Here is a 72,089-nt window from a genome sequence, read left to right as displayed (position 1 = left end):
CCAGCGACAAAAAATGACAAAGTAAAAAAAAAAAAAAAAATCTTTTTTTTTTGTTTTGTGTCCCCCAGTCGCAACAGCGCCCCTCAGTGTTACCTGCCTTTTTGGACCCCAGAGAGAGAGAGACAGACCCCCAAGGCTCATCCCTGATGCACAGAAGTTTTCATCAGCTTGCTCAGTGCTTGTCTTACAGACAGGAAGTCTTTGGCCCCATTTCCTGGGTAAAAGAGGCGGCTCCGCCCCTTAACACGCCTGCCGGCTCCTCCCCCTGGCTCCATGAGGTGTTTGAGTCACCTCAAACATGGCCGCCCCCATGCTGGAGACACGAGGCTACACCAAAATGGCGGCCTCGTGCGATCTACCAGACAATGGTGGCGGCCTGCACAGAATAGCGGCATGTCTGCAGAAGGATCTCGGCCTCACAACCCTTCACCCTCATGGTGGTCAGCGTGGTCGGAGGTATCGGACCCTAGCGGGCCGTATGCGGTCCGTGGCCGTCGGGAGGCATCTGCTTAGCTGGAGGAATGATCTGGAATGCAGTATACATGTATAGACATCGCCCTGTGGCTACTGACAGGTAGGATACCTTATACTATCACAGTAAAGTTCTAGTACTGCCACTGACTACAATCATTTACACATTTTTACAATTAGATTGTCAGCTCCCAAATCAAGCCTCCTGGCTTCTTGTACACAAAAATCACACTCAATTAGGGGGATCTGTGACATGTTGTAGGATAGAGGGGAACCCATCCTTACCATTACAGAGAGGGGCCCGCGTTCACCACAAGACCCGTCAGGGGGAAAGGGGGAACATACTACTCACCATACCGGAACCAGGCGGGCGCCAACTCCTGACAGTACCCCTCTCCACCGAGGTAGGAGGGCTGTCGACCAATACGGGCGCCGTGACTCATGGTCTTTGGCGTTTCAGCGAGACGTTTAACTCGCAGGGTCAGTCCCCGTCCAGAGGGACTATGTTGCGGCCGACCCAGCGCGGAGCTATGGCCTGCACGCGCTCGTAGGCTGAACTGGGGTGACCACTGGATCTCAACATCCCGCCTGTCGCCCAGTTCAGCTTTCTTGCTTGAAGATCTCACAGGAACACTGGAGAAAAAAAAAAAAGCTGTCTTAAAAAATTCTTTTCTAAGAAAAAAATCCTGCCAGGACCGAAGATCCCAGCAAGGTATCTAGGTCCTTACTCCTGACTAGACAGAAAAAAAAACTGATTTGCTGTGGCGGAGAGAGAGAGGATATACCCTCGGGGACTGCCCCTGGGGTGTGGCCAGAGCATTTTTCATTTCCTGTCTAGTCCTACTCCTGTGGAGGCAACATAACCCGAAGGTGCTGTATCACCGAGGACTACGTCTGTCAATGAGCGATAGAGAAAATTACTTTGTTACAAAAACGGTCCCACTGCGCTACAGCGCCTCCCAAAGATCAGGCACACCCTGAAGACGCCCAAGAGAGACCCCCCCAGAAACCACTGTCCCAATATGCATTCCCAGGACACCTGCACGTGTAGCAGCAATCGTTCCCAAAAGTGAGTGAGCATTGAAAACTGCCCAGTGTGAAGGGAGGGGCTCCACTCCCCGGAAAACTCCTCCAGGCACTCCCACCTAGATTCCCAGCAAGAATCCACCGCAAAATACCCGAAAACAGGTGTACCAAGTTGGCCGCCGTCATTACAGCAGACTAGGCTACAAGAAAATGGCAAGCGCGTTAAACGAGGACCCACAGGGGGACAACCCCCCCATCAATAGGCAGGTAAGCTCCAAAAGAACCGACCGAGGATTCCCCGCACAATTGCCCGAGCGCCAACGGCGCACCCCCAGACCCCCCATGCGGACTGAGAACGAGGTCCCTGCCTCAGGTAGGCCCAAACAGTCCCCCGCGTGTGAGGGAGGGGGGAGGAAGGGGTTGCACACAGGACAGAGGGAAACCCAGGAATGGGAGGGGCCCGCATCCACCCCAAAATCCGCCAGGGAAAAGGGGGGGACATTTACTCACTGTACCAGGAACACAGGCGGGCGCCATCTCCTGACAGGACCCCTCGCCGCTAAAGTCGGGGGAGCTGTCGGCCAAATAGCAACGTTACAACACAGGACTATACCCTGTCGTGTGCGACCTTGCGAGACGTTTAACTCGTGGGGCCAGTCCCCGTCCAGTGGGACTATGTTGTGGCTGACCCAGTGTGGAGCTGGCCAGCAGGGGTTAACACTGGATCTAAACTTTCAGCCAGTCGCCCAGATCTGGCATAGTTGCTTGTAGATCTCTCAGGAAAAAAATCCGGAGAAAAAGCTAGCTAATAAAAAAAAAAAAACGTTATGCCAGGACCAAAGATCCCAACAAGGAACTAGGTCCATACTCCTGACTAGGCGTGAGAGGGTGTACCCTCCGGGACAGCCCATAGGCTTAGTCAGAACTTTTTTTCTGCCTAGTCTTACTCCTGTAGGGGGCAGTATAACTACTGATATGCATCAGGAACTGCGCCCGTCAATGAACGATAGAGAAAAATGGATTTTTGCAAGAACTTACCATAAAATCCGTTTCTCTGAAGTCCATTGACAGACACAGCTTCCATACTTATCCATTGGGGTATGCTGGCCCCTGCAAGAGTAGTTCTAGGCAGGGAAAAAAAAAAAAAAAAAAAACACAATTCTCCCTGCCCACAGGCATAACCCCCACACCCTTTGCTCCAGCAAACCATTTTCATTGTAAGCAGTAAAGATACAAAAACCATCCCCATAGCAGATTGGCAGGTGCTGCGTCTGTCAATGGACTTCAGAGAAACAGATTTTACGGTAAGTTCTTACAAAATCGTCCATTGATAGATGCAGCTTCCATACTTCTTATCCATTAGGACGTCCCAAAGCAATATAGGCATGAGGGGTGGGAAGGAGGCAACCAGATCGTAACAAACTCCAAAGGCTAAACTTAGCCCACTGGGTAACGAACTCACCCAGGAGAAAAAAACCCTATAGAGAAAAACGATTTTCATTAAACGGCGTTTTCGGATGCTTCCTTTGGCCGCAAGATTTTGCAGGCTGCTAACAATTCAACCTTGTAGAATTTTGTAAAGGTGTGCACTGATGACCAAGTTGCTGCTTTATAAACTTGCACTACTGAGGCCTGATGGCGAAAAGCCCAAGTGGCACTCAGCGCTCTAGTAGAATGAGCCTTCAGGGAAAGGAGGAACCTGACCCTTGAGTGAATAAGCCTGAACAACCGTCTGCCTGATCCATCTGGATATGGGTCGCAGCAGACGCAGCAAAACCTTTTCGACTTCCTTCAGTAGGCACAAAGAGTTCGATCCCCTAAAAGACTCAGTTACCGTCAGATAAACCCTTATCGCCCAAACCACATCCAGAGAAAACAAGGCAATTTCTTTGGGATTCTTAGGACATAAGGCAATGTCTTCATTGAGCTGAAAATCCAACAACACCTTAGAGACGAAAGACGGATTAGGTCAGAAAACCACTTTATCTCTGTGGACCACCAAATAATGCGGACAGGACAGCGCCAACTCAGACACGCTGCGAGCAGAAGTAATAGCCACCAGAAAGGCAACCTTCTGTGACAAAGAAAGCAGAGAAATCTCCCTAATATTCTCAAAGGTAGGCTTTTGAAGAAGAACAGATAGAACTAGATTGAGATCCCACGAAGGCAACATGGAGGGGGGAGCCAGATGACGCACCTCCTGAATAAAGGTGCGACTCAAGCTATTAGTAGCCAACGGACATTGGAAGCAAATAGCCAAGGCCGTCACTTGGCCCTTAAAAGTGCCCAAAGCCAAACGCTGCTCAACCCCTTTTTGTAAAAAGGCCAAAACCCTAGTTATGGAAAGCAAGCAAGGGTGCAGCTGCGATTCACACCAAGAAATGTACGATTTCCACGTACGATGATAGATCTTCCTGGACGTCGATTTTCTGGCCTTCAAAAGTGTAGGAATCACCGAATCAGAAAGGTCTCTATTACTCCACACCTTGCTTTCAACAGCCAAGCCATAAAGTCAGCAACCGTAAAACAGGATGGAAGACCGGTCCCTGAGACAGCAGATCCTCCCGCGGAGGAAGTCTTCATAGAGAATCTACGACCATTTTTACCAGGTCAGCGTACCAAGACCGCTGAGGCCAGTCTGGTGCTACCAGAAAAACCAGAATGCCACCCTGCAAAGAAATCTCGGCAGGAGTACGAGCGCAGGGAATGCATAAAAATCGGCCGATACTGGCTCCAAGGAGCCACCAAAGCATCTGTGGCATCAGCCAGAGGATCCCGAGACCTAGCCAAACCGATGGACTTTTCTGTTGAGGCGAGATGCAAACATATCCACCTCCAGAGCCCCCACCGGACACACAGGAGATGAAATCTCCGGATGAAGAGACCTTTCCTATTGATCCAGCACCCGACGACTCCGGCAATCCGCTTGCCAATTCTCCACACCTGGAATGTGGACTGCGAAAGAGCCGAAACATTGGCTTCTGCCCAAACCAGAATCTCGATCACCTTTGATGTAAGCCACGGCCGTGGCATTATCTGATTGTATCTGAACCGAAGACCCGCTTAGCCGACTCGTCCAGTGGAACAGGCAAAGCTTGATCGCTCTGAGCTCCAGAATATTGATCGGCAAGGAAAACTGTCAACCAAGTCCCCTGGGAACAGAGCTTCCCCAGCACTCCGCCCCAGCCCGACAGGCTGGTGTCCGTGGTGACTACAGTCCAGAACAGCGGCAGGAAGGATTTGCCCTGACAGAAAGCTGGCAACTGGATCCACCAGGAAAGAGCCGATCTCATGCGATGGCTCAAACAAATCTTCTGGTCCAATGACCGAGGGCTCCTGTTCAATTTTGCAAGAATCTTTTTGCAGAGGCCTCGAGTGAGACTAAGCAAACGGTACCGCCTTGAAGGTCGATACCATCAGATCCAGGGTCCTCATGCAAATCTGTAGGGAAGACCTGATCGCCCTTTGCAACTTTTGAAGCTTTTCCAAAAGAAAAAAAAAAAAGAAAGAAAGAAAGACTCGCCAGAGTTGTCAGCTGCAAATAAGTGACCCGTACAGATGGCGTCAGCAGTTTGTTTTTTAATTGATCGTCCACCCAAATTCCCGAAGGGTCTGAACCGTAATTGAAATGTTGCTCAACAGATCTGAATTAGAGTCTGCTCGCAACAGGAGATCATCCAGATATCCCAAAATCACAATTCCTCTCTGATGCAACAAGGCAAGCATCGGGGCGAGGACCTTGGTGAAAACTCTGGGAGCGGAGGCACCACAAATTGAAAGTGCTCCTCTGCCACCGCGAAGCGGAAGAATCGTCGATGTCCCTCGAAGATGGGGACGTGCAAATACGCATTTTTTTATATCGATGGAGGCCAGAAAATCCCCGATTCAAGGAAGCCACCACCAACCAAATGGACTCCATTTGAAACTTCTGCACCCGCACAAAGCGGTTCAGAGCTTTGAGATCTAGGATTGGACGCACCTTGCCCTCCTTTCTGGGCATCGAGAACAGGTTTGAATAAAAACCTTGAAATCATTCCTGCGGAGGAACCGGCACAATCACTCCTTGAGCAAGGAGATCCTGCACAGCCTCCCGAAGATCTTTCAAACGATCCAGAGAAAGGTGAAGATTTGACTGAAAAAATCTGTCCGGGGCGTGGCCAAGCGCGGCATGTGAGAGGATCCATTTCTCGGAGCTCCCGCACTTGATCCTGTGAAACGATCCTTTCCCCGGCCGGACACCGATCTGCGATCACTCGATCCCTGCTCCGGAAGCTCTCCTGACACCTTTTATGCTCCGATCTGGAGCCGCCATGACCCGTGGAAGGAAGACTGGGGAAGACAGTGCGGCCCTCCAAGATGGCGCCGGCCAGGCATCCACACAATGCTCCACGCGCAGGCCAGACAAGCCTAAAGATCCTGGGACTAAGCCCCAAGACCCCTCGCCCCCTGGGTAAGGACAATGCTGGGGACATTCTCCTATACACTAAAAAGCTGTCTGAGCTCCATAATCCTGCTGAATCTGCCTCTACCTCATCGGCTGCTGTGTGTCCCCAGGCTGAAATACTGCAGACACAGGATGCTGGATACCGGTTTTGTTTCTGGCCTGGTCCGGAGTGGTGTCTGCTGACTGTTGGAGGGGGCCACCTTGCTCTATGACACTATGGCTGGAATTTCGATAATCTCCAGGAATGTCCAGGGGTTGGGCTGCCCTCTGAAAAGATCTATGGTGGCTGCCCAGCTACGGAAATATCTGCCGGCTATTGTCGGCCTACAGGAGACTCGGTAAAGTGCCTGGGCTATTCCTGGGTGGGGTGAGTGTCCTGGTGCACACGTCCCTTGCCTTCCGGGAATTACAGGTGCAGATTGACACTGAAAAAAACTGTCCACCAGCTGGGACCGAGATTGTAACTTGTACCCGGAAACAAAGTTTGTGAACCCATATGTCTTGAATGAAGGAAGTCCAGAGTTCCTGAAAGAAGCACAGACGTTCTCCTCCTCCTCCTGACATTTCTGTGCCTCAAAAAAGATCAGGAGTCAGTGCATCAGGTGTGATCAATTTTCAGTAATTAGCACCATAGCTTGTAGACTCAACTTTCACACAGCCTAAACATACACTAATTTGGGTTATTTTTACCAGAGATATGTAGCAGTATAAAATTTTAGCCCAAATGTATGAAGAAAATGTTTGCAATATTTTAGAAACTAAAAAAAAACGTAACATTTTTGCTCTTTCGCTTATTTCACAAAAAAAAAAAATCCCTTTCTCCGAGTCCTCAGTGAAGAAGCATTGAGAGCTGCGTCTGTCAAAAACGGGTTATGCACCATCTACAGGAGTAGATAGACTAGGCAGTGGAAAAAAAAAAAAAAAAAAAAAAAAAACTTTCACTCGACACCTATAGGGGCTGTCCCTTATGACATAACCCCAGACACTGCTCTAAAATAAGTTTCGTAGCAAGCAGGGAATGACAACCAACCCCAAAATAGAGGGGTGGGAGCTACGTCTGTCAGAGGACAGAGAAAAGGATTTTATGGCAAGTTTACAAAAATCAAATTTTCTTACGTCCTCTTGACAGACGGAGCTCTCAATGCTTCTTCACTAATGGACGTCCCAAAGCAGTGAAGGCATGAGGGGTGGGACGACCGCAACCAACTGTTAACGTATTTCCAAGGCTAAAAATGTAGCCAACTGGGCAACAAAAAGCTCAACCGATACCAACAGGCGCTTACCCACAAAAGAAAAAAAAAAAAAAAAACCCTTAAAGAGAAAAGACCAAGTCTCTAAACAGCAGCCTGCAAAACTTTGCGGCCAAAAGAAGGCATCAGCTGATGCCAGAACATAAATTTTGTATAAATTTGGAAAAGGTGTGCACTGACGACCAAGTCGCAGCCTTAGACACCTGGGCCACCGAAGCCTGATGCCGGAAGGCCCAGGACGCACTCACCACTCTGGTAGAGTGCGCCTTGGCAGGGAAGGGCGGTACCCTTTCCTTCAACTAATAGGCCTGTACAATTGTCTGTCTGATCCATTTCGAAATGGTTGCCGCAGATGCAGCCATACCCTTCCGAGATCCCTCAGGAAAGACAAAGAGAATCCAATTTCCGAAAGGATTCAGTTGACAGGTAAACCCTGATCGCCCCGACAACATCCAAGGAATGCAAAGCAACCTCCTTAGGATTCGCACAGAGCGAAGGCAAAACAATGTCCTCATTAAGGTGAAAATCAGAGACCACCTTTGGAAGAAAGGACTGGTTAGGTCGCAAGACCACCTTATCCCTATAAACCACCAGGTAAGGGGAGCGGAAAGACAAGGCCGCTAACTCCGACACTGCGGGCAGAAGTGATCGCCACAAGAAAGGCAACCTTTTTAGACAGCAGAGTTAGAGATTTCCCTGATGTTTTCAAATGGGGAACGTAACACGGACAGAACCAAGTTCAAGTCCCATGGAGGTAAGGGCACCCTTCGAGGGGCCAAGTGACGCACACCTTGAATGAAGGTGCGATCAAAGAATCAGACGCCAGAGGGCGCTGGAAAAAGGACAGCCAGTGCAGATACCTGGCCCTTAAATCGTGGCCAACGCAAGGCGCTGGTCCACACCAGACTGAAGGAAAGCCAACACTCTCGCCACCGAGTATGAACGAGGAGAGAAGCCCCTGGACTCACCAGGCAAAATAAGCTTTCCATGTACGGTAATAAATCTTACCAGATGAGGCTTTTTCTAGCCTTGAGTAAGGTAGGAATGACCTCTGAGGAAAGACCCGTCTCTCAGGACCTGGCTTTCAACAGCCATGCCGTTAAAGCCAGCAACTGTAAAGCAGGATGGAAGATCGGTCCCCGAGACAGTAGATCTCGCATTGGCAGCAGCCATAAAGGCTCGACGGCCAGGTGAACGATGTCTGCGTACCAGGACCGGTGAGGCCAGTCTGGCGCCACCAAAATCACCAATGTTGGTCCGAGGCCAAACTGCGAAGGAACCTGGACAACTGAATCGGAGGAAAGGCATATCAGATGATACTGATGCCAAGGCACCACCAGCGCATCCGAGGCATCTGCCAGAGGATCGTGCGTTCTTGCAACGAACCTTTCCACCTTGTTTAGCCGAGACGCGAACAGATCCACATTTCGTGCACAGCATTTGAAATACCTCCGGGTGCAGGGACCATTCCCCCTGGTCCAGAGTCTGGCGGCTCAGATAATCGGCCTGCCAATTCTCCACACCCGGAATGTGAACTGCCGATATTGCCGGGACATGAGTCTCGGCCCAAGAGAATTCTGGTCACTTCCTGGGCCGCCTGGGCACTCCTGGTGCCCCCTTGGTGATTGATGTAAGCCACCGCAGTGGCATTGTCCGTCTGCACCCGAACAGGACGGCCCTGGAGACGATCCGACCAATGGAGCAGGCACAGCCTGATCGCTCTCAATTCCAATATGTTTATGGGGAGGGAGGATTCCGCCACCGACCAAGTGCCCTGGTCAGACAGGTTGCCCAGGACTCCACCCCAGCCCAACAGGCTGGCATCAGTGGTAATTACTGTCCACATTAACGTCCGGATTTTCCGTCCGCCACCGCCGGGGACTGAAGCCACCACAGAAGATCCATTTTGGTTTGGTGACTCAGACACCCTCAGATCCAAGGACTGAGGCAGCCTGTCCCATCTGGCCAGGATCTCTGCTTGGAGACCTCGTGTGAAACTGTGCAAACAGTATGGCCTCAAAGGCCGACACCATCAACCCCAGGGACCGCCTACAGGTCCTGAGTGATAATTAATTTTCCCTGGAGGGCCCTGACCTCGTTCTGTAGGGTCCGGAGTTTGTCCTCCGGCAGGAACACCTTTGCTTGAGCAGAGTCCAGAACCATTCCCAAGTATGGGAGACTAACCGAAGGAGACAAGGTCGACTTCTGCCCGTCGATGGTCCATCCGAACTCCTGAAGCATCTGAACTGTAGGACAGATCGTGCAGCAGGCTCTGACTGGCACTCGATCTTAACAGGAGATCGTCCAGATATTCCAAGACCGCAATGCCCTGTGCCCGTAACAAGCCCAGAACGGGAGCCAGCACTTTGGTAAAGACCCTTGGAGCCGAAGCGAGACCGAAAGGTAACGCCACAAACTAATGTTCCTCCGCGACAGCAAATCGGAGGTACCTCTGATGACCCTCGAAAATGGGGATGTGTAAAATACGCATCCTTCAATAGAGGCCAGGAATTCGCTAGAGGCTACCACCGAGCGGAGCGATTCCATGCGGAACTTCCGAACGCGTACAAAGCGGTTCAGAGCTTTTAAGTCCAGAATCGGACACACCTTGCCCTCCTTTCTGGGCACACTGAACAGATTCCTATAAAACCCCCGAAACCTGTCCTTTAAATAAAGGGGATTTTCTGGTCTCCATCGTTTTTTAAAGACGCCACTACCGACCAAATGGATTCCATCCGAAATTTCTGCACCCGCACAAAGCGGTTCAGCGATTTGAGGTCCAGAAATGGACGCACCTTGCCCTCCTTCCTGGGCACAGTAAACAGGTTTGAGTAAAAACCTCAAAACCTGTCCTGCTGAGGAACCGGGACGATTACACCCTGTGCAAGGAGACCCTGCACTGCCTCCCTGAGATCCATCAAACGATCCGGAGACAGGAGATTGATGGAAATAACCTGTCTGCTGGGCAAGACCGAAATTCGATTTTGTACTCTGTACGAATCAGTTTGTGAACCATTTTGTCTTGAATCAGACATCCAGGGTTCCTGAAAGTAACGCAGACGTCTCCCCCACGATGCAACGTTTCACTTACTGAACGAATCGGTGCTTCCACCAGATCGCGTTCCCACGCTGCAGCTGAGGACAACTCTTCCTCCTCACCGTCTGAGGACAGGGATCCCTCAGGGACGGTAATGTCTATTATCCATGGCAACCACATCAGGGTCCAATTCAGAAGACAGGGCATCGGCCGTTTATGGGTAGTAACTTGTTTCATTCCAAGACCCACCTTTGACACCAGTTTAAGGCTGCAGACAGACAGGAGAGATTGCGATCCGGACGCACAAATAAAATCAGAGGGGAAATATTTTCACCTTGGGACTCCATTTCGCAGCAAAGAAAAAAATTAGTACACTGCCCCTTTAAATTGCGACCGCGGTCCGCACCGCAATACCGCATTAAAGCCAGAGTCCCTCTTTAAGGTTATGTGCCCTGACAGGAGCTAAGTGTGTCCGGGGAATGTCCAAAGGATTAAAACCCCCTTATTGTACCAGCAACCCTGAGAAGCAGCCACTCTGCAAGCAGTCTTCAGCATGTGAAACTTCTGAGGAAGTTACCAAACCTCACTAGAGGCCGAGCCCGCCTGTGTAGTCTAAAAGCTACAACAAAATGGTGCCAAAATAAGTATAGGAAGCAAAGGGAAAATGGCTGCCCCCCCAGACAGCGCAGCCTATGCCCACACTTAAAATAGCGTACGAAAACGGCACCAAACCACTGTTTATATGGATGCACCAGATAGAAGGTATCCAATGGCAGCTTCAATGCATGGGCTGAATGTTTCTCCACTCCACCATATCCAACTCACCGATGTGGCTGGCGATACTGTACTCTAGCTCCCCCATCCCCCATAAGATATAAAGTGCCAATAGTGCATTATCCTTTTAAAAAAACTATTAAAAAAAAAAAAAAGACACTTGCATGGCAAATGGAAGGAACTGGGCCTAAACAATAGTCCAAGTGTACAGAACGTTACCACCTGCAGTGTGGAACACGGTGTGGCGTGACTACTCCCGACGAGTTTCTCCTTATCAGGTTTAGCTGGGACCGGTCCCAACTGAAGCCTGATAAGGAGAAACGCATCGGGGAGTAGCCATGCCATACCACGTGTTCCGCACTGCAGGCGGTCGCGTTCGGTACACTTGGAACCATTGTTTATGCCCAGTTCCTTCCATTTGCCATGCAAGTGTGTTTTTTAATAATGTTTTTTTTAAGGATAATGTACTATTGGCACTTTATCTTTTGTTATGGGGGAAGCTATAAATTATGTTTTTGGATAAAGTATTTTAACATATGGTTTTTCACACTATATGAAGAACACCATAATATTTGGGTCATCCCAGATGTCATACGTTTAATATTTGATTGTGTTGAACGCACTATACCTTTTTTCACGCAAGTGAAACCTAGTTGTGATCAAATACCACCAAAAGAATGCTCCATTTGTGTGGAAAAAAAAAAGATAAAAATCTTGTTTGAATGACAATTGCTCAGTCATGCTACACTAACCAAAGAGTGCTGAAAATTGGTCTGGGCAGGAAGGGGGTGAAAGTGCTATGTACTGAAGTGGTTAAAGGGTAATCTCACTGGTTAAGTCACTTAACCCACTTCCTCCCCAGAACTGACATCTGACCATTTCTTCCATCTGATCCTCCTTCACTGGCCTGAACACCTGTAAGGAAGGAAGGTACTTTGTCCCCCTTTAGAGTTGAAACTGAGGAAGGACCTTCTCAAAAAGGCAAGTTCAAGGCTTGGGACCTATGAAGCCACAGAAGGACTAAAGCGGCTAGCATCCCAGCCTGCATGGAGGTCAAGAATGCCTTCATAAAGGCCCCTTTCACATAGGCAGTCCGTCAGGCGGATGGCAGCTGTGTCTCCGCTCTGTGTGCAGACAGTTGTCAAGTCCTGCTGTTCTCTATGGGGTAATCGGATGGGAACAGAACGTCTGTCCGTTCAAATCCAATCCGCTGGACAGATGGAAAATAGGGTTTCCATCCGTCCAGATTTGATGGATCGGATGTCAGCAGACATGTCCCTGTTGACATCCGATGCCTCAGAGATACACAAGGCATCCGTTCAGATCCGCAAAAATAAAAACAAAAAAAAAAAAAAAAACAAGACAGGCGGATCTGAACGGTCCTCCTGTGTGAAAGGGGCCTAAGTCTGCAGCTTCCTTCCCTGCCAATTTATTGAATCTGTAGCAAAAAGATCTGGGACCTAGTTAGCTTATTCCCACTTCTTAGAACAAAGTTAGCACTAGCTGATGCAGAAGGCATTTTATCAGAGGCCTCCAAAATATCCACCGGCAGACCCTAAAATGAGAGGAGAAAAACCATAAGGTCGCTTTTCCCAACTTCCTGGCTGACAAACATATCCCCCCCTTTAGGTGAGAGCAGGAGAAGAGAAGGGAGTGGTAGAAAGAACCTGCAAGGAATCAAACAATGACCAGGTCACATGCCAGTACACGATACACTGCATTAAAAAAAAAAAAAAGGTAGCGAAAAGGGAGGAGGTTATACATAAGCCCAAGAAACACAGCAGAAAATAACTGAGTCGCTAAGCTTCCCCCTGCCCAAGTGTCTACAGGGCAGGCAGACAGGACTTAAGCAGTTGGGTTTCAAACCTCTCTAACCAGGCTAATCCTCTGGTCATTGCAAGGCTGCAGACAGTTCTCCTTCCTCCCTGACCCCTAAAGAGAAGGAACTCACCGTCTGGCTTGATCTTGTTTGCAGCCACCTGCTCTTCCTCCATTTGGGGGGGGGGGGGGGGCACCTGAGGGATTGATTGCTGCTGCCACCACGCTGGTTCACCAAGGCCGGTCAGCTCCCTCTACGTGCCCCGGTGTCACTCTGGTGTTTTTCAGCCTTTCCCAGCTCGCCTACAGCTCTGCCCACTCCCTGCCACATGACTGAATGATGAAGCTGAGCAGAACAAGGCTTGGAGCATACCCGCTAGCCTTCTCCCCCCCTTTATTGCCGCTTGAATCAGTAACCCAACGTAGAGCCTGTAGCTTCACCAGCTGGGAGAGAGCAATGCTGCTGCCTTTCCAGGTCTACCTGTTCGAGGGAGCTTAACTACTTTAGCCCCAGAGAATTTTGCTGCTTAATGACCAGGCCCCATTTTGTGATTCGGCACTGTGTTCCTTTAACGGACAATTGCGCAGTCATGCGACGCTGTACCCAAATAAAATCATTTTTTTTAACTCCCCACAAATAGATTTCTTTTGGAGGCATTTGATCTGTGCGATTTTTTATGCCATTAAAAAAAAAAAAAAAAAAAAAAAAAAAAAGCGACAATTTTGAAAAAAATAAATAAATCTTTTCACATTCTACTATACAACATTCCCAAAAAATCAAAATTTAACATTTTAGGCCAATTTTTTCAGAATAATATTGCGAGTGGCCAGCGGAACCACACGTCACACGCTCTGGCTGATCAGCTGACGAGCAGGCGCGCCGTCGGCTCCCCCATAGAGCCTCCTGAGCGAGCGACGTAGTAATATGTCATTTTGCCAAGGAGCGGCCGCCTGCCGCAGTAAATCTGCGGTGGGCAGTCAAGTGGTTAAGCAATCCAGCCCCGGCAGGTTAGTTCAGCCCTCCCCAGCCTCCCTCGCAGGGAAACCATCTGGTAAAGAAAAACATGCCGCTGGGTAGGTAGAAAATACTGAGGGCCAGGGGAGGGGGGGCAGCACCTCAAACTTAACATAGTGGAACCCTTTAAATTTCTAGGCTCAGGGAACCCCCTGCTAATCTACAGCTCACGGAGCATTCTTCCCAGTGCCCCAAAATGCCAAACACGTGTGTCCATTTGAAAAAGCCCCCCCCCCACCCTTTCCTTACTCCTTTAGAAACTGTAGAAGTGTAAGCTTTAAACTGCTGTGACATGTTCTGCTATATCCGTTGGACTCAAATATCCGTTGGACTCAAATCATTAGATTTTGCGCCATAGGCCAACAAATGCAAAGAGGCAGAGCTGGGTTTTATAAGTGTTACACCTCTCCATTTTTTCTACCAACTGGATTCAGTAGACAACTAGGTGGATCCAGTAAAGTGCTAAAAAACTGGTACCACGGAATCTAGAAGAAAAAAAAACAAATCACAAACAGATTGCCATTCAACTTTTATTTTAATAAAATCAGTAATGCACAGCACATGCAGTGCTAAGCATCTAAACTAGTACAATAAGCAGTTTCTAAACTAGAGCGACTTGAGGGTCAATCTTGACATTTAGCAAGTTGGAATCCATTCTTTGCATAAAAGAAAAAAGTGAACCTCATGTTACATAGGTATTGCCAAATGTACTTGCTATATGTAATCATTGAAGACAAGTCACTATTTTGTTTTTTTTGTTTTTTCCTGTTTTTTTTTTTAATTTACCAGTATGACAAAGATAACCACATGTTTTGAGGATTGCAATGTGCCAGACATTCACTGAAATAAAAAAAAAAAAAATAATAAACCACACAACTAAACAAAACTCACGCAACAAACATCTGAGAATCTGGACACTTCACAACAGTGTTTTGAAGTGTTTCATTAATATCTTAAGACAAGTGTATCAAAACCTTGGCATGTTTAATTTTAAGTTGCCAATTTTAATTACACCAGAAGTTATGGCTGTTCAGCCAATACCGGGTCTGTTTAATTTGACTTAAGAGTTTAATATGACTTATAACATTAAAAGCTCACACTACCCCGAAATATATAATTTCACGCATACGTTGACATTCAACATTCAAGTGCCAGTGTTTTTGTACTGTCTTTTGGTCAAGTTTCTTTAGCTTTCAAAGAATCACTTAGGCTTACAAAAATAAATATTTGTCAAATGTTCAATAAATATTACACAAAACTAGCAGCAAAAAGTATCTAGAAATCCATTGTGTGCAAAATAGTTTGCGCCCCCCTTCTATTACTCCCATGGTCCCAAATAAGTCTGTCTTGCCCTAGACTCCAAGCAGTGTTTTTTGCCATCGCAAAGAGACAAAAATAAAAAGATTTGAAGGACACGTACACAAGACTTATATAAAAATTCTCTGAATGTGCAATAAAAGAAGTTTTGTAGAAAGTTATGGGCAAAAATGTACAAGGGCCATCTATATTTTAAATAGCACCATAACAATGACCTCAATACTGTCAAGTGCACCTACAAAAAGGATTTAGAGCAAGGCACAAAAAACACTTGTAAAATCTATTGCACGTTAAGATTTTCTTTGCCATTCCTATGCCACAAAGTTGTTTTAATTCAGCTATATATATATATATATATATATATAGAAGGCTAAATTTGATGTGGCAGAGGCGTTTTGTTGGGAATTACTCTTTGGCCAGATATAGTACTGCCATACTAAATGCAATGGAAACCTATGCAACTAAAACTGACTAAACTGCACACCTTAGCAGGATTGTACACCTTGTGCAGTCATGTACATTTCTTCCACCGTTTGATCTTACGAGTTGAATTTACTCATCTGGAGCCATTTTACAAAGTCTACTGTAAGCCAAGTATGTTTGTAACCTTTCAACGCAGCTTGAACAGAGTAACGTGAATCTGCATTAAAATAAAGCCTGCTGCATAATTCATCCTGTTCATACCCTCTTGACCAAAAAACATCAACACTAGCATGCGTTTAGACCAAAATCAGCCAGGCCTGTCACAGAACCACATACTGTGGTCAGCCATTCTGCCATTTTCTTATGACAGGCATAAATTAATTTAATGATGATACCTCCTAAAAACTATTTCAAGTTTCAGATCGCTTAACGTTCCCTGTAATGTTCAGCCCATTATTGGCTTGCTCACACATTAGCTGTTCTGCCTAAACATTGGTAAAGGAATTGCTTTATTGCATTCTCTGAAAACCGTGCTTCACACATATGAAGCTCATACATCTATGTGACTGGAATGGCTTATTGAAAAGACTTCAGGTTCTAAGTACCTTTCCAGGATAGAGTGAGCAAATCAGAACATAACTTCGTACAGTTAGCCACATTAGAAACAACTCTGATATGCTTCAAGATCTTTTGCAATCTTAACAGAAGGCCTAATGGAGGCTTACTGCACAAGTTTACTTTAACTTGAAATATTAATGCATGGATGAAACGATTCCTGTTTTGAGGTTGTATCACACCTGCGTGCCAAGGTTTGATTTCGCTCAAGTTCAATAAATTTATTCTGTCTCAATTTATATATCTTGAGCAATACTGAGCCAACAGGACATCAAAATAAAAAGTTGTCTAAAGTTAAAGGCACAGTACATTAACAAACAAATTATCCTCAGTCAAAATAAATGCAGTTGCTGGAAAAGGGTGGATTTGGGAATTAATCCAAAAAACTACAGCAATGAAATCTTCCAACACCATCAGAGTAGGGCTTTTTATTCCTATTACTTGTTTTCTTCATGGCCCAGAGCTCCCTTGAAAAGAAAATTCCGTGGAGAATCACAGCTGGTAATGTACAAGTTCTTGAAGCTACACAAGGTATAGTCTGGCTAAGTTACATGTGGTTTCCATATTCACTTGTTTGGTTGAGTCCTTTCTATTGCAGGCAAGTTTAGTTGCCCCACCAGTCAACCTGGGAACTTCCACCGTAATTTCCTCCATAGCCATCGCTGTTATAGAAGCCACCATAGCCACCTATTGACGAAAGGACATCAGTAAATAGGGGGGACAGCATAGAAAAGCCTTTAACATGTTATGCATCTAATAACCACAGCATGAAAATTCAGTGGAAACAATGCTGTGTGATCTAACCACTTGACCTCCAGAAGTGGTTAACCCCCACCGCCCCCCCTTCCTGCTATCCAGCACTGCGCTACTTTAACTGCCAATTGCTCGGTCATTGAACGCTGCGCAAATTTAGATTCCTCTTCCCCACACACACAAAACAGCTCTTTTGATGGTATTTGATCACCACTGGGTTTTGATTATAGAAAGATAGAACATTTGGAAAAAAAAAATTTCTACTTTGTAAAACGAATCATAGAAACATAAAAAGAAAGACGATAGATATCAAATGTATTCATAAATTTAGGCCATAATGTATTCTGCTATATGTCTTTAGTATTAAAAAATATCCCAAGGTGGTCATGAAGGGTGCTTTTATTAAACATGGGTCTAGGATTAAAAACGAGCGAGGGAAAACTCCAAATGCTGTCTAGGCTGCACGTAGTGGAGGCCCGACATAAATGTGCGCCATCCCACTCGTCACATCTGGAAATGACGACAATCCATCAGTACAGGGCCTCTTCAGAGATGCCACAAACTGGGATACGAATCCAGAGACAAGTGTGGTAAACTCCTAGCGTGTTCGGTTAAGGAACTTCGGCAAGCCTCTTATGTACCTCCATTATGTCCTTGCTGGCCAGAAGCTCTCATTCCCCAAGCAGGTTGCAAACACCTTCAGGGACTTCTGCTCCTCCCTATATAATCTGAAGGACTCCTCCCCACTAGTGATCAGATCGATGACTACATTGTCTCATCTCTTCTTCCTCAGCTGCCGCTAGATCTAGGCACCCCTATTACGCTGGTGGAAATCCAACGGGCACTCAGCTCCCTGAAACCCGGGAAAGGCCCATGGACTGGATGGGTTGACCTCCCAATACTAGCAAACCCTTTTCCCTCTTCTCGGCCCCTATCTAGTCAGACTAACATGGCAGGCTCTCTCCCTACCTTCCCCAACACTGAGGGCTCAAATCGCTATTCCGAAGGCAGGCAAGGATCCCCTGGCTTGCGGCAGCTATAGGCTCATGCATCTCTACTTCACCTAGACCTTAAAATGCTAACCAAAATACAGGCTACACGCCTTGCCCATTCACTTACAGCCTCTCATCCACCCAGACCAAGTGGGCTTTGTCCCGACTAGAGAAGCTGGGGAAAACACGACCAAGGTCCTTAACCTGTTGTAGGTCACCAACACGTGCTCTCGACCCAGCGTGTTCTTGGGGACAGATGGCGAAAAGGCATTTGACCGTGTGAATTAGAAATTTATGTTTGTGGTTCTCAGACACATCGGTCTAGGAGAGACGAACTGGATTTTCTCAATCTACTCTTCCCCCACAGTCCAGGTCAAGGTTAATGGTTTCCTCTCTGAACCGTTTTCTATTGGAAACGGGACGAGGGAGGGCTGCCCTTAATCACCCTTCCCATTTGCCCTCTCCCTAGAACCGTTCATTTATAAAATCCATTTAAACTGATATCTCTGGCATCCCGATCAGTGGTTTGCAACACAAGATCTCTGCTTATGCACGACCCATTCTCACTCACTAACCCTGCAATTTCTCTCCCAAACCTTATTCAAAAATTTGAGCCATTTGGCTCCTTATCCAACCTGAAGATTAATTTTGTTAAGTCGGAAGTCATGGGAGTGAAGTCACCCCCCCCCCACCTTTTACAATCCTTGTCAACCTTTAAACTCAAATGGACCGATGTTGCATTACAGTACCTTGGCACGCGTATTCCACATAACCTGTCCCGCACCTTTGAACTCAACCTCCCTCTGACCACAACCCACGCGCTCCTTGAGCAGTGGCGCGGAGGCCTTCGCTCATGGTTCGGCAGATGCAACCTACTTAAGATGTGCATATTGACGAAATTTCTCTACCTCTTTCAGGCACTGCCTTTTCGGATCCCTTTCAAATTTTTCTGACAAGTACACTGTTCTCATCCTTCATCTGGGCCGACAACAGAAACAGATTGCCTCGTCACTGCCCTTCCCCGCCGAAATCACACAGTGGCCTGGCCATCCCTGATCTCAAAATGTGTTATCTAGCATCCCACCTCAACGAATTGTTGACTGGTGCCGTCATGCTGATACTAAACTCTGGGCTCAAGTTGAACAGCAGCAAACGCAGATTCCTCTTGCCAGAGCCCTCTGGTGTTCCCCAGATCTACCCTACATGGTGAAGATCCAACCTCTGATTGGCTCTTCACTCCATCTGGGCATGACGGGTAAAACCATCACTATTGGCGCCAGCTTCCCCTCTGTACCCTATATATTTGGTAATCCTGCGTTATCCCCGGGCTTGACCTCAAGACCTTTGTCACTGAGACACTGAAACACTTGTTTCAAGCATCTCATTTTCTACAAGACAATGCCTGGCCTTCGATCTCCTTGCTGACTGACGACTCGGGCCCTTACAAACTTAGTGCGATTCTACAACTCCATTTTCTGCACTCTCTCCCTGATGCTCCACGATATGCCTGTCAATTGTTACCGTTTGAGAAGCTGTGCTCCGATACTGGCACCCTTCCCAGGGTTCTCTCCAAAATGTACACTTGGCTTACCACCCCGCCGTCGCTACCCTGTCTCTACTGGCTGCGCAAATGGGAGACGGACCTCAGCCGGTCTTTTTTGGACCGCCAGACGCAATACATGATAGACTCACTTCATTTCTCAGTCTACACCAAGGTTCAAGAGACCAACTTCAAAATTTTGACGCGGTGGTACTATAGCCCTGCGAAACTCCACATTTTCTTTCCCGACTCGGAAGTTCGTAGGATAACTCAGAAATTCACAGATCATGTTCTACCCAAAGACCCTGCATTCTCCTTTTGCACCTTACTGATATCCCATCACCCACATATAAAAAGTAAATTGTTAGACACCTGCTGAACGCAGCTAAAGCATGCATCCCTCTTTGTTGGAAAAAAGACACCTACAGTAGCACAATGGATGCAAAAGGTCAAAGAGGTGAATAAGATAGGATGGAGGACCTTGTTCATACCGGCCGACGCAAACACGAATATTCTAAAATGTGGGACCTGTGGAATCTTTGTCCTCCGAGGGTGCTACTCTATTGGGGGCGTAACCTCTTATTTACTGGCATCCTGCGCTTTACCCCCTGATCCCCCCCCCCCCATCCCCCCATTCACCTACTGACGCATCCTTTCTTCCCCTCCTTTCGCTTCTCTATATCTTCTAACCTTCCACTAGCACACTTCGCTACTAGACCTTGTTTCTTGCATAAAATAAAAACAGGGGCACGTTGGGGAGGCCTCACTTTTGAACTGTATTTGTTGTATGCTTTGTATCACTTGATGCTAATAACTGTCACGTGTTCTGTTACTTTGGACGTCTGTTTTGTTCCCCCACCTTGTGCCTTAATAAAATGTATATTTGCAAAAATAAAATATTCGTGGATGTATAACTAGTTTGTAGGAATGTTATAAAGCAGGGGGGTCTTCAAACAATGGCCCTCCAGTTGTTCAGGAACTACAATTCCCATCATGTTTAGTCATGTCTGAATGTCAGTTTTTCAATGCCTCATGGGGAGGTGTAGTTCTGCAACAGCTGGAGGGCTGGAGTTTGAGGGTCCCTGTAGTGTCTACAAAACCATGAACCATGGTGTATATCAGGAATCCTCCAAGTACCACCCTCCAGCTTTAGCGAACTACTCATCCCATGAGGCATTGTAAAACTGACATTCACAGAAATTACTAAGCATGATGGAAATTCTTGAACTGGCGGGTCATAATTTGAAGACCCCCTGGTGTATACACACACGGGCATGTTTTGATCGAGCCCGCCAGGAAGCTGGCACTGCACACCACTCGGGAAATAACTCAATGCCTGATTTGGCAGTGTGCAGTGACTGCTTCCTGGTGGGTTCGATCCAAACACAGCTGAGCCAATCACTAATGGGGACACCAGAATTTACACAGCTATAGACACTATACTGTAGAGATATAAAGATTGGGGGTGCGGTATGAATGTGGAGTTTAACATGATGAGTCCTGTCTACTTAAATACAAAACAAAAGGATGGAGTACAAAAACTGTGCTCACCACTAGCCCAAATATGTGACAAACCATATGAATGTAGGTAAAAACCCTTATGAATGTAGGGAATTTTATTCAGTATACTGAATATGGTTTGTCCCCTTTAGTCCACGAGGGGCATCAGCACAATTTTTGTGCTCCATCCTTTCTTCGTTCTATACTGTAGAGTTGCACGATTCTGGCAAATATTAGAATCAATTTTTTTAGCCCTGAATGAAGATCACGATTCTCAAAATCTATTAAAAAAAATTATATTATATTATATATATATATATATATATATATATATTAAATACACACATATATACATTTACACATACATACACACACATACATACATCTCTATCTGCGACTAGGATTACACCTGGCGAATTATGAGGAGCAGCGCAGAACAATGCTCCCTGCAGCTCAGCTCTCCTTTGTCTCCTCTCACAGGCAGAGTGCATTTGATATCACTCCGCCTGTGACAGAACTGAGCCGGAACTACACAGGAAGCATCGGCTCCGTTCTGTCAGCTGAGCTCCAACAGCCAGGGATATCGCCCGGGTGTCAGACAGCTGCGGCCCGAGAATCGGGTAAATTGGGGGGGGGGGGGATCAAGATCATACGATTAATCATGCAGCTCTACTATACTGTAATGGCGGTGATCAGACATATAGTGGGACTGATCTGGCAGACAATCTGTCACTAACAGACTATCTGGGAGGGCCCCTGACACTGATGTCACTAGTGACACCAATAGTGATCAGTGAGAATAGTGTACGACACTGGCTGGGAAGGGAACATCTAGGGGTTGTGTGCCTAAAAATATGTGTAACGCTTGCTGCTTTTACTAACCGATTTGGCGGTTTTCTCTCCCTGCTTTGCAGAGAAGAAACGGCCAGATTGCTGATCTGTGAGACCTGTGTTATGCAAACCGAAGCCTCTGCTGTGATTGGCTACAGCCATACTTTACAGGCGAGGACCTGTTGATAAAATCCCGATGTAGTCAGTGAGAACATGGATTAGCAGGGGGTGTGCACCACTAGCCCAAATTGTCTGGATGACAAAACATGTACCTCATTCAGTCATCCTGTGCCACCCTGCTGCAGTAAAATGTATTGCGGCCAGCAAAATATCCCTGTGCATGAGGGCAAAAATACAAAACCACAAACCTATGAATTTATAAATACTGACAATCATAAATACTGACAATCATCTGAGGTAGCTGTGCATGGCAGATGTAGCTGTGCATGGCAGCCTATCCACATCTCTTGCATTTTAAAACCATAACTGAACTGGCCCCTGCACCCTCTGCTTGACAGCAAGCGGAGAGGGCTGGGGGATTATTGCCTCCACCGGAGAGGGCTGGGGGATAATTGCCTCCACCAAGCTGTAAAAAAAAAAAAAAAAACTGCCTTCTTGGTCGAAGGGTGAACTGAAGTTATCCTTTAACCACCTCCCACAAACCGATGTACCTGTACGTCGGCTTGAAGTGGTTGTACCAGGGTCATGCCTGCAAGCATCAACCCGGGGGATCGGGCTTTTTGGTGATAACCGATGCCACTCTCGGCTGTTATCCCAGCGAGCAGGGGGATATCCCCCCCCCCCCAGTTCTCCCGTCCACTGGCTGGTTAAGAGTCCCGAACGAAGCCGCATTCGGCTTTGATCGGGTCTCCTATCAAGTAACCTGGAAGAGACGTCGCAGTCACTTCGTTTACTCGAATAGCGCTGCGGAAATACTGCATGACAAAAAAAAAATTTACACACACACACACACACACACACACACACACACACACACACATATATATATATATACACATACATATATACATACATATATTTTTTTTTTTTTACACACATGTATATCCCCCGTCTCAACGACCGCCATTTAGTCTTCGCTAAAAAATATATATGTTTGGGGGTTCAAAGTAATGTTCTAGCAAAAAAAACAAAACCTGGATTTTTGTCTTATCGTAAAATCCTTTTCTTTGATGTTAATTGATGGACACAGCTGATCTTTATAACCATTGGGTTATACTGCCCCCTGCAGGAGTAGGAAACAAGGCAGAAAAAGAATCTGGCTACGCCTATGAGCAGTCCCAGGGGGTATAACTCCCTCTCCCTGCTATAGGTACAAGGAGTGTCAGAAGAATTACAATGACAGAAATGGATTTTACGGTTAGTCAAAAATCCATTTTCTTTCGTTCATTGACAGACAGCTCCTGATCTTCATAACAATCGGGACATCCCAAAGCAGTCTTTAGACTGGGGAATTTCCTTTGCTGTTCCCCTCATGTTTAACAGCCAGCCAGACAACAGGAGCTCAACCAAAACAACTGGAGCACATCTGAGAAAAAAAAAAAAAAAAAAAAAAAAAAAAACCAACAAAAAAAAACACCCTCAATAGGATCTGTTGGGGAAACTGCATATTACATATTTCCTTAATAGTGTAATGCATTCTAGGCCTCCAAATCCTGGTCAAGGGGCTATAAGGACATAAGCATAGCTTTACCATATACCAAACGAATGTTATTGTTAACTGGTCAAGTCCTTGAGGGGTTATATTGCAAAGGGAGTTGGCTTGGGGGTGGTATATTCCTTATACACAAGTCTAAAAGCTTAGCAGCTTGGGCAGTGGTAAAGTCCTATTTCCAGAGCAGCATCATCATGTAACATACGAGCATCTGGTTTGATTACCTGTCCACGCCTTAAAGGGGGACTCTGGAAACAAGCAACTTCGTATTCTTGTTATACTTTATATGCATCTGTCATTACTTTTAAATAAATTTTATAAGTATTTATGTGATCACTTTTTGCACATAACCCCAAAAAACGTGACTACACTGGATCAAGTCCTCTAAACAGCAGCCTACAAAACCTTGCGGCCAAAAGCAGCATCCACAGATTCCAACACACCCACTTTATATATAGAGTTTTGTGACAGTGTGCACCGACGACCAGGTGGGCGCCTTGCAAACCTGTATCAACGACACCTGACAGAAGGCACGAAGTACCCGAATAGAGTGCACCTTGACAGGTAAAGTAGGAACCTGACCCCTGATGGAAAAGGGCTGAAAAACTGTCTGGCTGATCCATCTGGAAATGGTAGCATAGGAGGCGGACAACTCTTGCCGAGGCCCATCCACAAGCACAAATAGTGAGGGACTTCCTAAAAGATTAGTAGCTGCCAGATACACCCTAACTGCCCAGACCACATCCAAGGCATGCAAGGGAGTTTCCTTCGGATGTTTCGGCCTGGGACACAAGGAAGGCAACACAATGTCTTTATTCAAATGAAAATAAGAGACAACCTTTGGAAGGGAAGACGGACAAGGGCGAAGAACCACCAAGGCAGACAGGATAATACCACCAGTTACAACCTGCGCGCAGAGCTGATAGCCAGCAAAAAAAAGGCCACCTTCTGGAGACCGCATAAACAAGGGAATGTCCTGAAGATTCTCAAAGGGAGGCTTCTAGAAGAAGACTGCCAAAGCTGACAGCTGGCCCTTGATGGTACTCAAAGCCAATTTCAACCCCCCCGCTGAAGGAAGGTCAAGATCCGAGCCATTGAGAAGGAACGAGGATGAACCCCATGAGACACCACACAATGCAAGTCTTCCATGTACGATGGTAGATCTTCCTAGAAGTAGATTTCCTAGCTTTAACAGCGTTGAATCACAGGCTCCGATAAACCTCCATCCATCAGCACCTGCCGTTAAACAGCCAAGCAGTCAAAGCCGGCGACTTGGAAGTAGGAAGGAAGATTGGTCCTTGGGACAGCAGATCCTCCGAGAGGGAGCTTCCAAGGAACGTTGGCAACTAGCCGCACCAGATCGGCATACCAAGTCTGGCAAGGCCAGTCCGAAGCCACTAAGATGACCGGAATCCATCCTGCCTCGATCTGGCGTAAAGCTTCAGAGGGAAGGCGTAAAACAGATACGAACCCCACGGGGCCACCAGCACATCTGTGGAGTCCGCCAGAGGACCCCGTGACCGAGCCACACACCCCCACACCTTTCTGTTGAGCAGAGATAACCGGTCTAACTCAGGGATGCCCCATCAGAGACAACTGATGAAACCAATCCGGATAAATGGACCACTCACCTTGGTCCAACGCCTGCCAACTGAAGTAATCCACCTGCCAGTTTCCCACCCTGGGAATGTATACGAAGGAAAGGGCTGGAACGAACCATTCTGCCCACCTCAGAATGCCAGCTACCTCCAGGACACTGCGCCCTCCCTTGGTGATTGAACCAAGCCACAGCCGTGGCATTGTCCGATTGAATGTGCACTGGACATCCCTGAAGACGATCCATCCAATGGTCCAGGCACAGCCAGATCGCTCAGAGTTCCAAGACATTGATAGTCTGGACTCCTCCAGTATCTAGATCCCGTGAGCAGAATTTTTGCCGAGGACGCCTACCCCAGCTGAACAGGCTGGCATCCATGGTGCCCCCCCCCCCCCGTCTCCATCGGATACAAGGGGAGGAATGACTTGCCCAGCCAAAGCCCTGAAGAACTTAGCCACCATATCAGGGACTCAGTTATTCCCCAGCTCAGCCGGACCAGATTGTCCAGAGACTGCAGAGTCTTGTCCCATTTGGTCAGAATCTCCCTTTGCAGGGACCTCATATGGAACTGTGCAAACGGAACCACCTTGAAGGTAGACACCATCAGGCCCAGCACCTGAATGCAAGTCTGGAGGGATGACCATATGCTGGACAGCAGGAGACCAATCGCTGGCTGCAATTTCTGGAGTTGGTCCAGAGGAAGGAGCACTCTGGCTAAGGCCAAGCCAGGCCCAGATAGTCCAGCTTTGTGGACAGAACTGGAGTAGACCACAGAAAATTCAGAATCCAGTTGAACTCCTTCAAAGTTCATATGAAGATTTCCATGTTTTCCACCAGAGCAGTAAGAGACTCCCCGCTCACAGGTCGTCCAAGTAGCCCAGTACAGCGATCCCCCATTGGCACAACAATGCTAGCACTGGGGCTAACACTTGTGAAGACCCGAGGAGCAGAGGCAAGACTAACGCCACAAACTGATAATACTCTCCAACGGCAAAGCGGAGGAAGCACTGGTGACCAGCGCATATTGTAATGTGAAGGTAAGCATGATGTCGATAAAGGCAAGAAAATCCCCCGATGCAGGGATGCCACCACCGTGCGAATGGAGTCCATCCTGAACTTCTGCACCCGCACAAAGCAGTTCAGCACCTTGAGGCCCAGGATTGGATGCGCCTTACCTTCCTTTTTGGGAACTAAATAGAAGTGAGGAAAATCTCTGAAAATGCGCCAAAGTCGGAACTGGGACAATCACCCCTTGAAACAGGTCTTGTACTGCCCCAGACCCTGTAAATGTACAATTTTAGGGGGACTGAATGACTTACTGGACCCACTTCTCTTGTACTAGGAAAGTCCACAGGTCCAAAAATGAACACAGGCGCGCGCGCGCGCGCCCCCCCCCCCCCATATGGGTGAGAGCGCACCTTCATGCTGAAGGAGTCTTTTGTGGGTCTGGAGAAGCTTGCTCTTGGCTTGCCAGACCAGGTCCGTTTGGATCCTCCAGAAGAGACCCTGAAAGGCTTCAAGCACTCAGTCAACTAGGGCTGCAACGACGCGTCGACGTAGTAGATTACGCCAACTACGGAAATTCGTCGACATGCGTGAAAGGCGTTGACGTGTCAACACGTGACGTCACACCCATCTCGCGTGCGTAGCCTGTAAATAGCGGTATTGGCGACTTCTGCTCCTGGGGGAGAAAGTTCCAGCAGCAGTCTACCACAAAAAGCGAGAGCACGATAACGATCATCAAGGGTATGGGAATTCTTTCAACAGAGGCCAGATAAAATGGTCCTTTGTTCCCTTTGCAAAACTGAAATGGCGTACCACGGCAGCAAAACTGCTATGCACGAGCACCTCAGAAGAAAACATCCTGGTGCACTCCGACCTCAAAAGGACGAGCCATCTTTACAAGTAGTACTAATTTATTACAATTACAATATATATGCTAGCTGCTAGGTAATTACAGATATATGCCGATTGCTCAGGCTGGGCCAGGGCTTTAGGCTTTGTAGTGGCCAGCTCACATTTTTTTAAATGTACAAGGCACTTTGCAGCCCTCAGTGTCTGTCTTGCTGATCTGGGGATCCCTCAGAGCATGACTGACAAGTGCAATGATCTGACCAGCACACCTGAGATGCCATGCTTTTCTTCCAAAATACACGCAGAGAGCAACAACATTTGCACTGACTGCAGCATTATGCAATTACAACATTGGCCATGGATATCTCAAACTTTCTACTAGAAAAAATACAATATTGTAATCAAACTAGTATTAAACATAAATTATCACATTCCTTCAGTTAATTTTAAATATGTAGATATACTACCCTCTGAAATACAGTACAACATTGTTAGCATTGAGGCTGAGCATTCATAGATATGTAAATTGGTAATGTTAATTTTTTATTATTATTGTGCGTTTCTCAGGAAGAGGCAAAGCTGTGTACAAGATTTTTTTCTTTCATAAAAAGGATGTCACTGTTGGCATACCCCAAGTGGCCATTACACTTACCAATAGCATACTCAACATGATTGTAAAAGTTATGAGACCTCTTTCTATTGTAGACGGTCAAGGATTTTGTGAGATTAGCACATTTTACCCAGGATACACACTTCCCTCCAGGTCCCATTTCACCAAGCTGATGAAGAAATACGAGGAGAATTTTGAAAGATTGAAAGCGTCAAAGATGTGAAATCCAAAATAGCTCTCACCACAGACGCATGGACCAGTATTGCCACAGAGGCATAATTGGGTGTCACATACCACTTCATTAATGAAGACTGAAAGCTTACATCCTACAATCTGACCACTATGCCACTTGAAGATCGCCACACAGCTGAAAACATTGCTAACTGGGTGGAAAAAGCAGCTGTAAAGTTTGAGATATCCATGGCCAATGTGACTGCAGTTGTCCATGATAATGCTGCAAATGTTATCGCTGCTCTGCGTATTTTGGAAGAAAAGCATCCTGGTATCTCTTCTCTAAGGTGTGCTGGTCATACATTGCAGTTAGTTGTCAACCATGCCCTGAGGGATCCCCAGATCATCAAGACACTGAGGGCTGCGAAGTGCCTTGTGGAACATTTTTAAAAAAGTGAGCTGGCCACTACAAAGCAACAACAAATGGTACCCCTGATCATGCACTAATAAAATGATGTATCCGTAAGATGGAACCGTACTTTACACATGATCAGTCGCCTGCTTGAACAGAGGTGGACTGTCACTACAACAACTTTCCGATCCTGATGTCACACCACGAGGGAAGCGCTTCCTGGATTTAAAACATGATCAGTGGAGCTTACTTGAGGAAGTGGAACAAGTCCTGAAGCTTTTTGAGTGTGCTACTGTTTTCTTGAGTGGAGAGTCCTTTGTGACTGGTTCCGCTCTACCTCCTTTGGTAAAAGGCCTCCAGAAATCCATACAGAACACAATTTGCGAGACAGCGGCAGTCAAGGCTTTCAAAGTGTTGCTGCACAGGAGATGACCTCAAGATGGGAGCGGGAAACTAAATTCAGAGGGGACGGTGGAGAAAATATGTCTTATTGCAGCAGCCCTGGACCCCAGATTCCACAAACTAAAAATCCTGGCAGCAGAGGATAGTTTAAAAGTTCACCTCAAGGTCCAAGCTCTTGCTCTTAAAGAGAAAAGAAGATATGAGGAAGAGCAAACACATCGTCAATGTGAGGAACAGGTTCAGTCAGCCAGTGCAGACATGAAACTTTCAGAAAAGAGGCAAGTGTCTATGTTGGATTTTTTGCTTGGTTCAGATTCCGATGAACACCACAGTAATGGTGAGGATGACACTGGTCACATCCAAGATCAAGAAATTCACAGTGAAGTTGTGAGGAATGAGATACACATGTACTTTATAGTGAGCAGGCCATTCCAAAGGAAGAAAATCCACTGAAATGGTGGAAGGGGAATGAAGGGAGGTTTCCCATCTTGGCCATGCTGGCAAAGAGGTTACTTGTCTGTGCCTGCAACATCAACCCCATCTGAAAGGCTTTTCTCAGTTGCTGGCAACATTGTGACTAACAAAAGAGCAAGCCTAACTTCAGAGCATATCGATATGCTAACCTTCCTCCATTGCCATGCTATATTATAGATACAGGCCCCCAACCTGTACCTGTTGCACTCTTGGGTTTTATAATGTTGGACTTCTTTTAACTACAAGATGCCTGCCTTCAGGTAATCATTCCTCAGTATTGGCCTTATAATTTGCGCAGTGTTGAGCGGTGCTTTTTGTTGGAATTGGCTCCTTTAAAACTGTAGTTTTTAGGTATGTTTATTGTTTTACATTTAGTGCACTTTTTGTGGACCATTATTATGTGGTTTAAAGTAGTAAGGTTTACTCCTTTAACCACCACATAATGCAAATGCAAAGCATTGCCTTCAGAATGCATCTTTTGCAAAGTGTTAGGCAGAATTTATTTTATATGGCATAATTATTCATGCCTGATGCCACAAGTGTTGTGTACAACACCAAAAAAATACTGGTCAACAATTAGTCAGGAATTACCCTACAACTGTCATTTTATTGCAATTTTTATCCTTTTGTCTTGCAAGTATTTTGCTACTTGCGCTAATAAATTCCATTTTAAGCAGTACTTCACTTGGCTGAGCCCACTAAGGAAGAGTCTTTCCCAATGAGTGAGCGTTCATTGCTGGATGGTTACCCAGATTACATGCAAGGATTTCATACTCCCCATTAAGGCTGCATAAGACCCAGAGAGGGTCTTGTCCTCTGCTGAGGTGTGCAAGATGAGAGTGGCACCTTTGCACTGATTAGCACCTTCTAGCACTAATGAAATCAGTACTTTATTTGTGCACATTTTTTGGACTTTCATATGGACTGTTAAACACAAATGAATTAGAAGTGCTTTAATTTAATGCATTATTGCACAATTTTATATTTTCATTTTTTTGCACACATTTATACTGTAAAATGTTGTATTTAGCACTGCCAGCACTTTTAGATTGTTAGCAATTTATGTGGTTAGCAATTTATGTGGTTTCACTTTTAGCAAGCGCTGTGATTAATCCTTTTCAGTTAATTTCCCCCATCGGGTGAACAGCAGCTGCTCATTGTTCCCCATACATTGACCAAGCTCGGTTGTTTGTTATTATTTTAATGGTGAATACCAGTCTTCGTGCCGAACCAGCCAGAGTGTACACATTGCTGGCCACAGCCTCCACCTTCCTGTCAGCCAGATCATTAAGGGCCGGCGACTCTCCAACCGGAATCATGGTTGCTTTGTTCAATCTGCAAACCGGAGGGTCCACCACCAGAATAGTCCACTTAGGGGGACTCACAGGGGTAACGCCTAGTAAATCGCTGAGGGACCAAGGTCTATGTCCATCTTCAAGGTCTTACGTACAGATACAATCAGTGCTTCCACCAGCACCTTTTCGTGTGCAGTTGCAGATGGAAGAATCACACACTGAGGATTCCTGGCGCGTGGTCGCACACCCAGCAGAGTGGCCCACGTCTGCCGAATCAGATTCAGAATAAGATGAGGCGGGGGGTGCTTTTTGCTAAACTATCACCTGAAAGCTACCTCCACCAGGGACACAAAGGACTCCAGGACTGCTGTCAGTGCATCGATGGATGGTTGGGACCTGACCGGTGGGGAGATGTGCTCCAAAGACTCCATGACTCACCAGGGGTACCTCACAAAGTGTAAACCACTGCAAAGGGACAACCTCCACCGTGCTGGCAGCATCACCGGGTCACCAGGCACAAAAGCGATCCTCAGAGGGAGAGAACCCCGCCAGACTCCTCACCCCGCAGAGACAGGCACCTGCAGCCACCAGGATAACCTGCACTCCATGTTCAGCGATCAGGAAGTGAAAAGACCTAGGAGTCAACACTAGGGAATGAGTTCCCACCACCGAAATCACCACCCACAGGGCTCCACTGTCATTTTCGATGGCAAACCTAAAATTGGACGCCGGACTAGACCTACCTGGCATAGAACAGCAAAATGAGGGCACCCAGGAGGTATCCCTAGGCCTCAAAGACACACTCAAGGCGGCCCTGGTAGGAGCCCCAACCTCACAGCCCATTGTCAATGGATGAGGGACAGATGAAAGGGGTCTTGATGGGAAGGAGGGGAACCTGGCGGCCCAACTGTCTCAAGGGGCCCACGCCCACCCCAACACCCTCCTGGGGGGGGGGGGGGGGCAGCTAGTCCATACCAGGAGCTAGGCAGGCACCGCTACAGACAGAACCCCTCACCATGAAAATTGGGGGGGGGGGGGGGGCTGTCGGCCAGGAGGAACACTTCAACTCTGCCTGAGACCCAGTCTTATGAGACCTCGTGAGTGGTTTAACTTGCAGGCCAGCCCCCACATGCAGTGGGGCTATGATGTGGCCGAATTGAGGTTTGCGTGTGCTCACTGGCCAGACTAGATCCCATGGTCATCCCAGATTATCCAGCCTGTCACCCAGTCCAGTCCTTGATGTTAAAAAGCCAGGAGGAAAAAATTTCATCTAAAAAAGGAAAAATTTGGGCAGGACCAGAGATGCCAGCAAGGAACTAGGTCCTGACTAAGCAGAAAATAGGCTTTGACCTTAAATGGTTTAAGTGATAAGTTTAAAATTAACATGTTAATATACCTACCTGCTCAGTGCTTTTGCACAGAGCAGCCGAATCCTCTTGTCCCACGTCGGAGCACCTGGCCCCTCCCCGCCTGACCCCACAGCAAGCAGCTTGCTATGGGGGCACCCAAGCCACTGCTCTGTCTATTCAAGACTGAAAGACTGATGAACATCTTTGGACAAAAAAGTCCAGCAAAAAACACACCCCTTAAACCCTTACCTCCTCCAAATCCCCGACTGCCTCCGTGACCACTGCTCCTACCTCCACGACTGCTCCCGAAGCTGCTACTGGAGCTACTGCTCTGTCTGTAGTCTCTGGCACCAAACCCACCGCTAAAGCGACTGCTATAAATATAAATAAAAAAAAAAAGAATTAGCAACATGTCAAAATCAATACTGTCAGACATCTTCAAGCACAGTTGCCAATGCAGATCTGCAGATGCACAAAGTGCCTTCACAACTTACCTCTTTGAACGCCCACGAGTGCTGCTCTTGTGATGCTGTTCATAGGCCATATTCTCCAGCCAGGATGGTACCTCTTGTTTCGCTTCCACCAGAAGATCTAATAAATCCTTTGTTATATTTATATTCTTTTCATTGAAAAATGATGTTGCAAGACCTGAAAGATGAGAGATGAGAAATTACTAAATGTATAAACAACGCGTTCTTAATGACTCGTTTTTAAACCCTGTATGAGAAGGAAAATTTTACATTAAGGCTGCTTTCACTGAGGAATTTTTGAAAGCATTTTTTTAGCGTTAAGGCGCCTGAGAAGCTAAAGGAAAAAGGCTTCCCCTAAAAAAAAAAAAAAAAAGCACTGAATGTTTACATTGGAGTGGTGCGCTTTCATTGTGGTGAAAAGAATTCTGCTTGCAGCATTTGAGGCGTTAACCGTACCAAAAAGCCTCCTCCCCATTGAAATGAATGGTAACCGCATCAAAAACACACACGACCAGCGGTTTTTGAGTAGTCTTAAGCCACATGTGCTTTCAAAAAAATGCACCACAAACGCTGCAGAAGTGCAACTTTTGATGCAAACCAGTATGAAAGTGCCCTTACATATTCAAAGTCAGCATTAAAGACTAAAGCTATACTTACCCAAGTTACCCACACGACCTGTACGACCAATTCTGTGTACATACTCCTCAATGTCACTGGGTAGATCAAAGTTTATTACATGCTTGACGTTTGAAATATCAAGTCCTCTGGCTGCAACCTATAAGATTTATAATTGAGATACCAAATAAATTTTATATATATATATATATATATATATATATATATATATATATATATATATATATATATATATATATATATATATATATATATACACACACACACACACACACACGTAGTATATTTATTACACACATACATCTCTATCTGTATGCGCAAGCATGAAGCCAGCAAAATTAAAAGCAGCTTACAGCAGTGGCGACGAGAATAGGGCTTTTTCCAGAACGGAACTGATGAAGTGCTTCCTCTCTGTCTCTCTGAGAGCGGTCTCCATGGATGCTTGTACAAGCATATCCCTCATGGTACAAGAAGTCTTCAAGAGCATCTGCACCCTTCTTTGTTTCCACAAACACCAATGTTAATGAGTCTTTACCTAATTTATAAAAATGGAATATGTTTTAGAGTCATTACGTCAGTACAGCTCAGCGGTCACCTTTATATTAGGCATGCAAGGCTGATGCTGATACCTGTGGCATTAAGGAGATCCAATAAAAATGAACGCTTGTCCATTTCTTCTACCCAGACTACTTTCTGCGTAATATTTTCAGATGTAGAGCCCACTCTACCTACTGCCAAGAAGATATATTCTTCCAAGAAATCACGAGCAAGAATCTAAGGGAAAAAGAAAATTTGTCGTTTATACCACACTAGGTCTTTGCAAAAAGAACTAAGGATTGGTTAACATAGCATCGAAAATGTTTAGCCAAGGTGTAAACAGTATCCCAAAACCTAACTGGATGCTATAAAGTAACAATATGCTTTGCATAACACTAAACAGTTTTTTATTGAACATTTATAACCATATACCTGGATTTCCTTGGGGAAAGTGGCACTGAACATCATAGTCTGACGAACACCCTTGGGAGGCATGGTGTCTTGTTCAACAATTCGTCTAATTTGAGGCTCAAATCCCATGTCAAGCATTCTGTCTGCCTCATCCAACACCAAATACCTAGAAGTGTAAAAAACATATTAGACTTGCAAAGACAGTAGTAGCTCAGTTTTCATATTTGAGATCAGTTAGGAAAGCCATAAAGCAGTTTTCTTGATTTTTAGGTTTTCATCAAGCTAATCCATAAAAGTGCATTCTCCAACATACTTGCAATAATCCAGGCCAATCTTGCCTCGTTCCATCATGTCAACGAGTCGCCCAGGAGTGGCAACAAGCAAATGACAGCCTCGCTCCAAGTCCCTGATCTGCTGCCCAATATCTGCTCCCCCATATACAACACAAGGGCGCACCTTTGATCTGTATGCAAACTAGGGGAAAAAAAAAGGCAGGGCATGTGAGATTATATATATCTCTCTCTACATACACACATATATATATATTATATATATATATTATATATATATTATATATATATATTATATATATATATATATATATATATATATATATATATATATATATATATATATATATATATATATATATATATATATATATATATATATATATATATATATATACACACACATACATATACAAAAATTTAATGTATACCTTTCTGGCCTCCTCATAGATCTGAACAGCAAGCTCTCTTGTTGGAGCCAGAACAAGAGATAGTGGGAACTGTTTACGTCTTCCATATCGCCCGTTATCCTGCAAAGAAAAAAAAAATGTTTAAGACAACTGTACAGATAAAAACTGAAACTGTCTTCAGGAAAGAACAAGCATTTAGAAAGCAATTACCTAATCAGCCCCATACCTTTAAGTGCTTCATTGCGTCTCCAGGTCCATCTGCATAGATCTGACTGAGAATGGGTAGTAGAAATGCTGCAGTTTTTCCAGAACCTTAAAAAAATAAAATTAGCAATTATGGTAAATCAACCTCCCATTCTTAAGCTCCAGGCATTTTTTCAAATGGGGTAGTCTGAATCCATTGGTGAAGTCTCCCCATAACTATTAATACTTTGGGGAGGGAAAATCCAGTCCCAACTTAGGAATTCAGGATTTACTGTAGTATATTCCAACTGAAAATATTTACCTGTCTGAGCACATGCCATCAGGTCCCTCTTGTCTATAATGATGGGAATAGCATGCTTCTGGACTGGAGTTGGTCGAGTGTATCGGGTGAGTTGAATATTTCCCATAATTATTTCCCCCATGTTGACATCATGGAACTTTGTGGAGAAAAAAAAAAATATATAAAAATCTAATTGTATAGCAATACAACTAAAATTGCTAAATCTTTTTAGCGCAAAAACAACCCAAGATATTCCTGCAACAAGAAGACGTTTGACAAACTCATGCTTTCCTTACAGTCATCAGAATACTTGTCTATTGCCAGCATATACATAAAAGTTTATCATCCTTAAAAGGCCAAGTTCACTATTGGAACATTACCTGCTCCACCCGTATTTAGTAAAGAAGACGCAACACGTTCCACCGGTATTTAGTATAGAACCTGCAACACGCTCAAGCTCCTGCCTCTTCTCCCACACCCCCACTCCCTGTAACAGCAGACAGTCACCCCACACCACTGTCTGAATTTTAAAAACAGTGTGGGCGTGCAGGTCTCTGAGTAAATGAAGAGGCCGCATGAGCAGAGTACTGTGAAGGAACGAACAAGTATCAGCCACCATGGCCAATGGCTTGTAGTTCTCAATGAACTGCGACGACACTGGTAAGCACTCTCGTAGTGCAAATCATCCTGCCATTTAGTAACTGCCTGTATTGGAGGTATGGGCAGACAAGTGTACCGAGTCTGCAGGAGCCTGTAATGTGCACCCACAATCTGCTGATGACAGGAACAAGGCCTTACATGCAGAGTCAAAAAATAAAATGCACCTTTTCCCCCCTCCAAAAAGATGTGCATTGTCTTGGTGAAGTTTGTCTTGCACACAGGACTTTACAAATGCGGTTTTTGGTGCCAGACGTTTTTTTTCTGCAGCCAGTAAACTCCTTAGCATGTTATCCCATGTGCCCATGCACACAGGCTGTTCGTTTATGGCAGGAGCATTTTCTGGCTGAAAAAAAACTGGATTTTTGACTTAGCGTAAAATCCTTTTTTCTGAAGTTCATTGACAGAAGCAGCTCCAAATTCTTCTTGACCATTGGGTTATGCTGCCCCCATACAGGAGTAAAATACTAGGCAGGGAAGGGGGGAAAAAAAAAATCTAGCCATGCCTATGGGGCAGTCCCTGAAGGCATACACCCATTCACTCTGCTATAGGATTCAGTTTTGTTGCAGTGTCAAGAAAAAACCCCATCCCACTCATAATTAAAGGGGCGGGTGCCGTGTCTTGGACTTCAGAGAAAAGGATTTTATGGTAACTCAAAAATCCAGGTTTCTCCATCGTTCATTGACAGAAGCAGCTCCATATTCTTAACCATTGGGACATCCCAAAGCAGTATTAAACATGAGGGGTGGGAAAACTCAGAACAAAAAACATAATTCCCCAAAGGCTAAAAACTTAGCCAACCAGGAACAACTGGAGCTCACCTAGAAACCTACACCCTCAAAGAAAAATTGCTCTTCGAAACAGCAGCCAGCAAAACCTTGCAGCCAAATGCAGAATTTGAGGATGCCAACACATCTAGAATTTAGTGAACGTGTGCACTAACGACCAATTTGCCGCCTTGCAAACTTATTACTGACGCCTATTGGCAAAAGGGCCAAGAGGCACTCCACTCCCTAGCAGAATGCGCCTTCACAGGGATATTTGAACCTAACCCTTAAGTAAATACACTTGTACCACTGTTTTTGATCCATCTGGATATGGTCACAGCAGACGTAGCCAATCCAGTCGCCGCCCACTCATACAGTCTTCCCCAATGGGGTATTGACTTCATCTCCACAGGAGTAACTAGGCATAAGACTTGTTAAAAAAACAAAGCATTTACATAGACGCCTATGGGGCTGTCCCACTGGTCCAATACCCCCTGCAATCAGCCATCCCAACTCAGTTTGGTAGCAAGCAGTTAAGTCTATAAGAACCCCAATAGAGGGGTGGGGGGCAGCGACTGTCGGAGGACGTAAAAGAAAACTAATTTTTGTAAAATCTTACCGTAAAATTCCTTTCTCTGACAGTCACCGCCCATTCATACAGTCTTCACCAATGGGGACGTCCCAAAGCAGTGTAGACATGAGGGGTGGGAAACGCAACCAGCAGAAAGGCAACGCAGTACCCACATCAGAGAAAGGAACCTTACAAGAACAGCAAGGGAACCTTCTGAGCAGCAAGAAAGCTCAACAGGAGCAACAACCCAGAAAAGCAAATAACCAAGGGGATAAACAACCCCAACAGCCAGGGACCCGCAATAAAACCAGGGTCCCCTTACGGCACTGCCGCACAGAACTTTGCGGCCAAAGGAGGCATCACCCGATGCCAGAACATCAATTTTGTAGAATTTTGAAAAGGTGTACTGACGACCAAGTCGCAGCCTTACACACCTGGGCCACCGAAGCCTGATGCCGGAAAGCCCATGACGCACTCACCGCCCTGGTAGAGTGCACCTTGACAGGGAAGGGCAGTACCTGTTCCTTCAACGAATAGGCCTGTACAATCGACTGATGCATTTTGAAATGGTCGCCGCAGACGCAGCCATACCCTTCCAAGGTCCCTCAGGAAGGAAAAAAAAAATCAGATTTCCGAAAGGATTCAGACGACGACAGGTAAACCCTGATCGCCCTCCTGACAACATCCAAGGAATGCAAAGCAACCTCCTTAGGATGCTTAGGATTCGCACAGAGCGAAGGCAGAACAATGTCCTCTTTAAAGGTGAAAAATCAGAAACCACCTTTGAAGAAAGGACGGGTTAGGTCGTAAGACCACATTATCCCTATGAACCACTAGCTAAGGGGAACGGCAAGACAAGGCCGCCAACTCGACACAGAGCAGAAGTGATCGCCACAAGAAAGGCAACCTTTTTAGACAGCAGAGTCAACGAGAATTCCCTGATGTTTTCAAACGGGGAACGCAACACGGACAGAACCAAGTTCAAGTCCCATGGAGGTAGGGGCTCCCTTCGAGGAGGGGCCAAATGACAAATCTTGAATGAAGGTGCGAATCAAAGAATGAGACCCCACGGGCGATGGAAAAGGACAGCCAGAGCAGATACCTGGCCCATATCGTGGCCAACGCAAGGCGCTGGTCCACACCAGACTGAAGGAAAGCCAACACTCTCGCCACCGAGTATGAACGATCCACATCCGGGGATCCCCATTTCGCACACAGCATTTGAAATCCCTCCGGGGGCAGGGACCATTCCCCCTGGTCCAGAGTCTGGGGGCTCAGATAATCGGCCTGCCAATTCTCCACACCCGGAATGTGAACTGGATATTGCCGGGACATGAGTCTCGGCCCAAGACAGAATGCTGGTCACCTCCTGGTTCGCCCGGGCACTCCTGGTGCCCCCTTGGTGATTGACGTAAGCCACCGCAATGGAATTGTCCGTCTGCACCCGTACAGGGCGGCCCTGAAGACGATCCGACCAATGGAGCAGGCACAGCCTGATCGCGCTCAATTCTAATATGTTTATTGGGAGGGATATTCCTCCACTGATCCAAGTGCCCTGGGCAGACAGGTTGCCCAGGACTCCACCCCAGCCCAACAGGCTGGCATCTGTGCTAAGTACTGTCCACAGTAACAGCCGGAAGGATTTTCCGTCCGCTACAGCCAGGGACTGAAGCCACCACAGAAGATCCATTCTGGTCTGGTGACTCAGACACTCTCAGATCCAAAGACTGAGGGAGCCTGTCCCATCTGGCCAGGATCTCCTCTTGGAGAGACCTTGTGTAAAACTGTGCAAACGGTATCACCTCGAAGGCTGACACCATCAACCCCAGGGACCGCATACAGGTCCTGAGTGACGAGGATTAGTTTTTCCTGAGGGCCCTGACCTCGTTCTGTAGGGTCCGGAGCTTGTCCTCCGGCAGGAACACCTTCGCTTGAGCAGAGTCCAGAACCATTCCCAAATATGGGAGACGAACCGAAGGAGACAAGGACGACTTCTGCACGTTGATGGTCCATCCGAACTCCTGAAGAGTCTGAACTGTAGTGGACAGATCGCGTAGCAGGCTCTGGCTGGCACTCGATCTTAACAGGAGATCATCCAGATACCCCAAGCCCGTAACAGGCCAGGAACAGGCCAGCACTTTGGTAAACACCCTTGAACCCGAAGCGAGACCGAAAGGTAAACGCCACAAACTGATAATGGTCCTTCGCGATATCGAATCGGAGGTACCTCCGATGACCCTCGAATATGGGGATGTGTAGATACGCATCCTTCAGGTCGATAGAGGCCAGGAATTCGCCTGGGCTCGGAGGCTACCACCGAGCGAATCGATTCCATGCGGAACTTCCGAACGCGTACAAAGCGGTTCAGAGCTTTTAAGTCCATAATAGGACGCACCTTGCCCTCCTTTCTGGGCACAGTGAACAGATTCGAGTAAAACCCCCGAAACCTGTCCAGGAGGCACCGGGACGATCACCCCCTGGGCGAGGAGATCTTGTACCGCCTGATGCAGGTCCTGTAGCCGCCCTGGGGTCAAATGAAGATTTGAGGGAAAGAATCTGTCCGCCGGCCGCGAAAGGAATTCGATCTTGTAACCTGATCAAATGATTTCCTGAACCCACCTGTCCGCAATTCGGAGCAGCCAAGGTTGGAGGAAACCGCGCAAAGGTCCCCACACCCCTGAAACGGGTGAGGGCGCCCCATCAGGCAGAGGCGGGCTGGGCCGCCGCACCAGCTTGGCCAGATTTAGGTTTGCCCGCCCAGGGCTTTTTCTGGCCACCCTGGCCCTTGAAGGGTTTCCCCTTGTACTGTGCCTTGAAGGCACGAAAGGACCCCTGGTTTGGTTTAAAGGAGGGGCACCGCTTACCGCGGAAAAACTTGCCTTTAGGATTCTGGGGCAGCAGAGTGCTCTTGACCCCAGTGACACCTTTTACAATTTATCCAGGGATTCCCCAAACAGGCAAGACCCCACATAAGGGATGTCAGCCACCGTTTTTCTTGAAGTCTGGTCAGCCGACCAGCTTTTAAACCATATCAGGCGACGGTTAATCACCGCGACACTGGACAGGCGCGCTGTTAATGGGGCCTCATTCAAGGCCGCATCGCACAAATGCATAACTCCTTGATAGATCTTGACAGAGGCGAAAATAGGCTTTAGCAGGGAACCCGCCACCATGTAGGCATGGCGGGCAAGGGATTGCATCCTCCTATCCGTAGGATCCCTAAACACCGGAGAATCTTCGGTGGGTACTAGAGTGGTTTTGTTCAATCTGGCCACAGTGTGATCCACCTGAGGGGGCCACACACCAGCGCGAATCCGTAGGAGACGCAAAGGGGTCAAAGAGTTGAAACTTCTTAGGCACCACAAAGGTGCGTTTTAAATGACGCCATTAATCATTCACAGTAGCGTGAAACTCAGCGGGGCAAGGAACACCTGCGCCGCCTTGCGACCCTGTGTGTACCAAAAGAGGACACAATGCCCGGAGGATTGGGCTCATCCTCTAAATGTAGTGTTCCCTTAACCACTTAAGCCCCGGAAGATTTTACCCCCATTCCGACCAGGGGGTATTTTGCGATTCGGCACTGCGTGAATTTAACGCACAATTGCGCGGTCGTGCGACGCTGTACCTAAACGAATTTGACATCCTTTTTTTCCCACAAACAGAGCTTTCTTTTGGTGGTATTTGATCACCTGTGCGATTTTTTGATCACGCGCTATAAACAAAAAAAGAGCGTCAATTTTGCAAAAATAGCAATATTTTTCACATTTTTTTATATGAAATTCCCCCCAAAAAAAATGTAAAAATCAAAATTTTTAAAAATTTTCGGCCAATTTATTTTATGCTACCTATGTTTGGTTAAAAAAAAAAAAAAAAAAAAAAAAAAAAAAAAAAATCGCAAAAAGCGTATTTTGATTGGTTTGCGCAAAAGTTATCGCGTTTACTAACAAAGGGAAAGATTTGTCATTTTTGTTGTTTTTTTTTTTAACGCGTAATGGCGGCGATCTGCGATTTTTTTTGCGGTACTGCGACATTGCGGCGGACAGATCGGACCCTTGACTGACATTTTTGACACTTTTGGGGTTACCAGTGACATTTCTACAGTAATCAGTGCTATATATATGCACTGTTACTGTAAAAATACACTGGTAGTGAAGGGGTTAACTTTATTTGGAAGGGAGGGGCTGTGTGTGTCCCTAGGGGCGTGGTTTCTACTGTGATTGGCTGTGGCTCTAGCTGTAAAGACACTGATCAACGGATCTACATACCAGATCCGTTTTATCAGTGTCTTTGCAGCGAAGAGAATGACAGGCAGTTTGTTTACACAAGCTGCCTGACATTCTCCCTCTCCCCCGCCGATCGCCGAGTGACCGGCGGACATCGGGTCCGCTGGTCACACGCGCGGGGGGGGTCCGTGACCACGCGGGAGCGAGACCCTCACAAGCAAGCAACGTAGCCCTACGTTAGTTTGCCTGTGAGGGGCTGACCGCCGACGTAGATAGTCGTGCGGCGGTCGGCAAGTGGTTAATAGCAAGAATTAGCGCATCCATAGCTGCGCGGTCCTCGGCCGTCCCAGGGGGGTAATCATCCACCCCTGCAACCTCCGCCTCCCCCTCAGACAGAGAAGAGAGAGACCCTTCAAGGGGCACGCCACCTACGGCAACCATATCCGATTCAGAATCAGAAGACAAGGAAAAAACGAGGCCTTTTTCTGTCAGCACGTTCAGTTATCAGAATATCCACTTTAGACACCAAAGTCGCCACTGCAGCAGACGAAGTAGACAGAGCAGAAGATTCAGAGGAACCTGAATCCCCCACTAAGGCTGTGGGAAATTTGCTGTCCTGAGATTCCATATTAAAAAAAGTGTTTTTTTGTGGTACTGGCCCTTTAAGCGCGCCGCGGACCTCCGCAGCACACTGCTACAAGACTGACAAACAGACCCCTGAGCAGGATGAACTGATAGCCAGAATAATTGCACACAAAAAAAAGGACAGCAGACAGACCACCACAAGTGTTACCACCGCAGCCGATCTCTTCTGAAGATAAGGAGGAAGTGATGTCACCGCAGGAGACTGACGAGAGACTGCAGGGCAAGGAAAAAATGGTTGCCTATAGAAGGTATGGGAGGCCTCAGGAAAATGGCCGCCGACATGTGCTCAGAACGAACGTTTTGCCACACACAAGATGGTGCCGCAAGGCGCCAAAACACACCATATACAATGCTGTATAAGCGCCCACAGTGAAGCCAGACATGCTGCCCACACCTAAAATAGCAGACCGTGTTTAACCCCGTAGCGGTCGCCACACGTGTCTGTACCTCCAAATAGCACCCTAAAGTGACACAGGAGAGGGAACCCCACAGACCCACACAGCGCACTTGCTTTGAGAAAAACCCCCGCAAGGACCGGGATCAGGGAGCCCAAAAACACAGACATGAGGGGATAACACAGACACACAGGACTGCCAGCCCCAGACAGAGGCCCCACACAGAATGTACTTACCTGTACTCGATGGCGTGGGGTGCATCAAACCGCCCACCCTCAGATGGCAGGGGTGCCGTCAACCAAAAAACGCAGGACGCTAGCAGTGCACAGAGAACAGTGGATGAGGCGTCCAGGTGAGGTAGCCACCTCGCAGGCTGCATCCCTGAGGACAGGGATGGGTCATTTGCGAGGCCAGGGCGAACACAGCCTGCTAAACGCTCAATGGCAGGCTGGGATTCCATCAGACCCACAGTCCTGGAAAACTAGGACGACCAGTCCCGACTCCCAGCTCCGCAAACGCCGTCTTCATCCGAAGATCAGACTAACGCTGACAAAATAAACAGCTAGTAGTGCAAAGAAAAAAACACATTTGCAGCAATAAAAAAAAAAAAAAAAAAAAAAAAAAAAAAAAAAAGGCTGAGAATGAAGCCCCAGCACAGGGAAGCCTATCTTACTCCTTAACTAGGCAGAAGACAAACTGAGTTGGGATGGCTGATTGCAGGGGGTATTTTCCCAGTGGGACAGCCCCCATAGGTGTGTCTATGTAAATGCTTTGTTTTTTAACAAGTCTTATGCCTAGTTACTCCTGTGGAGATGAAGTCAATACCCCATTGGTGAAGACTATGAGTGGGCAGCGACTGTCAGAGGACGCAAGAGAAAGTCTGATTTCCTGAAAGCCTAACCGCCAGGCAAACCCTAAATGCCCGAACCACAGCCAAGGAATGCAAGGCAATTTCCTTGAGATACTTGGGCTTAGGACAGAGTCAAGGCAGCACAATGTCTCCATTCAATGGAAATCAGAAACCACCTTAGGAAGAAATGACCATTAGGTTGAAGTACCACTTGCTCTCTGGACCACCAGAGAAGGAGAACCGTAGGACAGCACCGCCAATTCAGACTCTGCGGGCTGAGGCAATAGCAACCAAAAAGGCTAACTTCTGTGACCGTGTAAGCAGAGGAATCTCCCTAAGTTTTCAAAGGGAGGTTTTTGAAGAACAGACAGTATCAAGTTAAGATCCCACGGAGGTAACGGGGACCGTATTGGAGCCATATGACAAACTCCCTGAATAAAGGTGCGAATCAAAGAAGGTGTAGCTAAAGGGCGTAAAACGCCACCAAAGCCGACACCTGGCCTTTAATCATACCCAAGGCCAACCGCTGCTCAACCCCTTTGGAGGAAAGCAAATATCCTAGCCACTGAAAAGCAGCGTGGATGCACCTTAATCGGTTCACACCATGAGAGCTACGATTTCCACGTACAATAAATCTTCCTGGAGGTAGATTTTCTAGCCTTCACCAGTGAAGGAATCACTGAGTCAGAAAGACCTGATCAACAGCCACACCGTTAAAGCCAGCAACCGAAAAGCAGGATGGAACATCGGCCCTTAAATCAACAGATCTTCCCGGAGAGGAAGTCTCCAAGGAGCATTAGCGACCAACCTTACCAGATCTGCATACCAAGACCGACTAGGCCAGTCTGGGGCCACCAGAATGACTGGAAATTGAATCCCTTCCACCTCTATTCTGCACAGAAGCCTCAACCGATACTGACCCCAAGGAGCCACCAGTGTGCGTCTGTGGTGTCTGCCAAAGTATCCCGAGACCTGGCTACAAACCTCTGTACCATCTCGTTGAGCCGAGAAACTAACAGTTCTACATCGGGTGTCGCGCATTGGACACACAACAGGTGAAACCTCCGGGCGCAGGGACCATTCCCCCTGATCCAACACCTAACGACTCAAGTAATCCACCTGCAAGGTCTCCACTCCAGGTATATGCACGGCAGAGAGGGCTTGAACAAAATTATCTGCACATATTAAGATCTCGGCCACCTCCCGGCCTGCCAGGACACTCTTGGGGCCCCCTTGAGGATTGACCTAAACCACAGCCGTAGCACTGACTGAACCCGAACTGGACACTCCTGCACACGATGTGTCCAGTGACTCAAGCAAAGCTTTATCGCTCCGAGTTCCAGAACATTGGTCAGAGTTTTCAAAGTCTTTTAGAGTCCAGGTCCCCTGAACACACAGCTTTCCAAGTTTAGCCACACCATGCCTGGTTACCATTATTGCATTTAGAACTCCACTGACTTGCGACAATTGTCACAATATGCATGAAAAAGAAGTAGCTTTGCCATTTAGGCAGTCCATACCTCCATCACCCCACACCACTGAATTTTAAAACAGTGCGGCTGTGCAGATCGGGGGGGTGTGGCTTAGCTGGGAAGAGCAGACGCCCATCCGCTGCTCTATCACTCTGGTCATCAGCTCAAACAGCCTGTTCAACAGCTCAGACAGCCACAAGTAGGCCACAAAGCCGGGGCCTGATCTGGTCGAGAGTCTGCAGTCAGCCTGATCAGCAGCTCAGACAGCTCGGTTAAGAGCTCGGACAGCCTGGCAATTCATCCGACGCTTGGTCAGTAACTCAGACAGCGATCGCCATCAGCGGTGGCCTCAATTTGTGACCCGATCCGGCCGTGTGAGGAAATCCGACGGCCAGCTTGGCCAGGTACCCAGACAGCCACGAGTAGGCTGCAAAGCCGCAGACTAATGGGCCATACACACCAAGATTTTCTGAAGACTTTTTCCTTTAGACTTACCAAAACCATATAATATGAGGTCAGACCTAAACACTTTCAATTTGTATGCAGTCAGGCCTGCCCTTGCACTACATAGAAAAAGGTAAATCTGAAGGAAATCTACCAACAAAAGTTGGATAGTGTGTATCCAGCTTTAGTTTTCAGCCTGCCCCAGACACGTGAGGCACAGGCCCGCAGATGAAGAAACTCCTCCCCCCCAAGCCTATAACCACTGCAGGGAGCCCAATGGACATCCCTGCCCCAGTCACTAACCCCCAGGGGGGCCACAATCTTGTTAAAAGACCCCCATGTGTGATCCAGACAGCCCAGTCAACACCCTTCCTTACTGGAGCAAGTGGCAAAGCCAGCTCCTTGCTAACCCGAGGGAGGGGGGGGTAGGGTAGGTTGGGCCAAAAGACCACCATGACTTAGGGGGGGCTGGGGGATATGGATGGGAACCCAGGGGTCCGACCATCCCAAGGAGGGGCCACGTCCACCACCCCGAGACAGCAAGAGCGGTGGGCGTCCCTCCGGACACACTACCTCTCCACTCTGGATGGGGGTGCAGACAAACAAGGGGCACACTGCGACTAAGTCCGAAACAGGTCGTGTGCATCCTGGCGAGGTGTTTACTTGTGGGCCAGCCCCCGTCCATTGGGGCTCTGTCATGACGAGGCCTAGCGTGGGGCTATAACCATCAAATGCTTGCTGGGCTGGGACACCTTAAGGATCTAGGATATCCAGTCCGAAACCCAGTGTAGCTGTTAACTGCAGTCCTCTGGAACATAACTAGCCAACACATTTTAACAAAGGTTCCCTTTAAAATAAAAACAAGCCAAGACCGAAGTCCCAGCTAGGAACTAGATCCTACTCCTAAACTAGGCAGAAAAACTGAATCCTATAGCAAAGTAGGTGTATGCCTTCAGGGACTGCCCCATAGTGTCCTACTCCTGTAGGGGCCAGCATAACCCAATGGTTAAGAAGAATATGGAGCTGGGTTTGTCAATGAACGATGGAGGAAAAACTCAGAACTAGTGGTTTTGAGAGGAGTTTCCAACTAGCGAAACACAGCTATTCGGCATTCATCAACATATTTGAGCCCCAAGCTAAAGCACTAATGCAAAAAAGCCTAAAAGCTTTTTCTACAACCTGACGTTTTGACAACGTCCAGTGTGCATGAGGCCTTAAAGTTGCCTATCTACGAAGACTAGCAAAACAAAAGATAACATTTTACATACACTTTCAATATGTGGAGGGCAGTTTGAGCCAGTTGCTTCAACTGGAATGTCATCATACTTCTCAAAGTTAATGCCAGTATTGCTTCCAGAGAAAAGCTCCCTAAAAAGGGGGAAAAAAAAAAAAAAAAATTAAAAAAAAAAAATCCAGAGAAAAAAAAAGCCAACTATGAATTTGAATACTCACTGCTCTACACGATCATTTGGTGCAAGAGGCTTTGACCAATCATCTTCTTCATTTCGGTCATCGCTCCAACGGCTATTTCCACGATCATATCTACCCACGCTAGATCGGTCACCACGACTACCCATGCTATCAAGGCCATCAGATCTAAGCACAGAACAGAGGCAGTTTGCATCACAACCTCCAGATAAAGACATGCTGAAAACTCAACAGTGAATACATGATAAATATTGGCTTCTGATGTTTTGCAGACTACCCCTAAAAATGAGCTACATCCCTACCATCAACACTGGGACCCCTTCGGTTGCTTCACATTTCTAAACAAAAATCAGCAGTCAGACACCTATCTTAGCCAGGCAAAATCAATACATTTTACCACCTGCAGGTGCTATGGGTAAAGCCAATGGGGGGGGCTGTAGGAAATACAAATCATACGGGAATAATCCCCACAGGCACACGTCAGACAGGAATACATGTTACTATAGATTTGCAAATATTTACAGAAATGAAGACAAAATGGAGGAGGATAAATGCAGTTTTAAACTAGCTAGGGAGGAAAGGAAAAAAACAAAAGTGAGAAAGTTGGTAGCTCTTCATACACTGCAGGCCATAGTTCTGTGGTGTACTGAAAGCTTACCTGATGTGCAAAAGGTCCTTTACCAGTTTACTGCAGTTTAGGCCCTGGCTGCCAAGGTGTGAGAACAGCGCACGGGACTACCCCCTCAGGATTATTGGGAGTGGAAAAGATCACACTAAACTTATGCGCACAAAACACAAAGCATTTAATAGCCATTTGATCAATCTCCCTCCCAAAATCTTGAAAAAAAAAATATATATAAAAGTTAGGGTTTATAACAAATCTAGAATTAGGTTTTAATCTGAACACGTTAAATACAAGACTAAGAAAACATGGTCTCTAAAAATAGAACTTTCAGGAATTTTGGGGGGGACACTTAGAAGCTAAGCAGCTGGTGCTTTTTGTTTTAGCCAGTCTAGCCAGAAGCTTGGCATGGCCAATGGTGAAGCTATTGATTAGCCATCAGGTCAAGGAATTTTAAAAGAAATTACCAAAACACCTTGTATTTTATTCAATATGCAAGACATGCTATAATTAGACTAAAGCTGTGATGTCACCAGCCTGCCACTCACCCTCTTTACATCTAAAGGCCTTGCGCTCATTCAGAAAATGCAAGCTATTGTATGAATGGGCACATGTGCTAAGCAGACGAGGATCACAGCACCAAACACTGTAGTGGCAGAGGTTACCACTGCCAGTCATTTCCAGTGCTACAGGAATTCCACAGATGTGGTCCATGCATACAAGCATCAATTTGTAACCAACATATGTTTACAATTTGCTTGAATGACAGGTGAACAATATTTCCTACTTTTGGATGCCATGTCAGTGAATACATACCAGAACTTTTGCCACCTTTGTGACCTATAAACTGTACAACTCAATTGAAAAAAAAAAAAAGATTATTTTTTTTTGGGGGGGGGCAAAAGTAAACAAAAATACTGTGGTTGCACAAGTTTGCATACTGGGGATGTAGCTGTGTTCAGAATTAAGCAATCACAAACTCATTAATAGGAGTCGGTGCACACCTACCATCATTTCAAGCGCCTCGAATATCAAAGGTTCCCAGCAGTGGATTTGCCACGGGATCACCCTTATGGGCAGCTGGAAAGGTGCCCCCCGCTTCCTGGAGCTGTTGATAGCATGGAAAGCGATCAGGTCCTCTGTCCTCTTAGGCAGGAAGTCGAGTGAGGGCAAGATAGCCCCCACTTTACTATGGCCTTTGAGGACTGGGACGACATACCTCGCTTCCTCCCAACGGTCTTTTCCCCAAAAAAACTGCGTTTGTAAGACCGCTGCAAAAACATAGTGGGATAAAAAATATTGCAATGATCTCCATTATCTAGGGTCTCTGCTAAAAAAAAAAAATTCTAGCAAAAAAAGGGATTCTAACTTGTAAAACAAGTGTCAGAAATAGGCCCAGTCCTTAAGTGGTTAAAGGACCTGCAGAAATATCTGGCAAGTACTGGCTGTGTGGTACATGTGACAACAATCTACTGTATGCTGCATATGTCTGGGCTATGGGGTTGTGGAGCAAGACAGAAGCCTTTTCTTAAGAAAAACATCCAAGCCCAGCTAAATTTTGCAAAACACTTCTAAGGTCTCCAAAAAGCATGTGGGAAAATGTGTTATGGTCTGATGAACCAAGGTTGAACTTTTTGGCCATAATTAAAAGAGATATGTAATGTTTGGCACAAAAACATCACTACACATCACCAAAATAACACCATAACCACAGTGAAGCAAGGTGGCGACAGCATCATGCTTTGAGGCCATTTTTCTTCAGCTGGAACAGGGGCCTTTAGTCAGGTAGAGGGCATTATGAACAGTTCCAAATACCACTCAATATTGGCACAAAACCTTCAGTCTTCTGCGAGAAAGCGGATATGAAGAGGAACTTCATCTTTCAGTATGAGAACAACCCAAAGCATACATCCAAAAGCAAAGGAATGGCTTTACCAGAAGAAAGATTAAAGTTTCGGAATGGCCCAGCCAGAGTCCAGACCTGAATTGAAAATCTGTGGGGTGTTCTGAAGAGGGCTGTGCACAGGAAATGCACTCGCAATCTGATAGATTTGGAGTGTTTTTGCAAAGAGTGGGCAAATTTTAGCGAGTCAAGATGTGCCATGCTGATACTCATACACAAAGACTGTTGAAGCACTTTTTGACTTTATTACAGCACTAAGGGTGTGCACACTTTTGCAACCATATTTCAGTTGATCTTTGCTTCCCTCCACCTAAAAAAAGATTTCAGTTTTTTGTTCAACTGAGTCTTAGTTTATAGCTTACACTAAAAAAAGTGGGGAAAAAAAAAGTGGGAAAAAGTTCTGAAATCATTTATCTGTCTTTTTTACATCACAGAAACCTGACATTTTCACAGGGGTTTCAAAAGAAGGGACACCATCTCCAATGCAAAAGTTTCCTGAATAGTATTCTCCATACAACACAGGCCGTCCCCGACTTACAAACTAAGGGAGACAACAGGAAGTGAGGAAATGTACCCCTAAGGAAGGGAAATTCACTCCAGTAAATTATGGGAAAAAAGGTGTCCCAGCTGAAGCTTTATCACCAATACTTGTTTCCACAACAACCCAATATTTTCAAAGTTGAATCAGAGATAAAAAGACAGGTGAAATCTTCTGAACAGTGGTATATAGACAGCAAAACAAATGTTACAGGGGTTTTAACCCTTCCCAATGCCATCAAAAAAAACGTATTGTTTTGGCTAGAGCTACACTTAAAAACACATGTACCTGTTCCGACCTACAAATTCAACTTCACAAACCCACAGTCCCCATCTTGTTTGTAACCTTGTTTGTGATCCGAGTGGCCAAGTAGATTTTCACATGTAGGAGCAAAGTGTCAGAATAAGTTTGGGAAGGAGGTTGTTCAGGGTGATACTTGCCAGGGAGGATGCAGCATCTGTTCCTTGCTGGCACCCAAGACTGAACAGAGTGGACACCGCTGATAGCGCAGTTTCTTAAAGAGCTGGTGACTCAAGTCACCACTGGGCTGTGGAGAGGGCGGGAGCGGCTGTCCCAGGCTCTCAGCAGCACGCTGATCCAGATGGTGGTCCAAGCATCTGGGTGGCTCCCAGCATTAGCCCGCTGCTGGCAGAAAATGGGTCACCGCTGCTGGCAGAAAATGGGTCAAAGGAATGCAGAATTTTCCATTCCTTTAACCACTTCTGTAGCGGAAGGATTTGCCCCCTTAATGACCAGGCCATATTTTGCGATTCGGCACTGCATTCGTTTAACAACTTGCCGACTGCCTCAATTACATATACTGCGGCGGTCAGCCCCTCACAGGGAAAGTGACGTACCGGTACGTCACTAGCCTGTGAGGCTCTGGGGGGCGAGCGTGCGCCGCCGGAGGCGTCCGCCAGTCACTCTGATCGGTGGAGAGGGAGAAAGGCAGGCGGCTAGTGTAAACAAGCCGCCTGTCATTCTACCCTGTGTAGAAACAGTGATCATACGGTTCTACTATGTAGGACCGTTGATCACTGTTCCTACAGCTCAAATAACAGCCAATCAGTTAGAATCACGCCCCTAGGGACACAACCCCTCCCTCAAAAAAGTTAACCCCTTCACTGCCAGTGAAATTTTACAGTAACAGTGCATATGTATAGCACTGATTACTGTAGAAATGTCACTGGTAACCCCAAAAGTGTCAAAAATGTCAGTCAAGGGTCCGATCTGTCGGCCGCAATACAGCCAAAAAAAAAGCAGATCGCCGCCATTACGCGTTAAAAAAAAAAACAAAAATCTTTCCCTTTGTTAGTAAACGCGATAACTTTTGCGCAAACCAATCAAAATACGCTTTTTGCGATTTTTAACAAACATATGTAGCCTAAAACAAATTGGGCGAAAATGTTAAAATTCTAATTTTCACATTTTTTTGGGGAATTTCATAAACAAAATGTGAATATTGCTATTTATGCAAAATTGTCGCTTTTTTTATAGCGCATGATAAAAATTGCGCAGGTGATCAAATACCACCAAAAGAAAACTGTTGGAAAAAAAGGACGTCAAATTAGTCTTGGTACAGCGTCGCACGACCGCGCAATTGTCCGTTAAAGTCACGCAGTGCCGAATCGCAAAATACCCCTTGGTCAGGAAGGGGGTAAAATGTTCCGGGGCTTAAGTGTTTAACGGACATTTGCGCGATCGTGCGACGCTGTGCCTAAATAAAATTGATGTCCTTTTTTCCCCACAAATAGAGCTTTCTTTTGGTGGTATTCGATCACTTGTGCGATTTATTTTTTGCGCTATAAACAAAAAAGCGACAATTCTGGAAAAAAAAAAGAAATGTATATTTCTCACATTCTGCTATACAGCAGCACAATGAATCTGCAGGGAGATTGCTGCACCAACATTGGATAGTTCTAGTTCTTACAGGGAGCTCCTGAGTTTGGAAAAGAAAAACTGCTTGTGTGTACTAGGCTTGAGCCTCCAATTGGCTGCCCGCAATTTTTAGGTATACATTGGGTAAGTAACTGGTGCCCCAGATTTCATGTGCTGCGTATAAAGCTCAGAGGAGATTTCAGGCACGCAGGTATGGCCAGGGCAAGGAGCAGGTGGAGTTGCCCCCCCGGTACAGATCAGACAAAAAGGCGCCAGCTCCTGTCATCTCCTTACCCCCCCAAAAATGGTATGAGTCTGGTATTTGCACCCCTCTCCCGCCATTAGATCTTACTTCCCCCCCCCTTCACATCAGCAGTTGTTGCATTGATCTCCTAATCCTCTACAGATATCAGAGCTCAGGTCCTTTTGTCCCGAGGAGGGATTATGGTTGCGGTAATTAGCTCTCCCCCCTCCCTCGGTCCCTTGGCTCCAGATGGCATGGACAGCGGCTCTGCCTCCAGTGCCTGCTCTCCTTCCCTCTGCCACGCTACTGGAGCGGGTTGCTCATTGCTGGGAAAACACTGAGTCTGGAGCCCCAACATCTGAGCTGGGCCACTGCCTCCCTGGGCCTGCTTCAGCAATACCCCAGAAAGGACAGCAGCGTGGATGACGAGACGCTGGGAATCCCCTAGCTTTACTGCACTCTGCTGGCCACCCGTTTCTCACACCGTGTCAGCAGCCACGCCGCACTCTTCCTGCTCCACCTAGGCAGTCTTCATCGCCGCTGCTAATCGCATTCCCCATGGTGCCCTCCCTACAATTGCAGCACTTGTCACTGACAAAAGCCCAGGTGCCAGGATGAGATTTCTAGTCACCATGGCAACCTGGGGTTTGTTTTTAATACAGATTAAAAAACTATTTTTTCCCAAGGTTGGATGCCACAGGTAAACACGGCAGCTTACTACATTTTACACAAAGCAACACATTGTTACCTTCGCAAAGACAGAAGAAAAAAAAATGCTGAGCACCTTTTTTCATTCCAAAGTAAGACTAAAGATTACTGCATACGATTACAGGATGAACATTTCAAGAAAATATTGAACTCTGTTCTTATTGATATTAGGTTTTTATCCTACAACCCGGGCGTTTTAAAGTCACAAAAGCAAAAAGGCCATTATACACAATTTCAAAGCAGCCAACAAATACAAAGTAAACAGTCCCAAACTCACCTCCGACTTCCACTTCCTCTATCACTAAATAAACCTGATTTTCCACGGTCAGCGCGTGATCCAAAGCTGCTGTAAGCATCTTTGTCTCTTGAATTCCACCCAGAATTTTCTCTATCATAAAAACCTATAAAAAAGGAACAAAAATTTGTTTAGCACAAGTGCAGAAAAGAGAAATTAAGAACTTTATTCTTTACCCTTTTTTCTTGCAAGGACAAAAATGGAAGCCTACATAAACAGGTCAGGCATGGATTTAATTTCTATAGCTGCTTCCCAACATCTTCTGGTCAAAGCAATTGATTGATTCTAACAATTACCATTGTTTGAGTTACGTTATTACAGATAGTTTGTCAAGGTCAAGATCATGCACCCATATAAAAATAGGAACTTTTTTGCAGTCCAAAACCAGAAAGCAAACTAGGTTGACCACACCGCTTCTCCATAAAAATTAAATGTTAACACCCCCACTAAATCAATAGACTGGTTAGCGGCTGATCTTGTCTTTGCTTTTGGGCATAAAGCGTTAGGCGAATTTCACACACTGCCGGTTTCCTGACGGCCATGTTTGCTTATCGAAATCCCAGTGAAAAGGTCCCTGTACCTACCAAAAACACAGCCTCAGGTTAACTGCAGTGTGTGTGGTGGTGAGAGAAGGGGAGAATAATGGCACCCCCACACATTTGCTAGACCGCAGGGTTTTTTTTTTTTTTAATTGCGGGAAGGCATGCAATTACACGCTTCCCTGAACCCGAGATGCGAAACTAGCTTAAAGCAATCCTGCCCGCACCCCCAATGAGCTACAGTACTCTTCCCCTCAGCTGCTCTACCCAACTACTTGTGGCGAAAAATGGATTTTGGACTTACCGCAAAATCCATTTCTCTGATGTTAATTGATGGACAGCGTCAAACATGAGGGCAGGGAACAGCAGAAAACAAAAAAAAAAAATTCCAAAGGCTAAACATAGCCAACCAGGTAACGTGGAGCTCAACTGAACTGGAGCTCAAAAATAAAAAACCCCTTCAAAGAGGACAAGTCCTCTAAACAGCAGCCTGCAAAACTTTGTGGCCAAAAGAAGCATCTGCAGATGCCAATACATCCACTTTATAAAACATTGTGAAATGTGTGCACAGACAGCCAAATGGGCGCCTTGTAAACTACACTTGATGCCTGACGGAAAGCCCAGGAAGCAGTAAGTGCCCGAGTGCACCCTAAAGGAGGAACCTGACCCTTTAAGAGATTAAGCCTGAACCACAGTCTGCCCGCTCCATCCGGAAATGGTAACAGCAGAAGCAGGCCAGCCCCTTGTGAGGTCCATCCATGAGGACAAACGGGGAATCTGACTTTCTACACGGCCCTGTAGTTACCAGATACACCAATTGCCCGCACCATATGCAAGGGAATGCAAAGCAACTTCCTTAGGATGCTTAGGCCACAAGGAAGGCAACACTGTCTTCATTCAGATGGAAAAAAAAAATCTAAAACGACCTTTGGAAGGAACGACAGACATGGTCGAACCGCCTTATCCCTGTGAACCACTAGATAACGTGGACAAGACAACGATGCAAGCTCAGACATCCTGCGCGCTGAAGTACAGTAACATTCACCAAAAAGGCCACCTTCAGGGACAACGCAAGCAAAGGAATTTCCCGATATTTTCAAAGGGAGGTTTCTGAAGAATTGACACCAAATTGAGGTCCTGCGGCAGCAAAGGAGAACACCGGGGGAGCCAACAGAGGTTGAAAGGAAAAATAAAACAAGCCAACGCTTGAGGTCCAGAATTGGATGCACCTTGTTCCCAGGAACAGACCAGCACTTCAGCCACATAATGTGCCACAGGACCACCGCTGAGAGTCTAGAAAGTTGCATCCAAAGAGGCATCACAGATGAACTGTAGCCCTGGCTTGAACCAACTGATCTGTCAGTACCACAAAGGCAAAAGCGAGCAGTTTCTCCTCCAGGTCCCAGCGTAAAAAAAAAAAAAAAAAAAAAACTTTTTGCCCATTCAGTCATAGCTTGCGACACCAGAGTGATGGTAAACACTGACCCAAGCGCCGATCCAGCCACAGTGAACATATAGCGGGTCAAGGCCTCTAACCTCCTATCAGCCAGATCAGAGAAGACAGTGGACAAGATCAGAGAAGACAGTGGACAAGATCAGAGAAGACAGTGGACAAGATCAGAGAAGACAGTGGACAAGATCAGAGAAGACAGTGGACAAGATCAGAGAAGACAGTGGACAAGATCAGAGAAGACAGTGGACAAGATCAGAGAAGACAGTGGACAAGATCAGAGAAGACAGTGGACAAGATCAGAGAAGACAGTGGACAAGATCAGAGAAGACAGTGGACAAGATCAGAGAAGACAGTGGACAAGATCAGAGAAGACAGTGGACAAGATCAGAGAAGACAGTGGACAAGATCAGAGAAGACAGTGGACAAGATCAGAGAAGACAGTGGACAAGATCAGAGAAAACAGTGGACAAGATCAGAGAAAACAGTGGACAAGATCAGAGAAAACAGTGGACAAGATCAGAGAAAACAGTGGACAAGATCAGAGAAAACAGTGGACAAGATCAGAGAAAACAGTGGACAAGATCAGAGAAAACAGTGGACAAGATCAGAGAAAACAGTGGACAAGATCAGAGAAAACAGTGGACAAGATCAGAGAAAACAGTGGACAAGATCAGAGAAAACAGTGGACAAGATCAGAGAAAACAGTGGACTCTTCAACCGTTATTACAGTGGCTTTACACAACCTGGGAGTCCACTACAGGAGGTACTGTCCCATTTTTTTTTTCAAAGGGGACCCCTACTGTTCTGAGACAATATCGTCAAAGTTGGAAAGGGGAACACACCCTTGACGCTTTGGAGGACCTGTGGGTGCCAAAGATAACCCATTGCCTCCAACACTGCGCTAGTCGCATCTTCCATATGTAAGGTTTCCAGCACCGATACAGTCAGTGCATCCACTAGCACTTTTTCATGTACAGCTAGAACAGAGGAGTCATCCTCACTATCAGCACGCTTTTTGTTAGCCCATTTGCCCAGGACTGAATCCACTTTGGACACCAAGGACTTCAGGGCCGCCAGCTGTGGGGCCCCGAAGGGCCCATCTGCCTCAGAGGGGATCAGGTGGTGAAACATGTTTCAGTGACTCCATGAATGAAGAGGGGGAATCTGTAACAAAGTGTTAACTGCAAGGGAAACCCCCATTGCGCTGTCTGCACCACAAGGCCCAGCACACAGTAAGCTTATCTGCGCAGCGACCAGGAAAGGGCATGTCTGTATACTAGCACTAGAGGCCAAGGACTTCCCACCGCCGAATCACTGCCCATCTGATTTGAAAATGGCTGCGGTCATGTTTTTAAATGGGAAACCATAGGAAAATGGTGGTTGATCTGTAGCAAGCCAGGCTACAGGAAAATGGCAGCACTTGGGCCCTTCAAACCAGCCGTTATATTGGAGAAGAGTCAAAAACGACCCCAGAAGTGCTGGGAGGGGGGGGGTGAAATCAACCAATTCAGGTAGAAACCCTTCCCCCATCTCAGATAGTACAAGCAGACAAAAAAAAAAAAAAAACATGCGCAAGGTACTTTCAATAGCGAATCTCAGTGATCTACATAGCTCGAGAAAAAAAAAAAAAAAAAAGCAAAAATGAAGTCTTCTCATGTGCACAATATACAAACATATCCGACTCCTAGAAAAACAGATCTACGAGTGTTACAAATTATTGGTGTAAGCGGCATTAGGTTTTTTTTTTAAAGAGCCTATAAGTGGGTTTTCACTACCATTAATGGGGTAATTTTTTCAAATGACTTAGAATAAAAACAATCTGTATTCGAATAAGTAGGCCTTATGAACGGTTACCTTTGTCGGTACGGCCAGGGGCAGTGCCGGTACCAGTGCCAGCGCCAGCGCCTCTACTTGCAAATCCACTGCGTTCATACCCATTTACGCGACTGTCACGGTCATCATGTGTGCCATTCACGTAGCCATTTCCACCTCGTCCAGCGTCCCAGCCTGAATCTTTGAACGAAGATAATATTTAAGAACCAAATGCAAAGAGGTACAGCTAAAGAAATCTAATCCAGTCTGGTGTTTAGTAGATCATGAATACTACAGTGAAGTTTGGACACATGACCCAAAACAACAATTAACTAGTGTCTAAAAGCAAGCTAAAGCAAGCTGACAAACCCCAGTAAATGCATGTTACATGCACATTAGTAATATTTAATTGCTGCCAGAATGTCATGTGAAAATCAGTTAACTGATTTATTTCTCCAGTAAATCAAGTAAACACCAAGAATGTAGCAGAGATTTCAATTTATAAGAATCTTTTAACTTAATGGATCAGAGTAAGCCTGCATTGGAGTCGGAATAAAAAATTACATAAAGTTATCAATTCTTGCAGAACATGAATGCAGGCTTTAAGTATAAATATAAAAGTTAAGATACCAATGAAGTTGAATTGAACTGCTACAATATCTCGGGTATGTGCTTCAAAATTGAGAGCAATTTTTTTAGAATACCACTGCAATTCACAGGCAGCTCAATGGCTAGCTTATGCAGGCCAAGCTATTGTGCAGCCAACACACCAAGACAGGTAACCAACCGTACCAGTTCTTTGGGACCACCAATCACCGTAGCCCTTATACACATCTACAGCTGGGTACTGACACCTTGGATAACCTACACAATAATAAATCTTTCAGAGTAATATTCACCAATCTCACAAATTATACAAACTAAATAGATGGTGACTAAAATTGTTTTATCTTAGGCATCAAAAGTTAAAAGATGGTAAAAAAAAAAAAAAAACCCATTTACAATATTGTATTAAAAAGGAAGCAACCCAGAATGGATTTAAACACTTACCTTGCCTTGAAGCTTCCTTATTTCTTAAGTGAGGAGGAATATAACGCCCTTCTAGGATGAAAGTAAAATATTTAGTAAGGTTTCCTACTCAAAACAGATAAGAAACATTCATAGCTTCCTGTTTTTAACAAAAACAGCAAAGGTACTTACTAGTTGCACTGCCGCCACCACTTTGAGAGTCAGAATTCAAGTCTAGGCCAGCAAACTAAAAATAGAAATTAGTTTTAGATATTGTAGACTGCAGATTTTTAACTAAACTATGCAGCTTCATGATTTTACTGCAATGCATAGCTGAAAACTTGTAAACAAAGACATCTTCTGGCTAGATTTGGAACTACAGCTAGAGACACAAGATGTTACGAAAGACAAAATGGAGGTATGCCAACAAAAGATACTTCTGCAAAACTGCCACTGTCAAATCTTACAGGCATCTAGTGCAAGCAGAAAGATTCCACATGACAACGTTTCATATGCCTACAAACTAGGCAACGGCTTCACGTTCACACGAGGGGGGGGGGGGGGGGGGCCTTCTAAAATCAGGGAATGTACATTGCCATAACGATACAAATGTCAAAAACAATACCGACTTCAATTTAAACTCAATCTAGAAAAAGGTAAACCCCTACAAAATGAAAAGTGGAGGCTGGGGGGGAGTGAAACTCCTACTGCTGTGAAATAAATCCATACATTAGCTCTGATCGAGAAAGCAATAAAAGATCTGGAAAACGTATCATGAGAGCTATAAAGGCCTCATGCACACTGGACATTTTTACAGCTGCAGTTTTTGACTTCAAATGTTTTTTCCTGCAGCCAGTAAACTCCCCAGCATGTTATCCTATGTCAATGCACACAAGCTGTTAAGTTTTTGGCAGGGGCGTTCTCTGAATAGAAAGAAAAAAAAAAACAGGACTAGTGGGTTTGAAGAGCTGTAAGCTTTTGTGGAAGTATAGTTTTTTTATAGAAAAAAATATTAAAATAAAAACGCAAACGCTGAAACAAGCCACTACAAAACGCTTACGCTGCTGCCATTTTTAGAACATCCAGTGTGCATAAAGCCTAAAGTAGGGATGCACCGAAATGAAATTCTTGGCCGAAGCCGAAGCCGAATAATAATAAAATGCTTGGCCGAAGGCCGAATACCGAACGCGGTGTTTCACATTTTTTAACATAAAATATGCCCATTAGCGTGCCCCTTAACAAAATATGCCCATCAGAGTGCCCCTTAACATAACATATGCTCATCAGAGTGCCCCTTAACATAAAATATGCTCATCAGCATGTCCCTTAGCATAAAATAAGGGGCACGCTGATGGGCTCATTTTATGTTAGGGGGCACTCTGATGGGCACATTTTATGTCAGGGGGCACTCTGATGGGCACATTTTATGTCAGGGGGCACGCTGATGGGCACATTTTATGTCAGGGGGCACGCTGATGGGCACATTTTATGTCAGGGGGCACGCTGATGGGCACATTTTATGTCAGGGGGCACGCTGATGGGCACATTTTATGTCAGGGGGCACGCTGATGGGCACATTTTATGTCAGGGGGCACGCTGATGGGCACATTTTATGTTAGGGGGCACTCTGATGGGCAAAACAAAACATTTAAATCAGCATTGCTCTTAACATAAAATATGCCCATTAGCGTGCCCCTTAAAATGAAATATGCCCATCAGAGTGCCCCTTAACATAAAATATGCTCATCAGCATGTCCCTTAGCATAAAATAAGGGGCACGCTGATGGGCTCATTTTATGTTAGGGGGCACTCTGATGGGCACATTTTATGTCAGGGGGCACTCTGATGGGCACATTTTATGTCAGGGGGCACTCTGATGGGCACATTTTATGTCAGGGGGCACGCTGATGGGCACATTTTATGTTAGGGGGCACTCTGATGGGCAAAACAAAACATTTAAATCAGCATTGCTCTTAACAAAATATGCCCATTAGCGTGCCCCTTAAAATGAAATATGCCCATCAGAGTGCCCCTTAACATAAAATATGCTCATCAGCATGTCCCTTAGCATAAAATAAGGGGCACGCTGATGGCCACATTTTATGTCAAGGGGCACTTTATAGGGCACTGTGGCAACAACATATGGCAGTCTGCACACTAATGCTTGTGCAGCTGCCAGCAACTGTATTCTTCTCTCCCAAATGTGCTCAGCTGCACATCACATACCTCTATAACTGCAGCCAGAGCCAAATGCCGCGAACAGGGGGGGCGGGGCGTGGACCAAGTGTGAAGGAGCCGCCAGTCAGGAGCAGGGGGCGGGACGCGCGCGTGACGTCACACCCCCCTACGCGGCCGGACAGGACACCAGCGGGAAGGGAGCCGCGGTCAGGGCGGAAGCTACAGAGAATGCATACATATCAGAGGGTTACTGCAGAGGACATAATAGAGGACCGCGAGCCGCAATGAGGTGAGAGACATTGTTCGGCTTAAATTATTCGGCCTTTTGATTTATTCGGCCGAACACCGAAAGTGCCATTTTCCCTATTTTCGGCCGAATAATGTTCGGCCGCCGATTATTCGGTGCATCCCTAGCCTAAAGCTTATCTGCAAAAGCAAACATGGGGATGGCAAAATCCCAACTGGTCAAAAAGTTGTGGCCAAGACAGGAAATAAGCATCAATTGTATAACACTCATTAACAAAAGAAATGCTACCAAAGTCACCCAACTGCAGATGACACTAAAGCTTCGTTCACATACTGGCATATCAGATGGCAGGCCGAATCGCAGCCCAAGATCCCAAATCAATGCAAATCGCCCATGCGATTCCCGTGACAAACAAAGGCGCGCGCGGGGGGGGGTGTTCTGTCGCCCCAAAAGGTACAAGAACTTATTTTGGGCAACAGGCGTCCCACAATCCTGTTTGCCCAATTTAACCGCAATTCACTGCTGGTTTCCCTTAGCCGAGATGGTGACGGCAGCACCCGAAAGCCAATTAAAAAATTGGCTCCGGTAAAGACACCGCTGGATTTGTGGACAGGTTATGGTCCTAGAATTAAAAAATAACTCAAAGAAGACAGTGGAGACTAAGCATACCCAAGAGGCAAGGGTCAGTAAAATACATAGGCTAATCTGTTAAGGACTAAAGCAACTTTTAGAAATTGTAGCAGAGCCTGTTAAAGCCATATACATTTCTACTTGGCAGCACTAAAATATATACATTTTAAGCACATGCCTTTCTGACATTAAAGTGACCTGTGCTCTGGGACATACTGTGCTGGCCCCCTTATCAATGCATGTTGCCTGGCAGGCATCGCAAGCCAATGGCTCTAAAAAACAAAAATCAATCACACACAGGATGAAATTGGAAAGTGTTAAAATCTGTAACTTCCATTGCGGTGGAGAGTTGCTCTCACTTCTGTAGGAAATCTAGAGGAAGGATTATTTCCTTTAGATGGTTATCACAACAACTAGGGTCACTACCTCCTGACTGTCCGCAGGATAAATAGAGGGTGAAATGGACACGCATCGATAAATACTTGCCACTTAAATCATCATCACTATGCCAACAAGAAAAGTTTTGGCTTTAGATACAATGACTGTCACCGATGATCTGATTCCATGGCTTCACTTGCTGCATACTTTTGGAATTCAGTGGCAAAACTGGCCTGCCTTGCAGGCCTCGCTGTCAAACCCTGGGTAAGTTCAAGAATTCCAAATCTCACTAGGCGCCCATTCACTGCACCTGAACATATTCACACAGAATTTGGGATCTTCTGCTTTCCCCATAATCCCACATACAAGGGCCAAAAACACCATCTCTTAGGCAAGCACCTTAGAATCCAGGGACCAAGTCATCTGATTCAATTTTCTTATTTTTACTAACCAATGATTTTTGTTTTTAATAGTGATCACAGCACAATAACCGGAAGTGCTGGGTTACAAGAGAATGTAAGTAAAGCTGCAATAATGAGATCAGATTGATGCTGGGTTCACACTGAAACAATGCAGGAATCACTACGTTTCCTGATTCACAAGGTGTTCATGTGATCTGCTGTGGGTGTCAATTTAACATACCAAAAAAGTTTGCCAGAATCGGATCACGTGTATAAACACAGACCCTATTCAATCCTAGTGCAGGGGAGGGGGGGGGGGGGAAGGTGCCTGCATCTTGTGTGCAGATGCGGTGTAATTTGAGCTATACAAGACCATGCTTCAAATTGCACTGCACAGAGACGCATGATTTGCACCGGAAGACAGTGCGATTCACGCGATGACAGTGGCTCAGATGCAACAAGGGCTTAGTTCGATCAAATTCAAAATTTTGCAGGATCAAAATTGAACAAGCAGCATTATATTCTAGAAGAGGGGTTTGTTGGGGGAAGCACTAGTGTAATAGAGTTGAAGGATCAAATGGGGAGGAAGCAGAAGGGAGAAAAAGCCGGAAGGGGAAGTTGACAGACCAGCTCACCCCCTAAAAAGGACAGAAGGTCGTGAGTTAAATTTGTTTCTTTATTGCCTTTAGTAAACATTTATTCAGGGGTGGGAAATGTAAGCAGATCAATTCATCCTATACACTTTTATTCCAGGTTACCTAAAGGCCTAATTGAAACAGCAGAAAAAAACATGCATATACAAGTGTTTAACTATAGATCTGAATGCACTCGTAAACATGAGCAGCTTTCAGAACCATAACAGTAGCCAAAAATCTGCAACAATGCACTTTTGCGCTCACATTTTTAAATGCATCTATACAAATTTGTAAGCAGAAAGTCTAAACAAAGGGGAAAAATAAATTTGAAACCAATTAGGTGTACATACCTATATATGCAAATATATTTCTGATTAAACAGGAACTTTTCTTCAAGATAAGACGTAAAAATCAGCAACATTTTACGGCCGTGTGACTGAAGCCTTAACCCCTTTACCCCCCCCCCCATCAAAGACAAGCTTTAGTGCCCCACACAAATGGGCAGTCAATATTTAGGTGTTGGGACCAAACTGCCGAAAACAACTTTTCTATGTGAAAGTACAGCCCTGCTACCCCATGCACGTCGATACGAAGGAGATGCATAGCGCTCCTTGGGCCACCTGGGATATGCACGTCACATATCCCAAGAGGCCTTGAGTCTTCAAGTCAGCTAATCGGAGGGGGATGGGCCTAGTGGAGCATCATCTTGATGACTTCACGTGTAAGATGGTGGTGCTGGACTGAGCTGTGTCTGGTCACAGAAGGTGGTCAGTGGGACAATGCTGGATCTGTTGGCTGAATGAGTATCCATACTGTACCTACAACACCACCAGGTAAGCAAAGGGGGGTGGGGGTGTAAGTTGAAGTTCATCTTTAAAGCGGTAGTAAACTCCACTTTGTCATTGTAACCTGAATGCAAAAATGAAAACCTGAATGCAGTCGGTTATGTCACTGGCACATGCGCACTAATCAAGATGGAGGTTTGCGCAGAAAAGGATGGCCCCCGCGCATGTGCGTGAATGACGTGATCACAGCTCCTGCCAATCACATCTGGAGCACACAAACCCAAAAGAAAGATGGGGGGCAGCATCAACCCTCTAAGCAGTGACAGCCCAGTGCTTGAGGACTTCATTCTAAGGTGAGCATTTCATAAAAAGGCTAATAAAGCCTTACAGGTTTTTTCCTGTCCACCATAGACAAATGGCAGTGGAGCGGGACAACATCCTGATGGCGCCCAGTATAGCCCTGGAGGCACCACGCGTCCCCGATCTTGTAAGTGCCCTTATCACAATGCAGGTCCAAAAGCACCCATCAGTGATGAAGAAAAAAAGTTTACTTATTTACAATATTTTTTGACAAACTAAGAAATTTTCCAAAGTGTTTTCTTTTCCTTTGGCAAAAAATAAAACCCAGTGGTGATTAAATGCCACCAAAAAAAACTATTTTTGGGAAGAATGTGAAAAAAAAGTGGATACAGTTTTGCATGCGCAATTGTCATTCAAAGTGCAACAGCGCTAAAAGGGGGTGAAAGTGCTTAAACGTCCGTGATTTACAAAAGGTTTAGGACCTTTGAAAGGGGGCTCCACTGCAGAGGAGTTACAAACACAGGTTATTCTTACATAACTGATTTTACCTTACATGTAGAAAAAAATAAGAGGGACACTCAATATAGAAAGTCAGATCAATCAGAAAGCAGTACTATCCTGGAAATCAGGGCCAGAGTCCTCCGATTACATCATCGCCACACTAGCCCGTCTACAAATCACAAACAAACCTAAAACCAATCCCAAGGGAGCCACGTCCGATTTCCAGGAAGGATCGGGCTGGAAATGGTGGCCATTGTGATCAGAGAGGAGATGAGGTTGCCTGAGTATGAGTAAGCCGGCTGCGTGTCTTCCCCCTCCCCTTTCCTCTCACAAAGGCCGCCATTGTGAAGCTACGCTAGCGAGGCCTACATTCCACAGCGAACCCCCCCTCACCACCATCGGCGCATCATACCCACCGGATTAGGGGGAATTCCACCCCGGGAACACGAGGAGGAAGGCCAGAGCGGCGTCAGCCAGTGCCTGCCTATGACTCACCATTACCGGCACTAATGACGCACCCGCTCTACCCGGGACAAAACCAGCACAGGACGACCTCCCATAACGGCACTCTAATGCCGGTTTACCTCAATCCCGCCTCCCTCGAACGACAAACATGAGGTGAATTATGTAAGTGCGCACACAGGCGCTCCGCCACTCAACTAGGCCGCTATTGTCTACTCGGCCACCAGACGACACCCCCACAGAAAAACTTACCTGCTGGTCTAGACCGTGAACATTTTCGACGGCCACATGACTCATAACTAAACGATAAGAAGGCTGGGGTCCCTCGAGCAGGAAAATGGTCGCTTGTTATTCGGTGTGAGAATGACGTAAATATGATAAAACGGCTATCTTTGAAAAAAAACTTGCACACGTGGCACTGCTTACGCGTAACAAAAAAAAAAAAAGTTGTTACTCTATACGACTTCAATTTCCGCTATTTTTCGCCAAATTACGAATTCTTTACGATGCGAACAGTAAGAGAGACTGCTCCCAACTGAACGCCCGGGCGAGCCGGGCCGTTCTCTTATATACGGATGGCGTGGTCGTTGACGTAAGTACGCAAAGTTGAGGACGTAGGGAAAGTGGGCGGAGAGGAGTCGGTGCGCGCGAGAATGTAGTGCTCAGTTGTTCGAGCGGCGCTTGTCTCCAGGTAGCTTTGCTCTAAAGGTAGCCTATCGGCAGCCGTCGCCCGGCCTGGAATGATCGCGAGATCTCTCGGGCGCTCCACCGCCCGGCTCGCGAAGCTGCTGCAAGCTGAGGACAGGCACAGAGCCGGTGTTCCGTGAAAAATCCATACCCGTGAGAAAACCATACCCTCGTCACTTCCGGTTCCGCTACGGAGGGTATGGATTTCTCACGGTAGTTAAACTTGCGGCGCTTACATTAAAACAGCTCATCTGAAACGTAAATCATCTCCGCTCTTCGCCCTGTCACTGCCCTCATCTCCGGTAATAAATATAAAAGCGGATCACGGAGCCACGATCGCCGTCACATTTACATCACATACACCCGCCACCGCTTTTATATTTATTACCGGAGATGAGGGCAGTGACAGGGCGAAGAGCGGAGATGATTTACGTTTCAGATGAGCTGTTTTAATGTAAGCGCCGCAAGTTTTACATTAGACACAGTGCCGTGAGAATTTCATGCCCACCGAGCATGCGCACTTGTCTAATTCTTTAATGTTCCATCACGTATCCGGGGCTCTGAGCATGCGCACTGCTGCGCTGCTCAGCTGTTTCAGCCCGGAAGTGACGAGGGTATGGTTTCTCCACGGGGTATGGTTTTTTAACGTTACACCGGAATAGCCTTGGATAGTGTTCCCTGGTGACGTCAGGGGAGGGAGGCTGTGCTCTCTGTTTGGTGCGGATGTTTTTAGGTTGGGTGCCGATAAATGTAATGGTGCGTCATTTTATCCGTATTACACTGGGGTGTTGGAAGAAACTCGTGAAAGGGCGTGTAGTTCTCTTAGACATATGTCTTAAGAAATGTCTAAACTGTATCTTTCAAAGCATAGCTAAGAGTTGGCCTTCATATATGTACAGCCGTAGCCAAAAATGTTGAGATTGACACAAATATTAATTTTCATAAAGTCTGCTGTCCCAGTGTTTTTAGATCTTTTTGTTAGATGTTACTGAAGTATAATTACAAGCCTTTCATAAGTGTCAATGACTTTTATTGACAATTACATTAAAGCGGAGTTCCACCCTGGGCATACTTTTTTTTAATAAAAATACCCCCGGGACAGTCAGGGCTAGTACATTCCACAATGGATAGCCTCTGATCTGTCCCGGGTTGCACTTACCTTTTAGGAGAAATACTTACCTTGAAAAAGTATTGTCCAGCGCTGCCATCTCAGGTGTGGGCAGCTTGAAGTCAGCGCGATCCTCTTCTGCGTCCTCTCCCGTCTTCTTCGGTCCCACGATGCACCGGCTCCGCCGGCACTTCCGGTGCGCGCGCGTGTCATCCCTCCACAGCTTCTGGGCATGCCCAGAAGCTGTTTAGAAGGGAATGACGCGCGCGCCCCAGAACTGACGTCGGGGCCGGTGCAGGCGCAATGATTCCTGGGAGCGATGACGTTCAGCTCCCAGGAATCATTGCAAAGCCAGGAAGTGACGACGGGCCATGGCCGCCGAGGGGAGGAAGAAGGAAGTAAGGTAAGTATATTTTCTTCTATACGAGGTAAGTAAAAAAAAAAATGCGATTATCCATTTGTTTTTCAGGTGACCCGGAGCGAGAAGATGGAGGTAAGTATACATTTAGGGTGGAACTCCACTTTAAGTTTATGCAAGGAGTTAAAATTTACAGTGTTGACCCTTCTTTTTCAAGACCTCGCAATTCGCCCTGGCATGCTATCAAACAACTTCCGGGCCATGTCCTGACTGATGGCAGCCCATTCTTGCATATTCAATGCTTGGAGTTTGTCAGAATTTGTGTTTTTTTTTCCACCCACCTCTTGAGTATTGGTCACAAATTCTCAATTGGATTAAGGTCTGGGGAGATTCCTGGCCATGGACCCAACATTTAGTTGTTTTGTTCCCCAAGCCACTTAGTTATCACTTTTGCTTTATGGCAAAGTGCTCCATCATGCTGGAAAAGGCATTGTTTGTCACCAAACTGTTCTTGGATGGTTGGGAGAAGTTGCTCTCGGAGGGTTTTTTGTTCCATTCTTTATTCATGGCTGTGTGCAAAATTGTGAGGGAGCCGAACCCCTTGGCTGAGACGCAACCCCACACATGAATGGTCTCAGGGTGCTTTAATGTTGGCGCCGCCGACACGGATGGGCAAGCTAGTGACGTCATGCTGTCACTGAACCCCCGATGGGTTAGGGGAGGCCTGCCACAAAATGATGCCCACTAAGGGGCTCCACGTGCCGGGTTCAATATAAGGGGGAATGGGGAAATCACCTGTCTCCGCATGTCATCAAGGTTTAACCACACTGGGGGAAAGCAAAAATAGGGGAAATGGTTTCAACAAAATCATATGATACATACAATAATTTATATATATATGTATGGTACCGTCTTCGTACAACACATATGTTTAAAGATACAGAAAATATGTTTTTATAAACTGACATTTCAGTAATACTTTGAGAATATTAGAGGAATCATTCCCTAAAAAATGGTTGAACTGAGGTGGTGCTTGTCTTGTGAGGAGTTAAAAAAACTCTGAATCTGGATGTCTGAGTCAGGGGGTATTAAATATTGGTTAGTCAGTTTTCCCAGAGGAAAAGCCTTCCAGGAAGGGTCGATAGCTTTCCTGGTCATTTAGACCAGGGGGTACCGTCGCATTAAGTAGTTTTATCCAAGGCATCTCCAGTTTGAGGAGGACTTTGTTCCAGTCACCCCCCCGATGGTATATGGACTCTGTCGAGGGCTGAGAAGGTAATCTTAGGCATTCTGTTATTATGTACATAGGTAACATGTCGTCCAAGTGGAAGGTAAAAGTTACTAATGGCCATGCTCTGAACATGCTGACCGACCCGCTTACCAAATTCCTGGCGGGTCTTGCCCACATAGAAGGCCCCGCAATCACACTCCATAAGGTACACCACACCCCTAGTTTGACAGTTGGCAAAATGCTTGGGTTGAAAGAGCTCCCCATTGGGTAGCGTTTTAGTTTTGCTCCTACAGATTACACTACATTGTTTGCAGTTCCCACAGGGATATGTCCCCTTGTCTCTGCAAGGGTCTCTTTTTGTAGTGTCCCTGTATTCGTTTTGAACAAGTGAATCTTTTATTGGGCCTGCTTTTTTAAAAGTGATGGCAGGTGTACTAGGAACCAGATCTTTAGTTGTAGTATCCTGAGTTAGGATGTTCCATGTGATGTTGGCTGGTATACCTCAGTATAATGCGTGGTGTTTCCATGGCATCTTCTTGTTTCTCTTTTAGCGTTTTTTTTTGTATCTTTAAACATATGTGTTGTACGAAGACGGTACCATACATATATATATATTATTGTATGTATCATATGGTTTTGTTTAAACCATTTCCCCTATTTTTGCTTTCCCCAGTGTGGTTAAACCTGGATGACAGGCGGAGACAGGTGATTTCCCCATTTCCCCTCATTTTGCACCCGGCACGTAGAGCCCCTTAGTGGGCATCATTTTGTGGCAGGCCTCCCCTAACCCATCGGGGGTTCAGTGACAGCATGATGTCACCAGCTTGCCCATCCGTGTCGGCGGCGCCAGCTTATTCAGCCTCCCACAGACCTGGCCGAGCTAATGACTGCGCGCGCATGCGCAGTAGTGCCCGGCCGGAGGGTCTCTGGGGATGCTACACATCGCGATGCGCGGTCCTGCGCATGTGCGATTTGCTTAAGACGACGACGGGGATTCGCTGTGACATCATTCTCCTCGAGTCGGAGGGGAATGAGTGACCAGCTGATCGGCGTCAGGACCGGCTTTCACTAACCACCAGGGAATAGTAAGTGCACGTTCATTACCAGATACCTTTAATGAAATATTGCTCTAGAGGAGACTTGCTAATAAGGATTCCCTTGCCCAACTGGGGAACTCTACAGGACCCGATTGGACATAAGCAACCCAGTGTAATACAAGGGATTTCTAGGAACTTACCTCGCCTAGCTACCAGGCTTAAATACGTTTCTACCCCCCCCCCTTTTTTTGTCAATACAATTGAAGCATATAGATCCCCTCTGATCTCTCTCATTGGTTAGATCAGTGTTTCTCAACCTTTTTCCAGTCGGGGCACCCTTGAAAAAGTATTTTCAGTCTTGAGGCACCCCTGTCCAAGGTTCAGTTAACGTTACTGTATGTCGTGGAACACGCAAAAAATCAGGCTGGTTCCTGACACCGAGACAAATGCTCTACTTTTTAGGGGTGCCAATAATTCTTAATAGTACCCCACACATTGGAGAACATGGGGCGCTTTTGGTGCGGCGCAATTTAAAAAAAGGGTCAGGTACTCCTTTCCCTGCATTTCTGCGGGTAGGGAAGCCAACTGAAATGAATGGGATGCCCTATATGTAGCATGCAGCCATGCAGATGTGAACACACAAACACACACATGTATAAAGCCATTTTAAAACATTGTAGCAAAGTACCTTTTTCTCATTCAGCCAGGTACTGCATTTTAGGGGAAGCAGAGGGCACAGCACACTCCTCTTCCCTTTACTTTCACTTTTGAAGCTGAAGGAGCTCCCTCACAGTGCTGATGTACAGTTCGGCAGGGGATTGGGAGATTGGGCTCATCTGACAGCCCTTCTCTCCCATGATTCCGAGGCAAACCTGAGGACCTCTGGCGGCACACCAGTGTGCCGTGGCACACTGGTTGAGAAAGGCTGGGCTAGATACATCCTTAATCGTTCTGAAGCCCACAGCGACAGGAAGCCATCCATTTGAAGTTTATAATTAGTTTGGACACTTCTCACTAAATACAAGTAAGTCCTGCAAATACAGTAGGCAATATTATTAGCCCACCTAATCTTAACTAACTGAGACATTCGTTCTCAACCAGGGAACCCCTGATCTGAAGGGACGTCTTGATCCAAAATGATCCTGGAATTCCAAACACACCCAAGTAAGTGCTCTGGGCCCATTTCTTGTGACTTTAAAGGCAATTCCACTGAGGCTCATCCCATATACCTTAATGAACTTTAGGCCATCTATTGGCCAGAGGAGAGTCCATTACTGGATTCCCGCCACCAATCTGACTGGTATCCACACACCACTCCAAATCTGTCATGATCTCATCTACCAATCCAGTATTTAACAAGAAACAAAAGTAAGATAATTTGAAGGCCTTTACAGGGTGGGATGATACCACTGTCATGCACTTGAACATTTATATCAGACTATGCATTTCAGGCCCGTATCAGCAATAGGATCTCGTTGCAATACTGGGGGAATGTATTGGGGAAACTAGCACCACACCTCCGCTCCAGCATTACAAGGTACACTGAGGAATCTTTTTGAAGCAGAAATAGTAACCTCTAAAGCCCCGTACACACGTACCGATGGTCGGCTTACAAATGTTCCTCTTTTCTCCCCGGGATGTCGGTGTCTGCTGAAAAGTGCAAAGACAGCACAAGGACAGCACAAGAATTTTGTCCGCCGATTGCAGAAGTGATGTCATGTAATGGTTAACTTTCCCTGTGTTTTCTATTTTCTGAGCATGCCCAGTCTTGCAAATCTGCGGTCTGTCGGCCGAATTGTGTACTGACAGGCGAACAATCGTCCGTTCTGGTGTCGGCATACAAATATTTTCATGTTTGCACGAAAGACTTTTGTCCGCGGATTGTGCGCAGACATCTGTCGGAGGCACCATACTAACACGCGTACAATCGGCAGATCCTTCGTCCACCGACGTTTGTATGCCGACGATCGGTACGTGTGTACGGGCCTTAATATTTGAAAATGTTTATGAATGTCTTTCTCAATTTATTGCACTTCTTCTAATGTGAGAATTGTTTACTTTCATAGAAATGTTTGGGTGATACCTTGAAAAAGGCTAAAAAAATGCCAATAGTCGAAGCGCGTCAGACCGGTCTGCTTTCACTCTCATCCCTTCCGGATGTCTGCACAGTTCAAACAACGGAGTCACCTGATCTACTCAAGTAATCTATGAACCCAGCGGCTATACCGCAACTGTGTATATATTTTTTTGTTGTTTTTGTATTCTTTATATGCTCACTGCATGATTTGAATTTGTATTATAATGTATAATAAACACGACTTCTTATAAACCCACTTTTTGCCTACACAATCCCATTTATTATTGGTCTGAGGAACCAAGACAGTTTTTTGCTCTACTATTTAGGGATGATGGCAACCACCCATACTCATGTAGCTCCATAGATAAAACCCCCTCATACTCACCAATGATCTACTAACTGCCAAAACCAATGGCCACTACTCCATACACTTATTACTTGACCTTTCTGCGGCCTTTGACACTGTTGACCACCCACTCCTTCTTAATAAACTCTGTTCCCTTGGCCTCCAAGATTCTGCTCTATCTTGGTTCTCCTCCTACCTATCGCAGTGCTCCTTCAGTGTTACCCACAACTCTACCTCCTCCTCCCCATTGCCCCTTTCTGTGGGGGTTCCCCAAGGCTCTTTTCTTGGACCCTTCCTCTTCTCTATCTACACCGCCTCCCTCGGTCACTTGATAACCGCCCACGGTTTCCAATACCATCTCTACGCCGATGACACTCAAATCTATCTGTCTACTCCTCACCTCACTCCTTCAGTCTCCTCTCGCATTGCTAACTTACTTACTGACATATCAACATGGATGTCGCTCCACTTCCTCAAACTAAATCTCTAAAACTGAGCTGGTAATTAACCTCCCCCCCCCCACCCTTGCCCCCCTCCATGACTTTTCCATCAAAACTAGTTATGCAACCATCAATCCCTCCCCTCATGCCAGGGTACTAGGTGCAATCCTAGACTCTGACCTGTCCTTTCAGCCCCAAATCCAATCATTGTTAAAAATTTGTAGACTTCACCTCTGCAACATCTCTAAAATTCGCCCCTTTTTAACAACTGAAACCACCAAGCTACTCATTCACTCCTTTGTTATTTCTCACCTCGACTACTGCAACTCCCTTCTCATAGGCCTACCACTTCATAGGCTATCCCCTCTTCAGTCCATCATGAATGCTGCTGCCAGGCTTATCCACCTTACCAAACCGCTCAGTGTCTGCCTCTCCTCTCTGCCAATCCCTACACTGGCTCCCGATTGCCCAGCAAATTAAATTAAAAATACTAACCATAACATACAAAGCCATTCACAACTCTGCCCCAAGCTACATCACCAATCTTGTCTCCAAATATCACCCAAACCGTCCTCTCCGCTCCTCTCAAGACCTCCTACTCCCAAGCTCCCTTGTCTCCTCCTCCCATGCTCGTCTCCAGGATTTCTCCAGGGCCTCTCCCATCCTCTGGAATGCTCTACCTCAACCTGTACAGCTATCTCCTACTCTAGCTGCTTTCAGGCGATCCCTGAAAACTCATCTCTTCAGGGAAGCCTATCACACCGCCAACTAATCTTCCATCAGCTCATTCGCCACTGTTACAGCCTCTTGTAACACCTGCCCCACCCCATTAGATTGTAAGCTTTTCTGAGCAGGGCCCTCTTAATCCTCTTGTATTTTATTGTATTGTAACTGTATTGTCTCCCTCTAACATTGTAAAGCGCTGCGTAAACTGCTGGCGCTATAGAAATCCTGA

At 46.2% G+C, this 72,089-nt stretch overlaps 1 protein-coding gene across 2 annotated transcripts; it reads right to left on the bottom strand.

The window, feature by feature from the left end:
- Positions 1 to 14,345: 14,345 nt before the first annotated feature.
- On the bottom strand, positions 14,346 to 64,232 carry DDX3X (DEAD-box helicase 3 X-linked). 2 transcript variants are annotated; one of them, XM_082245170.1, is made up of 19 exons: positions 64,103 to 64,232; positions 57,526 to 57,580; positions 57,376 to 57,423; positions 57,118 to 57,189; positions 56,368 to 56,526; positions 52,504 to 52,627; positions 46,358 to 46,501; positions 46,174 to 46,273; positions 34,902 to 35,037; positions 34,623 to 34,708; positions 34,418 to 34,516; positions 34,010 to 34,170; positions 33,718 to 33,862; positions 33,378 to 33,522; positions 33,102 to 33,283; positions 32,770 to 32,887; positions 32,137 to 32,290; positions 31,892 to 32,016; positions 14,346 to 16,877 (listed from the first exon to the last, which is right to left on the bottom strand). In XM_082245170.1, exons 1-19 carry the CDS (start codon positions 64,145 to 64,147, stop codon positions 16,795 to 16,797), a joined length of 2,181 nt encoding a protein of 726 aa, XP_082101296.1. In that variant the 5' UTR covers positions 64,148 to 64,232; the 3' UTR covers positions 14,346 to 16,794. The 2 variants fall into 2 exon arrangements, with proteins under 2 accessions (XP_082101296.1, XP_082101295.1); XM_082245169.1 differs by lacking the exons at positions 56,368 to 56,526; positions 57,118 to 57,189; positions 57,376 to 57,423; positions 57,526 to 57,580; positions 64,103 to 64,232 and having other exon boundaries at positions 31,934 to 32,016; positions 52,504 to 52,623.
- Between the last annotated feature and the right edge of the window lie 7,857 nt (positions 64,233 to 72,089).

This window comes from Pelophylax lessonae, assembly GCF_965119305.1.
Source record: "Pelophylax lessonae genome assembly, chromosome: 2".
NCBI classification, from domain to species: Eukaryota; Metazoa; Chordata; class Amphibia; order Anura; family Ranidae; genus Pelophylax; species Pelophylax lessonae.
The sequence above is the reverse complement of the archived record's forward strand: the minus strand, read 5'-3'. Positions and strand labels throughout refer to the sequence as shown.

Excerpts from the sequence above, each read along its gene's own strand:
- DDX3X (XM_082245170.1), bottom strand. The coding sequence starts at position 64,147 with ATGAGTCATGTGGCCGTCGAAAATGTTCACGGTCTAGACCAGCAG. Across the intron at positions 52,628-56,367 it reads CCCTGGCCGTACCGACAAAG|GTTTTTATGATAGAGAAAAT; the intron begins GTAACCGTTCAT and ends CCTTTTTTATAG. Across the intron at positions 33,863-34,009 it reads ATTGGCCTGGATTATTGCAA|GTATTTGGTGTTGGATGAGG; the intron begins GTATGTTGGAGA and ends TTACACTTCTAG.